Here is a 68150-nt window from a genome sequence, read left to right on the forward strand (position 1 = left end):
AATCCGAACATGTGTAGTTGGTGTCTTACAACATTCAGTGGGCAACTAACCGATTCACACATAGCTCTATTAAGGTCGATGATGTAGGGGATAATGCAGACAGTGCAGATTACAAGGAATTGGATAACGTAGATAATGTAATGCATGTCAAGTTGTCAGTGGAATGATTGATGTGTAATTTAATTATTATCAGAGTAAGGGTATGGGCAGCAAGGGCAACATAGATGGATTGGTTATATTCTATTGAATATGCTTAATACTAGTATTTTTTTATTTTTCCTTAATGGGTAAGAGTTGGAGAAACCCTGATTCCTGAATAATTAATCCCTTAGAATCTCTTAAGTATCACCTTATTATCAGTTTATTTTCATTCTTTTATTTTAAAAATTCTTTTAGAGAGAGCTCTTCTGCTCTAGTCTTTTTGATAATAAGTTTTAATATTATATAAGACATAAATTTACTTTTTTACTTTCAAGTGTTTGAAAATGTATTTTTATTTATTTACATTTGGTTCATAATTCATTAACAACTAATAATAATTAAAAAATAATAAATCGAAGAAACAGTAGGAATATATGATTTAAAAAAAAAACAGACCCAACTATCCAACTGAGTCTCTAAACTACAAACCAACTTTAAGTACAAATTACATAACTTTCTCACTTTACACAAACTTTTTCTTTTTACTCGCAGGACAAGGCCTACTAAAGGACGCTGGCCTTTTATTATTATGGTAGTTTCGGAAGTCCATTGCTTCCACTACAACTTTGGTGTTAATTTTAAAAAGAAGTGAAAACTTTTTCACCGAGACCGGAGCGTATTTGTCTCCAATTGCGATGTGTGTATAGATTCTTGATAGATCAATTGGATCGGGTTTCTGTCCGTAAAATGAGAATCCTTGGGGTTCACTAGTTTTCGAAACAACAACATCACCAGGTCCTGCCGGATGGTCGATGTTATTATTTGAATTTGTAGTGATTGTACTGAAAAGGGGTGCAGTTGGTTGTTGGAAATCTCCACATATCGATGATTTTCTCTTCTTGATCTTCTGCGGTTCGGATGGTACCAAAAAGTTACTAAACATTCCTCTCTCTTCACATCCACCCATAGCAACGGTACTTCTTCTTTTGGCGATTCGCTTTGCAGTGACTGTCACTGGCGGGGGAGGCAGTAGAGTTGAAGCTTCCATTGATTTCTTGGCCAGCAATCGGCCCATGCAAAGGGGTGGAATTGGTGGTTCGAGGGCCTTTTTGCAGATTTCGTCGTACATCGCCCGGACTCGCTCCGTATTCCCATATTGCGTATTGAGAAGATTGGCTTTGGCCGCAATTAGACCATTTGGAAATATCAGCAACATCTGACCCAAAAACGTAGCAATTTTTTCAAAGCTATATATCTCCTTAAAGCTGGTCAGAGATTTAATATGGAAGGTATAGCAATGTTGCATGTACGAATTGAAGCTGCTTTGGACAGACTTGCAGAAATGGCAAACATTAAAACCTGCAAAGTGATCAATCATGTGTCTCAGAGTTGCCAGTTCATTAGTCGACGAGTATTGGCACATTCCGCATCGGTAGATTACTTCATCCTTGATTTGCTTGTATCGCAAGTTAGAATTCTTATGACGTTCTCTTTCATGTTCAATGATGGAGGTCTTATCGGCACAGATCTCGGCACAGAAATAGCACTGCATGTAGACCTGACACTCGCCCAACGCCAATAAGTTTCTTAGCAAACCCGATGAGAGGTTTTTAGCATCCGTTGGCTTATGTTCGCGCAGGTAATGATTAGTCAGCACGTCAAGTCTTTTCGTTGGGTACACAAAGGGGCAATGGCCGCATGTATTAGGTACATTTGGATCTGCGGCGCAGAAATTACGCTGCCCGTGAACATTGATCAAATGAATCTTCAGGGTGATTTGATCGCCTACATGTGGACAAAGGGGACATTTTAGGACAGTATGAATACGGAAGAAAAATGGTAATCTGGGTACCATTTCACTGTTCTTTTCATGCCAATGAACTGACTTCCAATGCTGATTCAGGGAACTAATTTCCAAACTTGTATAGTTACAATGGAAGCAGGCTAATCCACCAGGGATCACGGAGGCATCCGAATCAGATACTGGAGCAATTACTTCTTCATCTTCATCATCTAAATCTACTCCTGCCCGACTTAGGCTCTTCTTGGTTCGCTCGGCATCTTCTTCGTTCTCCATGAGAATTCCTCGTATACTTCGTACTCGTTTAGGATCGTTTCGCGACCATAATGGCCGAGTATCAGCTGCTTTATCTTGGGGAGTCTCATTGATCTTATAAAATACGTACTTTGCTTCGCGAATTTTCGAAGGGTGCTTGTTGTCGATATGGTCCATAATATGAGCCAAATGCGCCGAACCAAATGAACAATGGACGCAGTGGTATTGATGTTTCGCACTGTGCATTGAATTTGCATGCGAAATCATCTGGTTCCAAGTGGCTGTCTGATGTTTGCACAGTGCGCATTCCCATTTCATTTTAGTGTTCGGAGGTGTGCTCGTTGTTGCTGGAGATTCAGCAGGAGTATCACATTCGATGGATGTAGAATGACTTGAGGAGACATTCTTCCCCGCAATTGGCTGAGTAGACTTCTTGGTTTCATTCTCACTACGGTCAAAGGTTATCAGATTGACAAGAGATACACTAGAATGTTTCTCATTGACGTGCCGTTCGACCACATGCTTAGTGTAGTGAAAATAATCGCACTCGCTGCACTGGTATATTTTGTTGCCGTGAAACTTGAGATGCTGTACGACTCGTTCAGCGCACATGTTCTTCTTGCAGATTTCCTCTTGACAATGTGGACACAGGTAACCCTTTTCTTGGCCATGGAGGGCGTTGAGATGTGAGCGAAACATTTGATCGGTGATTGTAAGGTATTTACAACCGGGGTGGCCACAAACATATCTTCTCATATCGGGCACAAATGCTGGAATTTTAACACTTTCTTTAGGCTTCACAGCACTGCCGAGAGTGTTCGAACTACAAGCCAGATTGAGCATTTTGTCGAAGTGCTTTTCGTTCTTCTCAAGGCAAGGAACCGGATTGACTGGATCTACACTTCCCACATCAACGTCCTGATTGTGCAACTGCAAGTGTCGGAACATATTGGTCCTCACCTTGGTCTTGTAGTTGCAAACCGAGCAGTAAACTTGATTGTTGAAAATCGGCTGAATTGGCAAAAGATTTTGCTCGTTCGGCTTGAAGTGTGTTTTGTTCAAGGCTTTTCTGCGTTCCCAATCGCCCATAAGCTTTTCCCCAAACTGAATCAATTCGTTAGAAGAGAGCTCCGTTTCGCTGGCTAGTAATAATACAGGATTATTTGATTTTTCGTCTGGAATCAAACTTCGTGTCCGTGGAACACCGGATAGCGAATGGGTTTCGGTAAAATGCTTTTGAACTTGTTGGAAACTACTGAATGTCATACAGCTGCATGCATTGCAAAAATATTGATGGCGGGCATGGGTTTTCATGTGGGCTTTCAGCACAGCTGCGCGATAGTAATTAACTGGACAATGTGGACAATGCAAGGAGCTACCGGGAGACACACATGGAAAGGATGTCGGCACAATACTCGTATGGGTTGACAGATGTGTTTGGAAATCTTTCTCTGTGGTCGTACATTTGCAATCGGGATAGAAAATGCATCTCCAGATCAGTTCTTCTGGTAAACCAGTAGGGGCTACAATTTCCTCTGCGGTTTTTCTAAGTCTCTTTGAGAATGGCAAACTATTATCGCTGGTTGTGGTTTTTTCTTCCAACCGTACCGGAACTTTTAATGGTACGGGTGCCCTCACAGGCACTGTAGCCTTTGCCGGATCCTTTTCCATTTCCCTTACAGACACTGACGCCGCTGCCGGTGGCAATGACTCATTTGGTTGGTTCGTTTTTGAAGTGGTCCGAAGAATGTCTTGAATTTTTTGTGTCAACTCAACTGTCGACGCACATGATGTAGCAACTACATCGCGTCTTAAATGCACCTGTGTCATGTGATTGAAATAGTGGTTTGTGTCTTGTCCGATGAAACTGCAGAGATTACACCTGAGGGCATCTCGATTGTTGTCGTATCGAAGGTGAGACAAAATATGTTCATTCATCGCCGTTCGCATATTGGCGGTAAAGTTGCATTTATTTACACAACACACAAAGGATGCTTGTTTTACAACTGGATTTTTCAACAATGGAGAGTTCCGATGTATCATCGTGGTTGAGTTCATTGGAATGGAATTCGGAGACGCTCTCGGTGACTGCTTTTCTGTTTCTCTTATTTCTTTGAACGCAGGAGAGTTTCGTCGTTCATTGCGGTCGGATATTTGCGGCAAGGTTAAAGGCGACACAGATTTTCCGCCAGCATTAAGACTTATCACCTGTAAGATAAACCGTTTAAGCACTCCGAAAATAATTAAATAAAATGTATGTTTACCTGACTTATTTGAATTCCTCCTGGAGCTGAGTCTGCTTGCTTAAACACCAAATTCAATAGATCGCTATCAGTCACTCCTTCGGCTACGTTAGTGATAGTGAATTCCTTGCTTACATTTTTGAACAATGGTATATCCATATCGAGCTGTGGTGGGGCTTTTGGAGGTATCATCGCTCTTGGCTCACTCTGCAACATCGATGATAAACTCAATTCGGGAGTTTGAGCTGGTAATATATTGTGGGATGTTGCATTTTGGGTCACACCTTGTTGAGATGAAATCATGCTTGGTGATGCATCAAACTGAGGTGACTCGTCGTGGAAGGGTGAGACATTGGACGACACATTTTTAAATGGTGAAAACGGAGCTTCATTCTGTTTGTCAGTGGAAAGAATATCCCCTGTAAGTCTGCGAAATTTAATTCTTGGCTTATCTCCAGAATCTTCAGTTCTTATTCTTGAATGTACATCCAACATGTGCTGCATTTCACGGCAATGATCACCGAAACCAACTTGCATTTTGCACGTATCACAGTAGCCGTTCCATTTGAGTGTGGTATGTTCGAGCAGAAAGTGATTCTGGAGTCCGTCGGGATGATCGGAGAAAAGAAATGCACACGACTTTACCATGCAATAATACTTCAACGAATTCCCATTGAGAGAAAAGCCAAAGTTTCCAATTCTATGTATACTCGTTGTTGTTGGAGGTAAAAATGAAATTTGTTGTTGTTGAGTCTTTGAGCTCAATGAAATCGGATTGCCCAGAACGTCATATTTGTTATGTTCCATGTCAGTGGCCATTTCAATGGCATCTTGAATATTTTCTTGCTCTTCGGGTAGGGGAAATATCGACGAGTCCAAATCATTCAAATCTAGTTGAGGAAAGCTGCTGCCGTCTCCTTCCAGGCAGTTAAAATTCGCCGACAAAAGCATATCCAATGAATCACCAGGTGAATCTGGAAGAAATTCCGACAAGTTTGGGAATCGTGCTTGTGGTTCTGATTGTATTGGCGGCTGTGTTGGCTTTGATGATGCAGGCAGAAGAAGGGAATCTCCGACACTTTCATTGGCCAAGGCTTTAATTGAATTTGTTTTTGGAATTGCTGTTTTTTCTGTATTTTTTTCCGATCTCTCCAAGGCTTCATTTGCCACCTTCTTTTTCTCTTTTTCTTTCTCTTTCATCTTTTTTGAAGTTCTTTTAGGTGCTATCGATGCATAGAGCCGACTTAGAGTTTGGAAAATGGATTTGTTTTTATTTTTTTCCTTCTGCGATGCACTCTTTGTAGTTTCTGTTATTTCAATGTCTTCCCAATTTTCGTTATCGTCTTCTTCAATCTCATTGCAATCATCGCTTTCTGAACAATAATCATCTCCTCTATTTGAAGATTGTTTTGCCACTTGTTCATCCATGATCAAATTACCAGATTCATATAAAGGCTGCGATGGCGCTGGTGAATTAGATGCCTCCAATGGAGTTGCTTCTTTTTCACTCGTCGAAGGAGTTACTCGCATTTCTTCTTCAGGATGAGTCGATGCAATAGAACAGGAAACTTCATTACTTTCTTTCTCTATTGTTTGATTAATATTCTTGTCTGTTATTACATCCCCTTTCCCTTCTGCACTATTCTGTTTTTCAATATTTTTGAACCTTTGGCTTAATTTTTCGGCAATCGTCATTTTCTTGGCTGCTGGCTTAGTTTTACTAACAACTGAATCAGATGCGATTTCATCGTCTTTTTCCATTTCCATTGATTTCCATCGCTCACTTAAAGTCATAGAAGTTGGAGATGCTAACCTTTCACGAGGAATAAATACTTCGATATTTACTTCGATATTCCTTTGTTTGGCTTTATTCTTATTTTCTGATGCAGTTGGCTTAAATGTGAGAGTGGAAACACTTTTGATACCCGATTCCGACTCGTCTGTTATAACTTGCGATTGCTCGGTTAGGTCTACAATAACTGGGGGATCCAGATCCGAGGGAACAAATACTTCCATATTTGAATCGGTGGACATGCTTGATTCTTTTTCTTTTCTGGATTTATCTTCCTCATCGTCGTCTGTTTTCTTCTTGTCAACGGACTCCTCTGAATTTGTATTTGTACTCGAACCTGACAACACTATGACATCATCTTCTTCGACGGGTTCCTTATTTGAAACAGTCACAGTCATGTTAGAATCACTTGGCTTATTTTCCACCACAGTAGAGCTATCTAAAGTGGTTGTATCAGTTAAAGAAGTAGAAGAAACGTCAGTTAGTTCTTTTTTCGCACAAGAAGCCGTGTCGATTAATTTGACTTCTATAATCTTCTTTATTGATTCGGCATCATCTAGATCATGGTGAACTTTCAAATGCTGGACTACACCTCCTCGCAACATCTGAGTGAAGTTACACAAGTGACAGACATAACCAAATATCCCATTGCCCCGCAAATTTATTGGATCTCTATTAATCTTCTTTGCATCTGGACAAAACTTTTTAATGTGCTCCATCATGTGGGTGCTGCCGTTCATTGCCTTAAAGCATTTCGAACACTTGTGTCCATACTCTCCAGTGTGAATGGTAAAGTGCTCCATCCATCCTCGCAGTGTATGTGTTGATTGAAAGTCACAAAACGGGCAAGTATAGTTAAAAACTGCCTGGGGTTTTTTGGGCAATGAAAAAAGTGCACTGTTATTTATATTAAGCTTGACGTCTTCCAATACATCTGGTGGTAGTCGTGATGTGTACACTTCAGAGTCATTGTGGGCGATGCGATAATGCGGGGCTATGTAACGATTTTTCTCTTTGCAAATGACACAACAATTCGAATATTCAGATTTTGTATGAAACTCTGGGTTAGTGTTTTTGGGCAAAGTTTCTTCTTCTTTTGGCTTATCTTCACTTGCTACAACAATAACAGCAGCTACAGTGCTCTCATTTGAAACTTCGGTTTCCAGGTTATTTTTAATATCAGTTTTAGGTTCTTTTTTAGTGCTATCAATTTGTATTTCTTCCTTTTCTGGTGTTTTCGCTACAGTTTTCTCAGTCTTAAGCTCCTTATTTTTCTCTTCTTCATTTTTACTGCCATCCATACGTTTAATCTTGTCCTTCAGAAAGACCAACTCAATATCATCGTCTGAAGAATCCGAGTTGTCAGATGGGACGCGTTTGGACTTCGGACCAGGTTTAGTCTTTAAATTTTTGTTTAATACTTTAGCGACAACTGTTTTATTTTTAGTCGTTTTCTTTTTTGGAGAAGTTTCTTCAATTTCTTTATCGCTTTCTTGGCTTTTGTCGTCCTTAATGGGAGTATTCGGTTCGAGTACGGGCATTTTTGGCGAACGATTTTGTTTCAGGTTTCGACTTCTTAACGCTCTGATATTCAATGGACTTATTATTACTTTAGCCTTACGCATGGGGCGCTTAGTTGCTTGAGATGCTGGCTGGGGGCTTGTGATTTGTGACTTATTTGATTTTGAAGGGACGACTTTTTTCTTTTTAGGCTGAACAGATGTCTTCTTTGTTGTAGCTTTGGCAATAGTACACATCCGTCTACCTGTGGCAGTAACAACGCCCTGACATATAAACATATCTCGTATGTCTTCATTGAGGCGATCCAGTTCATTCTTTTTCGTTCTTGTTGCTCGAGGTTTGCTCTGCTCTTGGTGTTCCTCTTCTTCTTCTTCGTCTTTCTCACCAGATGTATTCTTCTCTTCGCTCTTTACAGGGCTGTATAATATATCCTACAAACAGAGTATAACAGAATTATTGTTAAACATAATACAATTTTTTTGTTTCTTAATACGAGAATCATTCAAAAAACAAGGGAGAAACTGCGCAACCACCAAGTAAGCTATTACTCAGAGACGTTGGGGAGTCTATCGAATCCTTGAAACTTTCATAGTGAAAAGAGAACAGGGCGCTGCCTGCAATAATTACCTTGCTATCGAACGACTCTCGTATAAAAACAAAAAATCTTACCTTGACTTGCTGCAGTTTTGTTTCATCGAGCACAGACTTTAACATGTCTAAGATGCGATCTTTGTTTGCAGTGGGATCAGCCATACTCATGAGGAATCCCTCTAAAAAGTCGTGTTTTTTTTTGTTGTCAGCATCGACAATTGCTGGTGGTGTTGTAGTTTGATCAGTAGTATTTGAGCTGCTAGGTTCTTCTGGGGATGTAATGGTGTCACTTATAATTGCAGGCTCTGTGTGAGGCCCTTCGGTCGTGCTGCTTACTGCGCATATCTGTCCATCTTCTGAATTTTTCTTCTCCTCGTCATCTTTTCGTTGCTCGACTGAAATCGAATTTCTCTTTCTTGCTGCAGCTGATTGCTTTGCTTCTGTTGCTTTAGTAGCCCGTGTTTTTGGAGTTGTTTGGGTTGTTGGAGAAGCACTAGGAATTGATGTTGTTGCTTTGGGTGTTGACGTTTTTTTAATACCTTTTTCGTTGAAATTTATCGAAGCCCTCGTCCTTCTTTTGCCACTGATAATATTTTGAGTTGAAACCACGGAGTTGTCTGTTGTGGGTGAAAAAATGTCCGAAGCTGACCTAGGACGTTCCTCGGTTTCAGAGGGGGTTTCCTCCTTTTTGGTTTCGATTTTTTCAGCAAGTTCCTTCATAATTATTGTTGAACGCCGCGTGCTTATTCGACGTGGTTTTATTTCCTTTTTTTCGATCTCCTTTAGTTCTTCTTCGACATCATTAGCTTCTTTTTTTGGATTTTCTTGAGGTTTAGGCTCGGGTGAGGGTGTACCTTCTTTAACGACATTTTTGTTTCTCCGAGTACGCATTATTCTCGGCTCAGAAAAGCTTTCCGTATCATCAACTAGCGAATTTTTCTCATCCTTTGCATTTGTTTTAATTGGCGATTCACCTTCATCAATTACCAATCGACTCTCAGTTATTGAATCATCCAATGAGCTAGTTTTAAATTCATCTGGCTCAACTTCTGACGCTTTAGTATCGGTTTTTGCCGAATTTTGAGAATGGATATCTGAAGTTTGTTTTTTCTTTTCTATATCATCAGGTTGTGTTTTAGGTTCTTCCTCTGGTGGATTTTCTGAAACTCGAGACTTAGTTTTAACCTTCTTCTTCTTAGTATCTGGTATTATTTTTGTTTTTGGCTCTACATCCTGAATTTTGTTAGCATTTTTATCATTTTGTTTTGAAGGTTTTCCAATCGATTTTTCTTTAGGTTTTGGGGGCTCTTCTAGTTTTGTTAAAGCTCCCAACTGATCCTCATCAGATTTTTTGCCAAGCTCCTCTTGGGATTTAGCATCTTTTTGTGGTTCGTCTTCAAACTTGGCTTCGACTGGATCATCTTTTTTCGGATCGGAAATCTTAGGTGCTTCTGGTTTAGTTTTCTTAGGAATTTTAAACCCTTGTATGCTTCCAGCTATGTCTTTTCCATAATCCGCACTTCTGTACATTTTATCAAGGGTCGATGGCACCATCGATTGAATTGAAGGTGCAACTGGTGATGATAACGACTCAGTTGTAAGAAGAGTTTTACCATCGCCTTCCTGCTGCTGTTGTCGACACTTTGACTGCCTATACTCTCCATAGGTCTTCGGCTCGGGAGGTTTGTTTCTCTTCGATTCTAAGTACTTCATTCTTTCTGTTTTATCATTACGTTCAGGATTAAATTTATCGGCGTAGGTTTTTGATGGTATTTGGATTCTGGGGTCTACCCTGGTTGGTTTTGGCTTTGATTTTGGACTTAAGACATTATAATTTGGTAATGAAGACGGAGGAACGATAGGAATATTTATATGAAGGTCCAACAAACTTGGAATGGGGTAATTTATTGGTTTGGGTATTGTAAACGGTGTGGTGTGATCCTTATTCAAAGGGAGCGTGTTCCTCAATCGAGGATCAAAGTGATTTATTGTGGGTAGAACATTAGGAACAGGCGAGGCAGGTAACGACATAAGGGATGGGATTTGTCCTAAATTCTTTTTAGATATCCGTGGGTCCACAGTATGCACAGGAGATACCATGCTCTCTTTGAGTGAAGATTGATTAGGTCTAATACCTAATGCATCCATAGAATCCATCAGTTGTTGTGGGGGAGTGTTTGTTTTTTCAGTCTGTAATTGAAAATTTCTTTCCAACGACACAGATTCTCGTCTTTTGTGTGGGTGGTATTTTAAAGCCAATCGTTCAACAACCGCGTCCATTTCGTTTGGTGGTGACTTTGGAGAAGGCAAGGGCGGGTTTTTGATTGCTGGTGGTAGTGGAGGGTTGATAAGTTCTTTCTTTTGTTGAGTAGCTCCATGTTTTTTTGTTGGGGTTTGACCCCGCCTGTAAAATGGTTCATCACCTTTATTTTCTACCCTTGTTGGCGATTCTAAACGTACAGGCGAAGTCGGTCTTGAGATCAAGGCCAGTTTTTTTCTCACCGCATCTAACGAATGTGTTTTTTGCTCATTGTTGCATTCATATGATTTTGCTTTGTTTTGCTTTACTGTAGCTGCCTCAAGTGATTCATTTAGCAAATCATCAATATCGTCTGCACTTAAAGGAGGACTTTTAAGAACATCGCCTATAGGTTTAGAAGACACCAAAAATGGTGGTGGCGGTGGAGGTGGTGTTCTTTGTTTGGATGGGGACTTTGATTTGATTTTGTCATTTTTTACTTGAATTCGGAAATTCTCGAAGCCATCACCCATTTTATCGCCTAGACGATTGAATATGTTGTTCAATGAATGTTTTTGGGTGCGCGGTTCTGGTGCCGGAGGATTCATGAAACTGTTATACTCATCCGATTTCTTATAATTATAGATGGTATCGTGATATATTTTGTTTTGAAAATATTCTTTGCTGTTATTTACGTCTGGCAAAAGTGGAAAAACAGGTGCAGGAGGTGCATGCTCGACCTGGGACTTGTAACTTTTATTATCATGATGGCGATGATGGTGAGCGTTTTTGGAGTCTTTATACGAGCTGTATAATGATGATGTTAACGTCGAGGAAGACGTTGGTTTTGGATCTGGCTTGGGTTTTGGTATGGTCTCCCCGTCTCCCGGTTCATCCCAATTCTCCTCCTCTGAACTATACTTTGATTCATTTTTCTTTGGGGCTTGCGATCGGTGATTTTTATTTGCCGACGAGAAACCAGTTGATGTTGAAGACCAGGCAGGTCTGTGAAAAGGAGACGACGAAGATGACGACGAAGGTGATTTATCTCTTATTCGATCCCTCGGATCCGACCAGCGGCTGCTTTTTGGTGCATCACTGAATTTTTGATGGCTGTTTGTGGTACTCTGGTTATAGGAATCTGAGGAACGATTCGGAAATCTTGCACTACTGCTAATCATTCCCGTTCGCTTTGGTTGTGCATCAATTGTGTCTTCCAAACTTTTTTGTTGGTTCCAAAGATTATTGGAAACTACCTTCACTGGAGACGATCGGCGTTCGGTAGGAATTTCTACTGGTGGACGAAAATCCACTTCACCAAAATGTGTAGGACTAGCAGGGCAGGTGTATATTTCAATTAAATTGTGATTTGGCACAAATTTGTTTTTCGTACTTGGAGAAGGAGAGGATGCAGATGAAGTTGTGTGTACTTTTTTTGCTGCATTGGAAGATATGCTATTGGTCGTCGAATTGCTAGGCGCCTTTGACGGGATGACATCATCAGACTAAATATTAGAAAAAACAAATGTTTTGTTACTACTTTTTGTTTTGATTCTTTATATTTAGCTTACCTTATCAATTTTAGCGTGTAGTTTCTTTAAAACCGTTTCACACTTTAGTAAAGTTTCAATTCTTAGCCTAAAATAAAACAATATTTATTTAATTTTGTTAAAAACAAATACCTATGCATTATGTGTATTCAATTAGCTTCGATTTGCGGAAGTGAGAAATAAAATAAAAGACTATGATCTTAATTGCAAGTGTCAACTATTATTTAGACATTAAAAGGCTTCATTTATTAAAAAATTATTGGAATCTTTTTATTAACAAATATGAATGCCATTAGGAATTATTAATTGATAGTTGACAATCGCAATAAAGCTGTGTAGTATATGCCATTTGAAAAGAGAGTTTATTACGCTGACGAATGACTTTCAAGTCCGACCGCCGCGCGAGCCGATAATATTTAGTTAGGACTTATTTTACTTACTTTTTTTCTTTATTATTGAGTAGACTATGCAATGTTTGCATTTTTTCTAATTGAGCCTTACGTGGCCTATCTTGGTCACTATTTTTTAGTTTTTCAATGACCCGATCCAAAAATGGAATGTATTTTTGCATCTCTCTAAACTTACTATCGTAATCTAAGTCTTCCATAATAATAGTGTTGTATGTTTCTGGCTATGATGAAAAAATCTAATTGAAATAAAAATAAAAAAAAAACACTTGTTATAAAAAGGTTCTTTAAAAAAATCGTTCAAAATTGAATTCAAAGAGAATGAAACTCGAAAGCATTGATAATCTTTTATCAAGTAAAGAGCCGTTTCAAATAAAAGTAAAGGGGATATCAGCGAAGAAATTAAGCATTCTGTCCCTTAGAAGGAGAGCGCTGGTCCTTAAGATTGAAAAACAAAACTAAATTAAACCAGGTACTATCCCAACGCATTGTTTAGGTTTACATATTTTATTTGAGCTTTAAGTTAACATAATAAAAAATAAAAAGGCTACATAATAAATGTGTTGCTTATTTTGGAAAGATCGGTCGTTCTGGAATCATCACAAAAACATTTACTATTCAAACTTAATGAAAGCTTTTTTAAGTAAGGAATTTTTCTAATGAACTTAAAACCTGTTTGGATGCAATCAGAACATCAAGAAACCTAATACCAAGGGCATCCTTTACCCTTTGACTTTTTAGGTCTCCAGGCGTTAGAATATGTACTAAATTAATTTTTGTTTTGAAATACTATGCTCCAAGTCTATAATATCAATCACCATTATTTACTCATTTTGATCTAAGCCCGGGTTTAAAGTGAGTAAAAAGCAATAATTTTGTTAATTTCAATAGTTTAGGTTTTATTCAGACAAAAATGGAGAGCTAAATAAACGCGAACCATATAAAAAGTTAGGACAAATTTAGTTTTTCTGTTAATCGTCAAATTTTGAATATATTTAAAATATATACGCGTTAATTATTTGATAAGCGGGTTTAAAATTAATTAATTAAAAAGGTTATATTCAAGTGAAAAATAATTGTATTTTGGACGATCAACAAACTTAATACCTGTCTATCAAAAATAGCTTTCTATGTAGTTGGTAATATAATATAAATTAAAATTCTATCAATACTTAGTAAACAGTATTTTGGATACAAATAAGAACCATCAGAAAAGTAACAAGCACATGTCTCTACAAGATTTAGGTGCAGAGAAAAAGAAATGAAGGCGTTTAATTTTATAATATAATGATTTAAAGCTTAATTCTTTCATAAGTTTCAAAGAATTTTATTTTTAGTTTTGACGTGTTTTTTTTTAGCACGGAAAAATCAAATTGCTAGATTCCTTTTTTCTTCCGATCGACTTATTTTTGCCTTCTCCCTTATCTTACTGGACTTCTAACATTTCTGGTATTTCATTTCTTCGTTTGAAAGTCAATATCGAAAAACATCTTTTCTTTGCCATAACATCCTTTTGGTAAGGATACTGAGCTTTATTAATTTCGTGGCGAGCTTTATTGATTTTTACTTATGGTTGGTAATTGTGATTTACATTTTTTTAAAAATCAATCCAGAGTAACTTTATGTATTGCTCCCAATTCATTACATTTTTAAAACAATAATAAGTCCAGAATCCAATAATAAGTTTCAGAATTATCCGATACATTTCAATAATTTTGTTCTTGGTCTCTCTTTAATTAAGAGGAAATTGTTCCAATGCAATCCTGAAGGTTAATGTAGCACTTTGGTGAGGTTATATAAAGTTTTTTCCATCTTATTACATGATCCAATCACTGCTTCATAAGTCGATCTTCTTTCGAGGATTCTTTAAGATCATCACAATATTTATGCACATGTAAAAACATATTTCGGTAGAGGTACATATGACAAGTAAACTAAACTAGGTATAATTTCATTGATTTTTCAATCCGTTCATTTTTATCCACATCATCACAAAGGAAAAAAGCAATATTGGTATATGCAGGTATCGGAATGTGTTTAGGTATAAACTGCATACCAGGAAGTTTGACAACATTAGGTATTGAATTATAATCAACTTTATTTTTTCTCATTATTCGATCAACATCTGCTATTCAATTTTTCTCTTCTTGATACGTTTCTTCACATTTTGTCCAACCAAGGGCTGCAGGCTCACAAAAAAGTTTGAAGTTTCGGTTTTAATATTTGTATTCACTGCTTTGAGGTAAAGATCATAACTTTTCAACTAGAATGTGCTCTTGAGTAAGGTTAAAAAATTTAGAATACCCATTGCAAAATAGACCTAAACCGAACAAACTTTAGGTGGAGGACCAGTCAGTCAGTAAGATTACGTGCATGAAAGCTTTAAAGCTTTTTTTTAGGCCACCGAAAATGCAACGTGGCAACGCATTATATCTAATCAACCACCTTCCTTGAGATATTCACTTCATATTAATTTATTTTCAAAACCGCAAAGAAAACTCAATTTTAAAATTTGCTTTTGATGTTTGGTCTCGTTCTCGAGAACGAGATATTCATTTTTCGTAAACGATATTTTCCAAAGTGGTAGTCGTTCTCGAGATACCAATTCGTACTTTTACGATATCTTCTCTGCGATGTCCATCAAAATATTGGCACAGCACACCTTTACTAAAAAGAAAACTGCATTTCTTTCATGTATCTAGGTACCTACATAATAAACTTCTCGCAAAACTCCTCCAAATTTGGATTTTTCTTTTTTTTTCTATTTAAAATGGTGGCAGAAACACAACATGCTCGAATGAAAACTGCAGTTTTTCCAGTGGTTCTCGAGATATTCGATTTGCACTAAAAAATTTCTTCAAAATGGCGACTGATACGCACCCATCGCGAAGGGAAAACTATAAACTACACTAAAGTTAAGGAAGAGAAGAGCAAAAGGTGAACGTTTTTCAAGAATTTCTGATCAAAAAATCGATGGGATTTTCGCGATTCAGGTATACACACACTTTTAAAATGGATTCTTCGATGTGATGATGATCCAAACCGAAACCGAAACCATTCCTTTAAAATTATGTAGACACCATTTTGTTTTGGTTTTGCGTCGCTGTACATTATTTTTGAGCTTAAAAAAAGAGCAAGAAAAAGTGTGACGTTTTCGACGTCATTCATCAAAGCTTAACTTTGGTCTTCGTATGGGTAAATCGTGTATTGATCGTTGAAGGGTACACAAAATCGGTAAGTCGGAACAGTGCACTTTATATACATTTTTAAGTGGATAAGATAGATGCCTAGGTTTGCCCTTAAATGCCATACCCATTCCCAGCTGAAATTTCGTTTGATTAACAACGTAATACATCCGGCAATCTTTTTATTCGCAGGGATATACAATTGATTTTAAGATAAGGGCAACAAAAATGCTTATTCAAACACGTTTTACAATTTCATGAAGAGGATAAGTCCGGTTAGCGAACATGTACACATTTTTCTGGATAAGTTATTGAAAACTTACACAATCATTAGGGGACTATCGGTTTCGAATTCGATTCACAACAAACGAACCGAATATGAGCAAAAACACAGACAATTATTTCGGTGTAGAAATCTTAATATCAGGGAGCCTGAAAAGCGAATCTTCTTCAACGACTTTCGTTTTGTCCTCATACATTTTTCAGCTTCACATTTACTACCGTGTCAATATTTAGTTTATTCCAAGCAAGACAACTATTTCAACACAAGTATTTTATTACAGCCAAGTATATTAAATCATTTTCTTTATGGTTCGCGTAGGATTTTCTAGCAGAAAATATTTTATTTCTCCGAATGAATATACGATTGTTGCAATCATTTTCGCGAGTTCACCGAATAAAAACGCAACGGTTATAATTATGTGTGTATTTAATTGGTGAAGCGAATTCTGTTTTCACCGAAAATCAATTAAAAGTAGTTTTTTTCAAATAGAATATATAATAAATAGTTATTATACATACATTAAACGAGAAATAGAACAATCAACTTTTATATTTCACTGATGGATTTGATGACAGACTTTAATGTAGCGGCGAAGAGAGTTCTCAAGACAAGTTTTGTGTGAGAAAACCGCGGATTTATTTTCGCTGTCACTTATGTCAGCTGGCTTCGAATTCGGAACATTTGCCGTCAGCGCCGGCGAAATTATTAATACCATGATCACACTAAGGTGAAACATCGCACAGATTTCCGTAGATGTTTGGTATCATGTTCGTTAAGTTTTTAAAATGAAAATAAAATTGAAAAAAGTACGCACAATAGTAATTCAGACAAAGGCAGTCTTCACATTCTTTAATCTTATTAGTTTTATAACTTCTTAAGTCTATTATAGACAATCTGTTTTGAAATATATGTCAAAGATATTGACATAAACATGTATTTTCGTAAGAATATATTAGGAGGAAACGAAAATGATCCGATAGAAAAAAGACCTTGGAGTAAAAATAAATAAGAAGACACCAACATAAGACAGAGAAAAATGGTAATAGCAGGTAGACCGATAAAACATTTTTAAAAGAGCATGACAATTGACAAATTATAAAGGACACCAGAGGTCTGTTCTTTTTTGAACCATTAGGAACTACAATTGTTAGAAATTGATGATTTATCAATCTAACAATATCAAATTGTAAACAATTATTTTTATAACTTCAAATCGCAAAAAAAATAACGAAAGGAAATTCAAGCTGCTTTTGACTTGCTTGAGAATCTTCATAAAAATGAATGGTATATCTAATAAAACATTTTTTGGATAAAGTGTGAAACGCAAAGGGAGGAATCAACGAAAAACATTGGTTTGTTGTATAATGAGAATTCGTGCTTCGATTTAGATCACGCATGGCTTTAAAATTCATGATGTGATATTGTTACAATCTCAATGTTTAGGAACGACAATATTTAAAGATTGTTAACAATAGGCTATCGGCTTATCACCAGATAATCCAATAGAGACCAACAATCCAACATCCAGTCCATGATCCGGAAATCGCAGTTTGGATTTTGCGAGCGGATCAAAATCATGTCATCAAATTTGACATTTGTGTTGTATGTAGTGGTGAGCGTCCATTTTAAACAGTCTTTTTGAAATTAATATTTCATTTCGTTTAAATTGTCGTCGAGTGCCTAAATTCATTGACTCAAAGTTATCTCTACTAGGCACAGAACAGATTAAATGCTGGCGACCGACATCCTACGAAAATTCTTATAGACGGCACAGTCCTCAAATAGTAACTCCTTGAAATCAAATAATGAAGTTCTCTTACTTCGAGAAATGGATTCAACCAAAACCAATAACTACCAAGATTAAAAGCAAATCAACAAAAAATGAAACAACAAGTTTACCGTTTCTAATTTTAAATGTGACATTTGAAGTTGCTCATGGCAAGACATAATATGCTTAGTCAAAAAAAACAATGGATTGCGGAAGAGAAGCTGGATTGGATTTTACTCTTGTGGACCCTCAGGGTTAGAAAAACAACAGACTTCAGACCAATTTTAACACAATTGTATTTCTGTTTTTGATTAGAATGATTATAGTAAAAGTTAAGTTAAGAGCGGTGAATAAAAAAGTAGCACTTTTACTTGTAGGAATGCGTGTAACATTAACAAAAAAGAAATGGAATTAAAAAACTGTTGTCAATTTTGTATTTTTCATGTTAAATTTTGAATTAGTTTTTGATCGTACGTATCGATTTGGAACGAATAACAATAAGTATGTTGAGTGTGAGCCCATTAGCCGATTATTATACTTTTATTATATTAAAGTTGTCAAAATTAGAAGTGTCAAAAATTAAGAATGGCTGCGCACATGATTTAAGTGAGAAGACAGGTGAACAAAAACAAAACGTAATGAAATGTATTATTCCTTATAATCAATGATCTAAAAAAAGAAAAGGAACCTTTTTAACTTACACTTCTATTTAACACAAGGAGTGGCGCTCTGTTGTAGGTTGTAGGCACAGGTACTGCAGGTAGTAAAATGCATCACATTATGTTTGTTTCAATCCAATTTAAGTGAGCTTTACTTTTAAGCGTTTCGCCTTTTTTGTGGCCAAAATGGCAACAATAGAGAGAAGTAATGTCCAATATACATTGTAAAGTCTGATAAAATCAACTATACAACAATATTAAAAAAAAAAACAATTTTTTTATAATTAAATAATATTTTTTCTTTTAACATTTATACAATTAACATTTTTAGGGATTATTAAATTATAACTAAAAAGCATATAACATTCGCTTGAAGGTAAACAAATATAAATAAATCTTTTCTCTGACAAAAATCAAGCCAAAAAAGAATCAACTAATTTCATTGAATCAAACCTGTTAATTTCTTTAAATAAATCACTAACAAGTATAATAAATCGTATATAGCTTTAAAATAATGTTCAAGAAAAAACCAACTCTTAATTTTTAAGTCTATAAAATACATTATAATCTTATTTAAATTCGAATTATGGCCTTCTGTATCATAGGATGATGAGTGGTGAATTTTGATGAAAAATGACAACGTTTAACTTTATTTACAGTCTACTACTCTCTTGGGCGCTCTTTGACAGTGCTGCTGGTTTATTATAATCATTACCATATGCGGTATGTGGCAAAATGGCAGGTCTATTTCTAGTTGTCATATCATCATGGGTAAAAACGTTGTTGTCATGACCCAAATCGAAATTGTTTCCATTAGTCCTTGTTGAATCCACTGAGGTGTCTTCAGGTTTGCCATCAAGCAAGAAACACAAGCAGAAGAACATGATTGAACTTACTCCATAAAATCCAGCGTAGAATATCATAATCGATCCACGGTATCCAATGCTTTTAGCCACAGGGTCGACAAGAATTGGCAAGTTTCCTCCAATGTTATTCATAACGAACAAGAAGATTCCAATTGTTGTTGATCGTAGTCTCAATGGAACAATTTCTACCACAATAGCAAAGACAATACCAAACCACATTTCAGCAAAGAAGTAACTCATTCCAAGTGTAATCATTGCCCAAACTGGCTCGAAATATACCGAACCAAAAGCTGGCAGTGTTGCAATCAACTGACTCAAGGCCAATACAAATGCTCTCGATCTAATTCCCATTTTAGCAACGATTTTATCAGAAACAATTCCACCAACTACTACTCCAATGCTTCCAATTCCGATTGTTACAGCGAATAACCACCATCCAAGATCGACATCAGGGAAGTAATTATTGTAATAGAGATCAGCATTGTAAGCAAATGTCATGCCTCCACAATGACGAATGGATGCGGCTAACATCAGCAAAATCATTCTTGGATGTAGCACTACATCCCAAATCGAAACTTTTTTGGTGTCCTTTTGGTTGTCTCCCTCAGCAATTGCCTTACGTTCTGGTTCTCTCAAAGTTGTTCCAGTGAGAACAGCAACTATCACAGCTAAGACTCCAGCTCCCAAATAGCAAACCCTCCAGCCTAAATTCCAGAAATTCAACTTTGTGATATACCTTCCTACTGGAAAAGCTATTCCGTATCCTCCGTATATACCCCAGTTAAAGATTGCCATAACAAGAGCACGCTTATCTTCCGGGAATATATCTGACATGATACCAGTCGCCAAGGGATTGCAGCCAGATTCACTAATAATATACAAAAAAAAAAAAACAAAAATAAATTTGAGAGGCCCAGGTTAACACGTACAATTACACTTACCCCGCTGCCATGACCATTCTCAAAAGGATAAGATGCCAATACTCTTTTACTGTGCCTTGTAGTATGATAGCCACAGCAAACACGAATGTACACACTGTCAGCATTTTAACTCGATTAAATTTATCTGCAGCAATGCCCATGAACACCCCAGCAATTGTGAAAACTGCTATAAAACTTGGCCCAGCTAAAAGTTGATAGTCCCATCCCAAACCATTATAGTTCCATTCACAATATGGAGTTCCATCGATTTGCAAAGCCATACATCTGGTGCAGAAAATATTCGGGTTAAAAATTAGAACACAAATTATACGCCAAAAATAACCAAATCAAACTTACTGTGAACTATTGAAAACTTTGTTGCATTGCTCGGGTAGCGATGTTCGCTCAAAATCTGTGTTATTTTGTTGACACGCTACATCACCGTAATCCAATTCAATTGCAGTTTGTTTTGATGTCACACCGATGAGATAGTGCCCCAATTCACCGAGGATATATCCAACTGTAAGAATACCTAGGACATATGTGTCGTAGAGGAAACCCAGTTTCTTAAAGACTGGAATCATGGTGCATGAATCTGAAAACAAAAAAGAATAAACGGTTAAGAGTTTTGAAATTAGCGTAAAACTTTGTGTCTGGTTGTGTGATATTTTTCTGGGTTTTGCGAAAGGAATTTGAAATTTCGAGACACTCTAACAAAAAAATGCAAATTGTGGTCACAAGTATATAGATATTCCTTTAAAACGGAAAGTTTTAATCGATAACATTTATAAAATAAAATTAAAAAAAATAAAAGGTCTATTTATTTTAACAGTCAGGAAAATTGAAGACATTAATAGTTAGTATGTTATACTTATTTTTCAGAATGAGACAAAAGGAAGTAAGTATATTTGTTAAGCCGTTTAGAATTTATTTTATTTTTCACATCACATTTCACTGTCATATTTTCATCAAGAAATTCCTCGTCGATCTACGTGACTATTAATATTGATATACCTATCAATCTAAATTGTATGTGCCTCTGCTTTTTGCAAGCTTAATTATATCAATTTAAAATCAATCAATAATCACTCAAACGTTTTTTTCATTTAAATTAAGCAGTAAAAGATTTATGTTCAAAGTACAATATTAATACAAAGGTTTCAAAACTGGAACATAATTAATTATATATGTACATCTTATGAAAAAAATATTTTTTTTTAATTTTCTTAAATCTTCTAATGGAAGAGAATATTTGCATGTATGCCTCAAGAAAAACCTATTGTCAAAAACTTTTCTGAAGTTTGATGTACATTACATTATGTATTTAATGAATAGTTTAACCCAATACAAGGGACTTCATTTGCATTCAACCGTATTCTTTGTATGTTAAATTAGATCAGGCACCAGAGTAGCTAGTCAAATGTCAGATGTCATGAATTATTAACTTGGAACTTTACTTCAGTATCTTTTACCTCCAATTGATCGTGCAAAAAGTATCAACATCTTTTATATCCATATCAAGGTATTAGTACATAATTAATTGTGTTTTGTATCGTTATGAAAAAGTCCTTATTCAAATATGATAAAGAACTCTTTTACCCTAGTTTTAAATAAAATTGTGCTGCAAATGATTAAATCACAGAGTTATAAGGTTCAGCTGTCAATTGAATAAAAAAATGATCAGCCGACATTTAAGAAAAAGTAAAAAATTTGTGATTTTTCTTGAAGGCTATTTTGTGACAGCTGGCCAATCAGAACGAGTAACTTGCCTTACCTTCAAGTCCCTTATGTTGTCTAAATCATGGCGAATGTTATTTTATTTCTAGGTTACTGTAAACTTTATGTTTTAAAGTCACAATTATTACGAGTTATTTATTTGTATGTTCAACTATCAGCTGTCAAAAGTCTAATCGATTGGAAATTCAAGTTGAATTGACATAAAAAACCACTACTGTCATGCATAATTGTGGCTAGGCTTTTTTATGTGCAAAACTTTATAGCACAACCTAATAAAACAAAAATCTGAATACATCTTTTTTTAATTTACAAAGATACTGTAAATAACATCTCATGCCAGATACATAAGTATCTATAAAGTTTTGATTGACTTAGGATTTAGTTATCCGCAAATCTTCGTTAATTTATTATTCAAGGTTTAATGGTCACAATTTCTGTAGGTTAGGAATCTAATGCCAGTCTGTGATGTACCATCCTACATATTATATATTTGCTTAACACTTCAACCTAATAAGAGTACATGTAGGATATATGTATCTACCTAAAATGGTTATACCGGTAGCTAGTGTTGTAAACAGATATAATTTGCATTCGTAATTATAAGATTCTGTCGTACTGATAGTGTGAACATCTTTGCAACTATTATTTACCAATTTAAATCGTCTATATGATGACTGCTTTTAGCCTGGCTAATAATAAATAACGTCAATATCATCATGGGGAAACAAATCTTTTTTCAAACAAATATTTATCGTACTTCTGCATTTAAGACAGTTTCCCATTTAGGTTCCTATGTATATTTTTGTATACGTTCTGCAATAGTAACCGGTTCTTTTCAGTTTTTGACCTGATTTTCCTTTATTTCCACATCCACGCTTTTAAAACAAGCCTTAAAGTCAATGCATTGTACTTGTGAATAACAAAAGCCCTTTCGCGCCACAACTTTTATCCACAGCGAACAAGTTATACGCTTGACGACAACAACAAAAAAAAAAAACACCTGCTGGACATGTTTGAGAATAACATATGCAGGTAATTGCATTGCAAGTTGCATAGAACTGACCAAACAAAAAATTTAAACAACGCTAATTCACGCTTGTCCATTAAAGATCATTCTTCTGTGTCTAATTGTCAAAGTTAAATACTATTATGTACTTTAATTCAAGGTTATTTATTGCACATTGATGCACTAAATTCTCTTATTGCAAAAAATATGTTTGGATTAGTACAATACACATAATACCTCCTACAGTCATACATGCAGCATGCTTAGCATACTTGACTTACGATATAATTGGAATGATTAATAGATGATTGCATTCATAGCATTCGTTGCATGTTTATATATAGTGTTTTTTTTACATTTTTTAAATACATTAACATTTTCACAGGGCTATATGTTCTTAAATTATATCGAAATATTTATTAACACGATTTAGTTACATAAATACGAAATTCCGCTACTTCTTTTCAATCTCTTCTGAAAAACAACTATCAAAAACGATCAATATGGCGTGTGTCACAACGACATTTTGAATAATTTTCGTTTATATTGATTTATGTAGAAACATTTGCTATACATATGTTTACCTATGCGTTAATATTCTTAACTTTTTTATAGTTTACGTCTCGATTTGATTGCAGAACTTAAGGCCCAATTATAATAGGCATAAGCAAACATAAGCTTATGTCAAAAACCCAACGAAAATTCACTAAGTTTGCGAAAGTGTGCTTAAGTTAACGAAACTGAGAAAAATTGAACGAAACGGAGCTAGACTCCATTATGTTCACTCGTATTGAGATTCTTTGTATTCGCACGTTTACTTATCCGCGCATATGCTAGCTTATGCCTATTATAGTTGGGCCTTTAAGCAAGAGCGATCGCAATCGCTCGCCGCATAAGTAAAATCTGACATGTAGATACTTGAGCAAAATTGCATTATGGCTATCCGCAGTAATTTCACAAACTTAAGTGAATTTTCGTTGGGTTTTTGACATAAGCTTATGTTTGCTTATGCCTATTACAGTTGGGCCTTAAGACTATTTAATATTTAATTTAAATACCGATAACTATTTTTATTATGGTTGATTAAATCAATGATTAAACACACAGTTAAATATAACTCTACGGTTTGCAATGTCATTTTGACAGCACACAAAAAACTTTATTTGTCAGGTCAAAAAATTGAGTTTTGTTGTGATAGTTGGTAGAATAAAAAAAAGTAAGTGGAGATGTATTTGTAATTTAGTTTTTTTTTAAATGTCCAGTATTTAGAGAGAAGTAGAGAATTAGTCAATTTTTTGTATACACTTCTTATTCGGCCACAACACCCAAGATGTTTACGTCATTAATGGTTCAACCCAATTTTAAAACTTTATTTTTCTCAAACAAATATGTATGTAAATTAGCTTTGTTTATTTTTATACATTTTACTAATGTCACTTCTATGCAATGCTATCTTTTTGACAGATATTGCAACATAAGACTAATTAGTAAATAATGTGTTCATTTGGTTGTGTACACAGAAATTAACTCACTTTGAAAATGTGCGTTTAGCGGTTATAATTTTTAAGTTCCATACAGTCATATTACATACATATTCCGTAATTAGATATTTGTGTGCACCATATTTAGAAAAGAAACTACTTCAAGTATTTGGCGCGGAGTTGTGCTAATCTTTGCTGTCAAAAGAACTGAACAATTTTATCAGTCAAATTGTTTTAACTTAACAAATCACATTCATCAAACTGATACACACAAATTATATTGAGAATGTTGGACAAAAAATTAAATCGAAAAATTGAATTTTAAATATAAAAAAATGTAATTTATTTTTTGCAATAAATAACGAAAATGGAAAGAAGAGGAAAACCGCTTTTTTGACAGAATCAAACGATAATCAAGTTGATTTTTTTTCTTTAACAGTTTTTCACAATGTGCCTTACGAACAAACTGATCTACCTACAATTGTTAAAATTAACATCAAGTAAAAGAAGCACTGGAAAAAAAGTCCTATTTATGATTTTATAAGCGTCAACCACACCCGCGAAGTGGTGCAAGAGCGGAAAAGAGTCTTTTTTAAAAAGTCATATTTATCCTTTTAAATTTTATGTTTAAGTACTTTTAGATAATCCGAGCGTATGATTTAAAAGTATTTTTTAACATATATATTGTATGTTCTGATTTACAAGCCCTCAAAGTTGAAAAATTAAAATAATTTTACTCAAATCGCGAAACGTATTTTCAACAATTTTTGAGATGTTTTTTCCGAAGTTCCTTTTAATAAATTCTCTAGCTTTTTAAATAATTTAATTGGTCTATTTTCGATTATCTCAAAAAAATAAAAATTTTGATTATTTATAAAAGATACCTTCTATAAGTAGTCTGAAGCTTTAATACTAGAAAAAAATGAGTGTTTTTTAAGCACAGTAAAAATCAGCTGCAGATACGTGCAGATGTGGAAGTTATGTTCAAAAATGTTTCACTGAATCGGATTTCAAAAAAACTCCATTTTGACGGTGGTGTTTACCCAAAAGTTTGATTTCTTCCGTATTCATTTTCGGAATGAACTGGTTAAGCCCATTATTTAAGAAAAAATGTCAAAATTTATTTTAAAAATAAAACAAAATTAATACATTGACCCAGGTCTGAGAATTTCAATTTTTGCGAAACCATTTATTTATACCTGGAAAAATATTTCAACTTTGAACTCAATTTTCTTGAAAACAACACAACACAAATATAGTTTCATGATATTTTAAATTATATGATAAAGTTTAATACAAAATAAAGAAAAGGATTAGGGATAGTCCTTTATTGTTTTTTTTAAATTTTTCGCTAAAAGTAGGCAGATAGAAAAAAAAGGTGTTATATTTAAAGTTGTATTGCTTTTTTTTTTGTTGTAAATTGCGTAATAAATTTTCTATTATCTGGCTTATTAGAATAAAATCTCTTACTTAAATCTATATACAGAGGTTGTCAAAAGTATTTACACAACAAGCTTTTTTGTGCACATTCAATTGAAAAAGGTTTTTCTTGTTGTTGTTGTTTTTGCAGTCCAACAAAGTTTTAAGCCTTGTATATGCCTTGGCGACCAAAATCTATTTGGTAAGGATAACTGTACATTGGACAGAAAACAAAGCAAATAAACTGATGATTAGCGGTAGTCAAAAGTATTTACATACATTTTTATTGCGTCAAAAGTATTTACACAAAACTTTAAATTAATTATTATTCTCCAGATTAATGATAATTCTTAAATTTTGAAGTTTAGCTTAACTAATTATTTTTAGATATGAAATTAATAATTGGTTACATTTCCTTTGGCATCAATAACTGCCTGCTATCTGGCTGGAATTGATCCAACCAAATTGCGCGCAAATTCAACTGTTAATTTGAACCAAATTTAGGTTATTTCAGCAATTGTGTCATTGCGTTTTCGGTTCTTATCAATTGTCCTCTGACGTTTGACGAAAGCCTAAACATTTTCAATAATGTTTAGGAGAACAACTTGATTTACTGCACTTTAAAGTCTTGTAGGCAATCATCCTTTATGTCATGGAGAATTGTCGTGTTGTAAAATCCAGTCGATAGTTGGAAAAAGCCTATTGCCGGATACAAAGGCATGGTCATTTAAGATTGTTGTATACCCAGACTGCTTAAGAGTGCCCTCAATTCGTACCAAATCTCCGAAACCGTAGTAAGATAAACATGCCCAAAACATCACTGTGCCACTTTCGAATCTGTTTAGCGGCTGAACTGCATCTTCCCTCTTTTCACGTTGTAAATGCATAAAGTGTATACTAAAGGAACCCTGGAATTGAAATGCAGCCTCATTTGTCCACAACACATCATACCAAAACTGTGGAGGCTTTTGGATGTACTCCAAGGCAATTGAGAGGCGTTTCGCTTTGTTGTTTTCAGAAATATCGATCACTTTGCGCAGAACGTACTTGTTTATGTTAATTTCTTTTAATCTCCTGATAAGCTGATTCGATGCTACTACAACCTTAACGGGACTTACTGTGTGATTTTGTATGATTTTGTATTTCTTTGAGTCATCACCGGTTTCCTCCCAGTTCTCTTTCAGTTGTCCAAGCAATTGTTTGTCTCCTTCTTTTTAACTAAATTATAAACAGTTTTTCTAGAAATTTTATACATTTTTACTTAACTTCAAAGCCGAAATCCCACATTTAAACTTGGGAACGATCTCCGATCGAGTTTCAATGGATAATTTCTTTGTTTTGAGCATTTTATTTATAAAATTTTAAACTTTAAATCACATTTAGTTTGTTATGAAGGCAATAGAACTTAAAGACTGGTCTGACTCAAACTAAATGGAAAAATAAATGCTAATTTAAATTGTGTAAATACTTTTGACTCAATAAAAATGTGTGTAAATACTTTTGACTACCGCTAATCATTACTTCATTTGCTTTGTTTTCTGCCCTATGTACCGTTATCCTTTCCAAATAGACTTTGGTCGCTAAGGCATACATAAGGCACTGCAACAACAACAACAGTAAGAAAAAGCTTTTCCAATTGAATGTGCACTAAAAAAGTTTGTTGTGTAAATACTTTTGACCACCTCTGTTTACTCTTTGATCAACCAAGAAGTGAAATATAATAACAAACATACATATATGATGAATTCAATACATTGAAATGGATTCAATCGAAATTCCTTATTCGGTGTTGTGTAGTGAACTTATCACTAATGGTCATGGTTTTCAAAATCTTCTACCATATTTTGTAAGGAATACCCCAACTTAATTTAAGAGCAAATAGAAACTGTGCTGTCAGAATTAAAGAAACGTTTTATGCCTCCTTTATTAAGTCTATGGAACGGAGTTCAAAGAAAAAAAAAGTCATTTTGAAAAAAATACACTCATTGGCTCGAAGGAGTTTTCGAAGTAGAACTTACTAAAAGTGTCTTGCCCGAAACGTCAAGTATATCCGGATAAGGCTCTACAAGCAGATTTTACAAAAAAAAATGTTTTTAAATATAATATCAAAGGCCTCTAATTTTATAAAAGTGTCAATAACTTTTTTTCTAATACATATTTTTTGACCAAGCTTGTATAAGACTAATCTTATAATGTGTCTAAAATTTCATTAAAATTAGCTTAATAGTTCAGATTTTACAGACTTTTGTTCCGCTGTCCCATACAAATATCAAAACCCTCAAATTTTAGAAAAATCTCGGACCCTCCCTCCAATATTTACCATTTTACTTCTGATATTTTACGTTCTAACTTCAGAAACAAAAATAAAAGAAAAGAAACTTTATAAAAACAGAAACCGAAATAAATATTTGTGTTTTGTTTTAGGTTGCCGGGCCCCTTATTTTGAGTTTAAAAACTTTCAAAATAAAATTAATTTGAAATGTTCGTTAAATTAAATAAGAAAAAACGTAACGATTTATTATAAATTTCTTCCAATAGTTCAGAGTTGCCTAATTTTTCATTAAATATTAACAAAAATGTACGGCAATAATAAACAGGGGCCCAGATCGGCAAGCTTGTGACTGATAGAAAATATGCAAACAGGGACCCGATTGCGAAAGCATGAATGGTTTTTAATTTTCGGGCCCCTAAAAATAAGTGGGAAGGGGTATGTTGATGATGAATACAAAGTATATTAAAAAAAAACACTACGCATTGCTTTCAATTTTATGGGCCCCTAGAAAATCCAGAACATGGAGGGTTTCCCCCTCTTCCCCCCTCTCGACGGGGCTGGCTATAATAGTTTCTCAAAATGGAAATATATGTTGCCGAGTTTTTAATTAATTTATGAGGCAATGAAATTTGAACAAAATACACATATCGCTAGGACCAATATTATAGATTCGTGCTAAATCGACTTCAAGAAATCTATTAATTAAAACTCAAAAGTAACCATAATGACAGCATTTGGCATTAGAATATGATGTAAGTTAAAGAATAACTTCGTGCTATACAGTCGTGCATTCTTAAAAGTAATTATATTCATTATTAAAATAAATAATTACGTTCAATTGATTCAAACAGTATAGATAAAAAAAACATTAAAGTTATCTTCGATAGGTACAATGTACATACTTATGTAGTTATATTGACAATCAAGCTTTGCATATTTTATCGCATGGCTTACCATCTACACTTAATCAAAATAAATGATAGTAATTACATCAAATAATGAAAATTGCAGAAAGTACAAGCACCACCTTTATCAATGCATCTTCAATTGATAACATTCATTAAAACCAAAAACACAAAATTTCAATACTGTATGATTTTTCGCATATTGTGATTATGTATGTGAATTGGCAAAACTGAAACCGGTTAAATAATGTCGTTTTAAATATCTATTATGTAGGCGGTTGTATGCCATTGAATTAAAATAAGTTTTGCATATTATCTTCGTTAAGAGGTATGTAGTAGCAAGGTATAGTAAAGTTGATGCATTTTGCATACCACGTGGGACCTTGGAGCGAAACAAAACAATCTTACACTTGAATAGAGATGCGAATGCGCTACTTTGTAAGTCTGAAACAAAGTGTGGAATAAAATTATTACATTACATGGTTTTTGACATTGAACTTTGGGAGAAAATATATACAACATTTTCATGACCTTTTTTAAAAAAAAAATGTATTCCTATGATATGGTAATGAGGGAGAGCAATACCATAGATAGGTTAAAAAGGTAGAAAAGTGCACCAAAATTTACTTTGCCTGTCACAGAAAAGACCAAACTAATAGTGACACACAAATAAAGTTTTTTTTTTGTTTGCGTGACGTTAAAGAATGTGTATAGTTTGTACAAATTTGGCAGGTTTTTTAAATTTCAAATTTTAGTATTTTTTTGTATTTTTCATAAAAGCTTTGACATTTATAAATGTCATTTTATTTTTTTAGGAACTGCTTAAGGAGTGAACCAGTTGAAATTTATTGAGGAAATTGCTTTAAAATGCAACTAATTAAAAAATGTTAAATAAAATCTAATGTATAGAAAATTATTATAACATATTCTTATATCTGAATAGAATCAGGTTATTAATCTTTTTACCAAATTTCAGTATAGCTTTTTAATTTATCTTTCATTTTTGACAATTCCGCTTTCAGTAATGTAAACCAACAAGTCAGAATTTAAGAAAAAAAATGTTTGTGGCCATCTTTTAAATTTTTATTTTAACGAATAGTAAATATTATTTATAATCCTAAAAGACATTTATCTGTCATCGAGATCTTGTTATTGCTTCTGTTTGATTCTGATTTATCTAGAAGCATTTTCTCTATCATCTATAACAAGAACTCCAATTTTGTGGTTTACAATGGCTGCGTTCAATCTCGTGTTGGATAGGGTATCTTGGATGGGTAGATTTTTAGATACCTTGTTGAACGAGTTGGATAGCTGTATTGAGATAGCTGTCAAAAAATTAAAAACAACTTTCAGCTGTTCACAAAAAACAGAGAAACATTTAAGATACGAAGTCAAAATTGTTGCAAGATAAAACATTTAATGGATAATAAGACCTAGCAAATGGGTCATCTACAAAACGAGAAAAAATAAGTCAATTTTGAAGTTTAAAAAAATAGATTCTAAAATTCAAAGGCAAACAGCTTCTTCATCGTCTATTATTTACAGAACATCCTCAAATACAATTTTAACTAACATTTTGTATCTTTTTGTTTAACAACAAATACAAAAAGCTGAAATCAATTTTCAAGTTTCTTGAAATTCAACCATGTGTTGAATCAGCTGTTCTGTCAGATACCTACATACCCCAGAAATTCTTTGATACCTTTGGATTCCTTTTTTGACATCTCAGCTGTTTTTGATCAGTTGTTAATTTATACGTTAAACACTAACAAAAAGGTATCCGGATACCCTGTCTGTCTGAGATTGAACGCAGCCAATGATATAACGCGGGATGAGAATTGGACTCTTCTCAGTCGAATAAATTTTGTGACGTTTCAACATTTTGACATTTTTCTCACAATTTATAATTTAAAAAAAATAGACAGACTTTAATTTTAATTAATTGGAATAAAATAAAGTGATCAAATTAAAGTGAATCACATAAAAGGAGTCGAAAATTTACACCGTTACATATGTAATTTCTTGACAACCTCGGCTTTAATATTGTAATCAATTTTGTAAAAAAAACCTCTTCTCATAAAAAGAATTGTCATTAAAAAAAAGCTACATACACATCCAAAAAACAACCTTTTATTACAAAAAGTGACATAAGTAGCTACATAAGTGCTAAGGTGAAGGTTAAAGCAATTAGTATTAAAGGCTCATGACTCATTTGACAATTAATATTTATTTTATAATGAATAAAGACCAAAGTGTCAAATTTGTTGGCATCTACCTGTATCAATTTGGCTTGTGGGAGTTGACTCATTTCCAGAAATTTGTAAAGTGGTCATAATCTCTCATATGTTATTTTAACAATTCGTAGAAACGAGTATATGACATCTATACTGTCTTATAATAGAATACAAAAATACAAAATAAATATATGTTACTTACAAGTCTGCATTGACCACATGGTTATGCTTATTACACGAGCATCAATAAATTAAATAGCTATAATTAAATTTACTTAACTAATTCGCCTCAAGACATGATGATGGCATACACAACAGCATAGGTTAGGTAGATTAAATATAAATTAAGTTGTTTATAGTAAAAGAAAAAAAAATCAAGAAATAAAAATCAGCACCTGGAAACAATATTAAAAAAAAACTTGTGCATATTTATTGCATTCCCGTTTTAATACAAGAATTAAAGTTTTACAACACCTGTTGCAACAACATAATCATTGTTCAATTGATTTTGTTGATGGTGTTTGTATAATAACTATCTAGTGGGGTAAATCTAAACAACACCTGTCAATACAAATATGAGCATATTTTGCGGGCGTGGATATAAATAATTCAATAGGTCTATCGTCTATTTGATTAAATGATTGCACTTAAGGTTTTAAAATAGGTAATCTAAAAAATTCTGGTTAACCTTGGGGAAGAGAAATAATAAAGTGATATATATAAAAAATTATTATTTATATACCTATACTTTTTTCAATTAAATTTGTTTAAAGTCACGAACATTCAATCTAGAATATATAGAATTGTTTTACCATGACAATGATTTATATAGAAGTGCGAGCGGTTGTTTAAAGGCAAAGCTGTTTTGTAATACTTCAACAGACAGGATATTAAAAAAAGCATTAACAATAAAAAGAATAAATATGCAATACAATTGCATTTTAAATGAGAAAGTTATAATTTTATTGGTCTTATCTTATTTCTGAGTTCTGATAAAAGAACGTTGTGGGACCACCAACCGCGGCTCACTCAGGTCACACCTGTGAAAGTTATTTTTTTGACCCTCAGCAACATACGTGGGTTAATCAGGAATTCGATTACTTCTCATGTTTAACCTTCTTTTTTTTGCTGAAATAGGTTTGTGTAACTAATTACGAATGCACCATAGCACACAAATATGCAATTATTACACCATCTGACCATCGGAAATCACAACTGATATATGCAAAATAAAACAAAAGGTATTTACCAGACAACGGTAAAGGCGGGACATCGTTTCTGTCAGTTTAACGTCACTTTTGTTACAAAAAATTAAACTGACATTCAAAATTGCACTTATAAGTGTTTGATGAAAAGCTTTATGTATTATTTGATTGATCGTTCATAATTATTGTCATCATGCCTTTCGCACTTTACTCACATTTTGTTAATTAATTTAATGCTCTACTTCAAATGTATGTTTAGAAATTATTCTACAGTGTTTTTGCTGACTTCATGGAAATAGAACAAAGACTGTTAGGAAAGATTCATTTAAAACACCTTATATGTTCAATTTACAATATATGAACATGCAGGTATAGCGTCAATTATTATTATAGAAGTCATCATGCTTCAAACAAAATATATGCTTTTAAATATTGTCTAACCTTATAGGAATAAAAATTGCACGACTGGATCACACGATCTTGGACTTGTGGTTCAGGGCTATACTGTAGTGAAAAACAACTGCGAAGCAAATGTCAATATCAAATTAATTTCAAAATGTAATTTCAAAGCAGGCTAAAGCTGTCCCAACCTTTCGGACACAAGAAATAGGTTTATTCACACAATTTATCAAATAAACGGTACATAAACATCAAATTGTATAAGAGCATTTTGAACACAAATGAAACTGTTCTTACTAAATGTAATAGATTCACTGAAAACTTGTGAGTATTTGCACAAATTTTTCATTCAAAAAAACTATAATTTTAAAATAATATTTATTTTATATTTTATTCTCATACAGAATAACGTAATTTTGTACTTTTTTCAAGAACAATTATCGAACTACAAAAAAAACAGGATGTCTTTTACCTTAAACATAAAATCTTCGTTTCTATTAACGACCAATAAAGTGTTTAAAAAATTTATATTCATTCAGTTTGGGTTTCTTTATATAAATTTATACGAGTAGGTGATTTTATGAACACTCACAGATTGACAGGAATGTTAATTGATAAATAAAATAAAAATAATTCTATTATCTGATGTACAAAACCTTTATACAAATTTCCTGGTCTATCTGTATATAATCTGTCTTAGAAACAGGTTATAAAAGCTAAGAAATAGATTAATAGCATTAAACTTTTGAAACAAAAAAAAACGGGTATTCATCATATAGTAGTTTATAGCCATGTACATTGCCTCCAGGTATTTAGTTATGTTTAAATTAGTTTCAGATGGTAAAGATATAATTATTATCGGCCGGGTCAATTGATTGTTGTGACTTTTGACCTTGGATATATTTTTTTTCTTATAAATCAATACGCAATAAATACCTATTTTAGTAAAATAACTTAACAAGAACTTGTTCTCAAAGTTAACGTCTTGTTCGAAATACGTATGTACATATTCAAGTAGTTTAAAGGGGCGGTTAATTTAATTGGTCATAATCTGAATTGTAATTTTAACAACACAAGTCAAGCTAAAGTCAAAAGTAGTGTGGGAATGTTAAGTTAAATAAAAGAAACTTAACTTCAAATAACATATATTTATGTAAATCAAGCTCCGGGACCAGATGGAAAATCCAATTGAAAGGAAGTGACGGTAAGTGCAATGACCATAGGTTTCGATACATATTTTTTGTTCAATTGAAAAAGTAATCAGAAACACGGAATTACTGGGGGTCATTGCGTAAAACGACAATCGTTAGACGATAGCGTTTCGACGATAGACTCCCTTCACTTAAGATGATAGTGATATCGTCAAAACGATAGCGTTTGCACGATAGCTAAGTAGGTATCGTCTGCTATTAATTTAAACTGATAACTAAGCAAATTGAAGTACGAACGTTTTGGTGCAGTTTAGTTTTGTTACAAAATCAAAATAAAAACTCAAACAAAAAAATTAATTCGGTTACGAAGAAAATAAAGAGATGATCTATATATTCTAACCCATAACTAGCATTTTTGGTATATACAAAACATTAGTAATCTCTCTTAATTGTTGTTTAATAAATAAAACAATCGTAGTTTTGGAATTGCAAAAGAGGACTTTATAATGAAATTATAAAATAATAAATTTGCCAGAAGATTGTTGTTCTACATACATAATGAATACCTCCAATATTAAATATTGGTATATTCGCAAGGCAACGATTTTAGTATCGTAGTTTTGGAAACAAAAAATATTTTTGAAGTTATGTTCCCTGTGAATAAAATAGAGTCTTCACTCGGACAAAATTGGGTTTATTACTGCAGCTGATTTACAAAAAAAATTGACATTGAACAAACATTTTGATATTATAGTTTTATCTTCGGCTGCAACAAATGAAAACACAAAAAGTGACAATTTGCGTTTTTCTTTTTTAGTTCAGAGCTGAGCACTGACAAGTTCTGAGCGAACAGAGTAGAGTAGAGTTCGGAGCAGTGTATGTTTAGAGATATCTGATATAATTATAAACCAATTTGAGCACTAAACTATCATGATTTCAAAATGTCGTCTGTTTGTAGGCGTTCAAAATTTTCTTTAATCAAATTAATTAAAAAGACAGTCATAGCTTTGGTGCATTTGACGCCTGAAATAAATTTGAATTATAAAAATGCTATATGCGATTAGTTTTTTCTAAATTATCTTTCCTTCTGCATTAGAGCGACCAGCCCCTTCCGCCATTTTTATTGTTTTGACGATGATTTTTTTTTAATTTCCCGGCTTTCAAATGTCAAAATGTTTGTGTTCAGCATTTTACTCCGTTTACTCTGTTATTTTATTCTGAGCTCACAGAGCGCGCTCTGAACATGTCCAGAACTAAAAAGAAACACGAATTTGGAGCTCTGAAGGATCAGAGCTAAAAAACACATTTTTTTTTGACAGTTCGAGCTCTGATCTGAATTAAAAAAGAAAAACGCCAAATAACAATAACAAAACATCACAAATTAGTTGACATTTTTAATAACAACACATTTTTTTGCAAATTTTCAAAATTTCCCATAGAGAAAAACCAAGTTTAATAACATTTTCAAGAGTATTGCACAAGCATTATCTTTCGTTGAGTTCATTTTGACATTTCAGTCATAGTATAAGAGTATTTGGAATATACTCAACGAACTTATACTGAAAACGATTGAACGAGACGATAGTGATAAAGTTACGTGAAGCAAATTATTGGCGACATCGTTAATGATAATCGTTTCGGAAATTACGTAAAAACTCCCCTGAATTTACAAATGAAAAACATTAGAAATTATTATATCAACAATTTTCACTTTAACGAACTCATCTTATTAAACTTAAATATTGTAAGGCTACATTTACATATACAAATGTGACAGGCAGGAATATGTCACAGTCGCTCAATCACAGCAAGTGCTGTCAACTGAACCTCTCAAAGAATTATTGCTAACTTATGTATAGGGTTTAATAATAAAAGGTTTAATTTTGATATTAAGATATGAATACTTTTTAAGAGCGATCAATGGATGTTTATTATAATTAAATGAAACCTCTTTTGAGAATTGTAGGAATTCTGTCAAATGCGTCTGTTATCTTATCCGTGTGATTTATTTAGTTTAAAGAATTTGAGATTATGGTAATTGTTTTATTTTAAAGATGTTTATGTATGACTCTGTCTGCTTAAAAGGTACTACCGTCGATAGTATAGCAACCTTATAAACTCCTATAGGCCAATATTGTTTATGTCTTATTAAAAAAAAAGAGTTACAACTGACTTTAATTAACAAATTCTTTCCATTTTTCAATTTAAGTTAGTTTCGTTGGTAATTGACTAAGAAAGATTTAAGTTCAAAGCATCTAAAGATTTAGTATTTATTTCTTGAGAATTTTATGACAAAACAGAGGAGTCATAAGACATGAACTTTAAAAGTTATATATAAGTTGACCAACCCCCAGCTTAAGGTAAATGTAAATTTTAATTTAAATAAGAGTTGGGTCATCTGAGTGAATAAAAACCGAAAAAAAACTTAACTTGGACTTTTAAAAGTCCAAGCGACATACCAGGTGTTTGATCAACCCCAACAACCACCTGATGGTTATTTAATGATAAGAACCTGAATGGAATGCGCTGTAATTAGAACGGTTTATTTTTGAACAGGAAATATTCCTGTCGGCCACAAAAAAAAAGAATGTGAACATTTCCAAAATAATCTTAATCGTGCAATATTCATGATTCACGAGCATTATTTATTATATGAAAAAATGCGACTTCAACCCAAACTCGGCTTGGATTAATAAAATGATTTTATTTATAATTTATTATGAAGAAATTAAATAACAATGCGTCTTAACTTGTGGTTAGAATCAAATTTATTATAATTTATTCATATCGAAAACCAAAATTATTATTTATTCAAAAAATAATATATTTAAAGTTTTCTGTTTACCTCAATTATAAAATTTAAAAAAAACCCAAAAACTTCCACATTCAGATCTTCTTCTTATTTGGTATTATTTTTTGTTTTGAATAAACCTGTTTTTTTTTTTAAGTCGATTATTTATTATTTAATGGCTTAAATTTAAATATTGGCTTATATTTGGTATCTAAGATTGTTTTTGTCTGTGGTGTTATAGTATAATGCGGTTTAGTTTAAATTTTTTGTTTATCAAATCAAGATTTTAAAGTCAAGGTGTTATCGGCAATTATTGCGAGACATCTTTTATCCTTAATGTGTTCTGCAGGTACGAACAAATATAAATACAAAAAAAATACCGGTAAAATGCAATTTAATGTAAAGATTAGTCTATTTTTTAGCTTAAAAAATATATGTTTTTTAAAAAACACATAGACAAAAATACTGGATATAAAAATAAATCTTTGTATAAAATAAATGTCTCTTTTTTCAGGATATAAACTGTAAGCAGCCTTTGAATAAAAAAAAGTCAAAAATACTTTTCCACAAAAAATGCATTGAACTGAGGATCTTCCAATTATTACCTTTAGACGAATCTGTAATAAACCAATAAATACAAAACTCTCAGGGGTACTACAACTAATTAAAAGATTAATGTCACTGAATGAAAAATGACAATGAGTGGACGATACTAATTTGAAGTCTTTTTTCCATTTCTGACATTTCTTGAGTGTAAGCATGTCGAATATTAAGCAATGTCAAAATTGCAACTGTTTTTTTTATATATTTGCTTGAAATTTATTCCGTTTACTGATCAAAATTTGTTAAAGCACACAAATAGTGTAGAAGTGCATATTTTAATGGTACACATTTGCAATACAAAATTGGAGAACTACAATAATGCACAAATATGTCATTAGAACATTAATTTTATGAATTATCCTGACAGTTCTCTAACAGGAGACTTTTCGAAGGAAACCTGTCAAATAGTTCTTGCTTATTTTCGAACTTGATGGCCCAGTTTATAATTCCCGCGCAACTTTTCGTTTATAAATTTATTTGTTTATTTTCAAAAATTCTTAATTCGGACCCACCCTGTATTTTTATATTCCTTAAACAGATGCACACTTTTAATAAGAAAATAAAATATTATACAAAATTTCACAACCCAAAACTCACAAAACATTTATAACAAAATTTTATTGCACCGGATTTAAGTTCTTGTTCTTACTATTTTTTTTATTTTGTTTTATGCCAACACTATAAAATATTTTAAAATAAGTCTTAATACGAACCTTTTTTGTATATTTCACTTAAAGGATATAATTATATGTTGTGTAAAAAGGCACTTTTAAGGAACCTTTAGTACTCAGCTTCTTGTAGTATACAAGATTGTTTTTTTTTTTATTATTTTCAATATTAATGCGAACTAAGCCGAGCTACCGATCCGTTCAACTACAACATTCAGAAAGAACTGATCTTAGATATTCCCAAGTCACTTCGAATATACCTTTAAGTTACCAATTAGTATCTTCGAGATATAGGTATTTCAGCTTTTCTTTTGCTTTGTTGACAACAATGCTTTGCCCAACGCGCGGCTCTCGGATCTCGGATCGGACAGGTAAAACAATCTTTCGTGGGGGTTTAAATCGGACCTATTTGATGTTGGTATACACTATAATATAGTGTTTCGTTAATACTGGCTTGTTCTTCTGCAGCAGGTTAATACAATCAAAATATTGGCTGCCAAATTGTCTTGGGGATTCCCAATTCAAATTCAAGCATCTTACTAAATTTAGTAACCCATGTTCAACGGCAAAGAATTCATATTTGAATGGCTGGAAAAATTTCTTCTTGGTAAAGATAAACAAGTTTGTTTATTTTGTTTTTAGTTTTATGATCTTTGGGTTTAGTCTTAGTCACCATAACAGATTTACTCTGGTTTTTGTTTAATTCAGGGTAGATGTATTTGAGTTTTGAGGGGAATAACCATGGGTTGATTTTCATGTTTTGACGTCATTACGGCGCGGCGGGAGGCAGCTCGGAGGCACGGTCGGTGGTGGTAAAGAGTGCAGCAAGATGTTGTACAGTCACGAATTGGATCGTTCAGCTGATCAATTCAATTTGACCTCCACAAAGCATATAGGCATATTCACTTATAAAAACAATCACCATATTTAGCTTAACACCTACCTACATAATATGTATATACAGTTTTTAACTTTCACTTGACTAGACTTTGTCTAGTTAGTAAAGATTTTTCTATAATGAATTTCGTATAGAGCGAAATTAATACAATTAACACTATTTAAGTGTCATTAAATAGCAAAAGTATAACCATGATTTGCTCTGTAGTGAATTTAATTAATTTGTTTCAAAGTATAATTTAAGTATCTATGCTTACATTAAATAGTCATTATTTCAAAGTGTTAATGTCACCACATGCCGCATGTATGAGGAATGTCATCAAGTAAATATTATCGAATTGATCAGATCCGGGGCATTATTAAGGTCGTAAATATAATTTAATTAGAAAATGGTTTTTACTTTCTGCCCGTGCTGGGTAATAATTTTTGTAAATTAATTTTTTCAAGTATAGTCGATTAAGAATAATTTTTTAACCATATACGAGTTTTTACTTTAGTGTAGCGGGTACTTAAAATATGTAAAATTAAATTGTTATAAACTGAGTTACAAAAAAAGTAGCGCATCTTGAAATTTCGCAAAAATTTCTAGTACATATGTAAACAAATCATTGTTTATTAACATTTAATATTTATAATGTATGTACGAATGAAACAAATGGGAAGAACTTTTTAATAAAACATGAAATAAATGAGTTTTTGTTCACTGAGTTGTTGGTATTGTCTCCCCTAAAATCTATCAAAGCTTTAATTCGCCTCGACAGACCTTGAATAAGGTTTTTTTACGATCGCGCCTCCGCACCGTCCCGATTATCCCACTCCTCAACTGACCAGATCATCGCCCATTTAGTGTCTCGGGAAGAGCAAAGCGCTTCCTTATCATTTTTTCACCAGCAGGACATATCAGGCCAAGTCATCAAATCGGTTTCTACTTCTTCCAAGTAGTCCTTAATGCACCTGGCAACGTGAGGTCTCTAATTGTCTGAATCAACAAGAAATTTAAAAAATAATGACGTAACCTCCCCATACACTTTCCTGCTGGAAAATGTCCAAATTGTATCTCCCTCCTAATCTTCTCCACACTCTTTTACGCGCATCTGGTAAAGCCTAGTACACAGCTGAAGTGAAACTAATTTTTTCGGCGGTATCCAAGTGCAGAGCAAAATGAAAGCGAAAACCGCAGAGGAAAAATATTTGTGGAGAGTTCTGTCAGCTGTCAAAAACAATTGACAAGTTCTGACAGTCAGCTGCTGGTAAACAAAAGTGGAAAAGAATTATATTTATTAACATTTTGTTGAGCAGTTAGTACATAGTTTTTTCATTTCTGCAGCTATATTACTCCAGAATTATTTTTGTGAAGCCTATGCTCCAACTTCCTAATAGCTTCGATCGGCTCCCGGAAATTACGGCAGAATTTTTTGGAAAAAAACGCCAGAAAATTCTTTATACAAAATTCTGGCTTTTTTTCCAAGAAAAAAATCCCAAATTTTTCTGGCAAAATTTCTGAATTTCAGGCATACATATTTCCTAAAAATTTTCTGGCGTTTTTTCCATTTATAGAAATTTAAAAAAGGCAAAAAAAGCCAGAAATTAAATTTCTGGCCTTTTTTTCCTTTTCATGTTTAGGAAAAAACGCCAGAAAACTGTATTTTGTATAAATTGTTGTAATGAAAAATCAGTTTTACTACACATTATTTGTATCTATCATCTATTGTAAGAATTATTGTTTAGTTGCGAAGCGGATTAATAATTTGCATTATATGTCAGGTCCATCCACCAAACGTTGTGTTGTTGCCGTGCAGACATAGGAAAACATGCTCGGAGTACAACTTAAAGTTGCAAGCACAAGCAGTTGCAGATTCAAACGAAAGTTACAAATGTAAATGCTGCCGGGAAATCGTAGCAGACACTTTGCAAGTTTACATTTAGTAAAAATATTATGTTCTTTTATATTTTGTTATATAAATTGTTACATATACAAAAAATTATTGAAAACTTTAGTAATTTTTTGCGTGGCAGCCACGCCCCGGGAAGCCGCACTGCGCTGTGTCCGCAACGCCATGGCCGCGCCGCGCCCGCGCCGCGCCCGCGACGCCCCCCCCGCCGGTGCATGTCAGGGGCTGTTTTTTCCTTTTGTGATAAAATGTCTACAATATTGACCAAGTAGCGACTTTTAAAATGCAAAACATTTTTTTTCAAATTGATATTAGGAAACTAGGCCAGAATATATCAATTGGTTTTCTGGCCTAATTTCCATTTTGGTTTCTGGTTTGTTTTCCATTTCATTTCATTTTTTGCCGTTTTTTCCAAAAAAAAAATTCTGGCGTAATTTCTTCTGGCGTAATTTCCAAGAGCCCTCCGAAGTGAAATCAATTTTTTTTCTTCCGTTTATTTGTTGAAGTTGAAGCTCACTGCTCGTCTTCATCACTTCTTGCACATCACCAATAACATCTTCAACTTCATGAGTTTCCGATTCAGAAATGTAATGTTGGAACACATTAGACAAATCCATTTTATTTTAAATTTTAAATTAAATATAAATCGAAGTCAAAACACCGAAAGCCACGAGTAAACAATTTCTTTTTCAAAACAAAAAGAGTGGAGAATTTCACTAATCAGTGAAGAGAACTATTCTTAAGTAGGCCTCGGTTCACTCGTGCTGTATCGTGAGTCTTGGTTTACGACCAGAACACTAAACGCAGCCCACCGTTAAAGCATTTAAAGTGATCATTTTCACTGATTAAAGTCTGTGGGACATCTCAAAGGCTGCAAAAATAAAACGGTATATTATCAAAATAACAACAACACACCACAAAGTATGACTGCGAGACTTTTTTGTAACTCAGTGTATTTTAAAGCTTTTATGTTTAGCTTCTTAACCGATATTCACAACTAAACTTCAATATAATACAAACACCAAATTCAATAACATAGGTAAAAAATAATAGTTGGATTTGACAAGTAAGTGTTTTGTTCTTTTGGCTTCATACAAATATAAAATCTATAATCATTGTAAAAAAAGAAATATAAAAACTTGGCCATAATTTTTTGTATACACTTTAGATTTAAATGTAATCGTATTTCAAGACTTTGGGTTTTGCAACGTTTTTGACATGACATGACATGAAAAATATCTAAGCCGATGGCTTAACAAAGTGTTTCTATCATATTAATAAAGAACAGTTAGGAGAGTAGTCGAATATCAATGTTCCGTGAAGTCTTCGGATGTTATTAAAAATTAAAATATAACTTGTTTTTACCGGGCTTGCAAAAGATGCCAATTTATTGAACAACTTTCTTTTAAATTTTTACGTTTGACGTTAAGTTACAAATTTCTAATCCACTAACATTTCAAAACCAAGTCCAAGATTAGTGAAAGCTTAAACCTGCCTAAAAATAGAACGGCAATTTTAGAAGACACTTTGTAAGTTAACATTTGGAGCTTGCTTTTAAAAACTATTTCAACATATTGTATCCTTTTTTTCAATTAAAGATTTCAATGTTATATAAAATCAATGTACGCTTATTTCTATGTAAAAAGGAAGGTATGCCATTAACAATATAAAATGATGGTAAATTGGCTTAATTACAGTTAAGAATAGTGAAATAAGCCAATTCCTGAAATTCGGCATAATTTCACTTGTCTCAATTCATGGCACCTAAAATGATAGCAACCACTGTGCCGTGAAGTACAGACAAATAAAATAAGACCAACTTTCAAGAATTTTCCTTAGTGAATTTACAAAGTAAACATCGACTCGAACCACTACCTCGTTGTAGCCAATATAGCACTTCGGGTTTCCAGACCCAAGGCAAAACAGGGAGATGCTGGGAGAAGGTAAAACGTCGAACTAAATCCTTTTCCGACCGAGTTACAAGTAACCTCTCTCGAAGTTCTCTGCCACCAACACAATGTATCGAAAACCAGTGGCAACATTGCCAAGATGCAATCAGAGAAACCGCCTATGATGCGCTGGGTTTCAAGAAACCACCAACAAGGAACCTCTGGTTTGATGAGGAATGTCGGCAGGCAAATGCAGCCAAACAACAGACACGCAAAGCAACGCAGCATAAGAGGACGAGAGATGCTCATGAGCACCATGAGCAGAAGAGGCGAGAGGAACATCGACTTCTCAGAAGCAAAAAGAGAGGGCTTGAGAAGCGTGCGGTCGACGATATTGAGAGGTTTAAAAGCAGGAATGAAGTTCGAAAGTTTTGTGAACAGGTGAAACGAAATTCACAAGTAAATAAACCTAGAACCGAAGGCTGCAAAGACGAAAGTTGAAACATCATAGAGGAACCGCTTTCAATGCTGAGGATATGGAAGGACCACTTCTGCAGACTGTATAACGGCGAATACGAAACGAATTCTGCTGTCAAGCAGGATGATCCATTCAACATAGGCGATAAAAGCCAACAATCCCGTCCTCCCGATTTAGATGAAGTAAATATTGCCATATCTAAGCTGAAGTCTAATAAGCCGCTGGAGCGGATGGCTTGAATGCCGAGCCTTTTAAAGCAGCTGAAGATATGGTCGGAAGAAAACATGCCCGATGAATGGAACGTTAGTTCCAGTCTACTTAACATCGCCTATAAAACCGTCTCTTCCGTAATTTGTGAACGTTTAAAGCCCATCGTCAACAACCTGATAGGTCATTATTAGTGTGGTTTTAGACCAGGAAAGTACAGAGTCGACCAAATATTCACATTACGGCGCTGAGATCAAACGCAGAATAACTCTTGCTAACCGCTGTTTCTTTGGACTATGAAAGCAATTGAGTGGTAAAGTCGTCTCTCGAGGGACCAAAGTGTTGCTATATAAGACCCTTATCATCCCCGTCCTGCTATACGGTGAAGAAGTATGGACTATGACAAAAGCGGGTGAAAACACCTTGGGCCGCATCGAGAGAAAAGTCCTTCGTGTGATCTACGGTCCCGTATGCATCGAAGGGGAGTGGAGGAGAAGATAGAGCGACGTAGACTTAGCCAGAAGGGTAAAAGTCCAACGACTAAGATAGCTGGGTCACTAGAGCGGACAAAGATCAAAGATCAATTCACAGAAATATAAAATGCGATTTAAATGCATTCAAAAAATAGAAAATCCAATTCACGATATTTACGATAATTCACGATTCGCATAGTGTATTCACAATAAAGGAAAATCCCCCCAGCTTATCTTGTTTGAATGTTATAAGACCAATTCCTGAATTTCGACCTTATTTCGCTTTCGTGAAAAAAGTAAACATTCTTTAAAGTTGGTTTTATTCCAAGGCACCAGTAGCCACGACTTTGGTTTTGATGAAATTTTTCATGACTAATTCACAGATTTGCGGCTGTATAAATTCAAGAATTCCATTTTTAGGGTCTGTAATTGGTTATGACGCTCTTCCATATCATCCAAATGGCATTGTTTATCTAACATTCGAAAAAGGTCTAATATAGTATTAAGGGGGTCATCGCATATGGATATATGGGTTCAAAAAATCATTATTTTTTTTCATAAATTGCTAGTTTAATATGTCTAGTAAAGGGGTTTTCAAAATTTGACGTCGTTTGAAGAATCGACTTCGGGCTGTTTAAAAAGATAAAACAAATAAAGGAATAATTGGAAAAGGACCATGTAAACTTACTGATAAAGTTATTCAGGAAATTTTTAATAAAGGTTTTGAAGGTAATTTGAAAGTAATGTCGGCCCTATAGGCCGCGAAACAAATACTTTTGTTGAGAAACGTGATGAAAAGCGAATCTCACGTTCTAAGCGGCGCGTAAGTGATGCCGTTAAAAAAGCCAGAATTGATTCAAGAGCTAAACAATCTGCTATGAAAGAGTTTCAAGAAGAAGAGGAAGGAATACTCTTTGGACCAGGCATTGCCGATTGAAAGGTAAATTGATATTTTCATATTCATAGTTAAGATTAAGAGGACTTGAAACTTTAAACGAGTTTTTCTTAAAACTTTGTTTTTCAAATTTTCCTCCATCGTATATCAAAAACCATCGACAAGCGAAAATTCAAAAAAAAAATATATATCGCAAAAAACAAAAAAAACACAAAATTCGCGACTTTTTTTTCAAATGTCTCCCAAAAATCGAATTTATATTCATTTGTTAAAAGTTCATTCCATGCATTTAGGCTCACAGATTTAAACGCCGTTTACTTTTTTTTTATTTTAGCCAATCAGCCGGAATCGTGGAGGAAGTGCTAGCCCATTTCTTCGAGGTGGAGTTGTTCACACCGGTGTAACTCGTGTTTTTTACAATATTTTAAATTAAAATTTTGTATTTATTCTGTCGAACTATGTTAATAAATGATTAATAAAGTTGTATCTATTTACTGGTCGTAAAAAAAATCCTAAAAATTCCTTAAAATACAGGCCTTTACCCCCTTAAATCACAGGATCTCGATAGTTAATTATTGCGATCAACTCTTTAGAGCTTTGGTCAATAGACTTTTCTTACAAAACTCACATGTGACTCCAATTGTCAACTTTAATTAATGGCATAGTTTTAACCTGTTAAATGACTACAGATTTGACAGTGACAGCTGCTAACACAGCGATCTATTCAAAACCAAAAATTGTTAAGTTAAGTCTAATTCTTTTAAATTTCTATAATGGTTTCATTCTCATTATTTTTGATTTAATTTTATTGTGAAATCCACCAATACCTACGCCTAAAATTGAAACAAACAATATCCAGGAAGGAAACATAAACACACACTTAAATGATCATTCGACAAATCAAATTGAAAGTTCTTCCGCATTTAATGTAAGTGTATGTAGGTAGGTTAAGTACATGCTCGTACAACATACATTCACACCTCCCAATCAAAAATGCTTTAGGAAGGGAGAATACTTTTACTTGCAATTATTATATACCAACTTTAAGGTGTTGACATTGTTCATAAATCTAAATATAGTATTCATAAATCTCCCTATACCAATATCTTTTCCATTGTTCCATTTTGAATTAAATGCTGCTATAAATAAATTTTAATAAAATTCAAAAAAATGTGTATATACATATATTCTTTTAGTGAATAATTATGCAATTAAATGAAACTAAAAGCAAATTCAAACGCTTTAAGGCACATACCATTTTTTGGGCATGTTTAATGTATGTATTTAAATTAGTATTTGTCTATTTAAAGTTTGATTGATAAAATTCAGGAAATAGCTATATCGAAATCAGAAATGTTAGACAATAATGACGGGAGATAAGAGAATGTAGTGTGTGCCGAAAAAACGGTAAAAGGTGTATGAAAAGTCCAAAGCAGAACCTAATGCTTCTAATGAATTCAGTTTTTGTTTTTGTTTTTATTTTTTGAAACAGGTTAGTTTTTCTGTGCCTGGGTAATAACTCAGACGCGCAAATTTATTTCCTTATGAAACAAGAACCTAAGAACCTATAAATTGAATAATGTATGGTAAATAAGATATTTATTCATAATACGTTTACTGTTTTAAATGTATAGATCAAGCTTATGTTTGAACTTTATGGTCTATTTTTAAACCCTTATTTTAATAGAAACTGCAATATAAATTTAAAAAAAAATGGTGCTGCAAAATAAAGCCAAGTGAATTAAGACTAACTTTCAGGAAGTGACCAATTATCAGTAGTTGATCTTATTTTACTTAAAGTTAGTGAATTAAAGCCAAATTGTTTTCATTTCACTCGTATTTAAGATTTAATATGCAGTTCCCGGGCAACCTTCTGCTTAAACATATTATAGGATTCAGGAAGGTGCGAAATGTATGCAAAGTTCTTTTGTACGAGTAGTTACAGAATCTGAATTGGTTAAGTTTAATCTCCCATCTATATACATATAGCTTTCCCAAGCCTGGGGGTTGCTGTTGAAAATAACCCTTATTCCCCTTTTAGAAGCCCAATCTTTAAACGTTGGTCTTATTTAACTTTTCTTCATTTCACTGCACCTAAAAAACAACCAATTCGTTCTGAATGCATTGAAAAATAAAATAAACGATGATTAACAAGTAAAACGTAATCAATATTTTTATTTTTTTCACACGTCGTATTAGAGAAAATCAATTATTATTAAAAGTTTAAAAAGATCAGATTTTCGCAACAATTTCCTCCTCCCAAAATTAACACTTTAAACATTTATTAATTCGTGTTTGTATTCGAATTCGTATTCGTATTCTTATTCTTATTCTTATTCTTATTCTTATTCTTATTCTTATTCTTATTCTTATTCTTATTCTTATTCTTATTCTTATTCTTATTCTTATTCTTATTCTTATTCTTATTCTTATTCTTATTCTTATTCTTATTCTTATTCTTATTCTTATTCTTATTCTTACTCTTATTCTTATTCTTATTCTTATTCTTATTCTTATTCTTATTCTTATTCTTATTCTTATTCTTATTCTTATTCTTATTCTTATTCTTATTCTTATTCTTATTCTTATTCTTATTCTTATTCTTATTCTTATTCTTATTCTTATTCTTATTCTTATTCTTATTCTTATTCTTATTCTTATTCTTATTCTTATTCTTATTCTTATTCTTATTCTTATTCTTATTCTTATTCTTATTCTTATTCTTATTCTTATTCTTATTCTTATTCTTATTCTTATTCTTATTCTTATTCTTATTCTTATTCTTATTCTTATTCTTATTCTTATTCTTATTCTTATTCTTATTCTTATTCTTATTCTTATTCTTATTCTTACTCTTATTCTTATTCTTATTCTTATTCTTATTCTTATTCTTATTCTTATTCTTATTCTTATTCTTATTCTTATTCTTATTCTTATTCTTATTCTTATTCTTATTCTTATTCTTATTCTTATTCTTATTCTTATTCTTATTCTTATTCTTATTCTTATTCTTATTCTTATTCTTATTCTTATTCTTATTCTTATTCTTATTCTTATTCTTATTCTTATAGTAAATAAATAAATAAATAGTTCATTTATGTTATTTTGAGGACCCAGCTGGTGTTAGATTTTCACATAATATATAAACAATTTTTTTTAATCTATTAAACAATTTATGAGTAAATTGATTTTGAAATTATATTCAACTTAACTTAACCTTGCTAATAAACGTATATATTTCGTAAAATCAAACCAACATATTTAGAACTTCTGATTATTTTAACAAAACATCTGATTAACGATAAAGTTTGAACAAATAAGAATTCCAATCAATATCACTATCTTCTACTGTTGGTTATACTTTACTGACATATTGACAATGTTGACCTTAACATACCTAAACCTACACTGATTTTTGCAAACAAGAATGAATCGCAATACAAAAATTGGCTCTATTTTAATGTGAAATTAACCAACATATATTATAAAAAAATTGAAACTATGCCAAATTATTGATTTTTATAATTTGTAATAGTTTTTATTTGCATTATATTTTATTGGGTATATCTACTTAATTACAAGTAAATATTAGTTCACTTTTCTTTGGCAAATTATACATACGAATAAATACCCGTATTTAGTCTAACCTACTTGGCAAATGGTACTACCTTATGGTCTGTAGCTACGGCATTGAATTGAATATAGTTTAGTTACAAAGGTATACCATTGTCAATTACACAATTTCGCCTACATTAAAATAATTTTGTTAATTTATTATTTAAATGTAGATATTTTAATTTTAAATTTTAGAAGTGTTTACCTGAATATAAGCATAACTCTTTTAATTGTGATTAGTGGCAGTATAGTTTTCCGTCGGTTTTTTTGATCACTGTAATTTTCGCAATGAAAAAATTAAGGTACATTTGCTTTCCCAACGTTTCGGCAGGGGTTGCTGCCTTCTTCAGAGGAACTTTATTAACACAAAAAATATACAAATGATCTTAGTTATTTCAATGGGAGATAAATACAATAAAGGTTACTCACTCAAGAAAAATAGGAAAACAATTTAATATTAGTTATATTAATTAATATAAATTTAAAATAAAACTATGAACATAACTAGCACTTCAAAAAATGAAGTTAAATAAAACTGAATAAAGCACACATTACATTTAAGAAGAAAGAAGAGAACAATATAGAGCAGAAATGTTTTGTGTGTCTTGTTTTCGGTTCATGTTGTTTTTTCTGTTGAGAATATGTAATGTTTCTAACGTGTATCGTTTTGAAACATCTTTCTGTCTGTAGAACGTCCACAATTTCAAAGCTTGGAGAATGATCGCTTTCAATGCTGTGACTGGCCAGGGCTGTCTTCTCAGAATTTTTTAGTTTTATGTCTGACTTATATAACACAGGTTGCACGGTTCATTTGATTTACCATTGCAGTAAATAGTTGTAGATAACAACTGTTTGTTTGTCCTTATCAGCTTTCGTCTTGAGTTTAGTAAAACAATGGTCAAGTGTTTTGTTTGATTTAAAAGCAAGGCGAACCTATGTCAATTTTTTGGAAATGGATTTTTTTAAGTTTTCGGATAGAGTTGGGACGTAAACCATGGTTTTGTGGTGCGTCCTAACGGGTTCATCAATAAAAAGTTAATGTAACTTAATTGTTTCATTGCGGAAATTGGTGACCAAAAAAGCCGACGGAAAACTATACTTCCACTAATCATAATTATTACACAAATTGGTCAATAAATAAACTAAATCATAACTCTTTTATGTTAAACTTAGTATCAGACTAAAAATGCGTTAATATTTTAATTTCTTAGATTATCCACAGCGAAGCTTGTACTTCGTTCATTTTCTATAATGCCAAGCTTGATGTATGACATCCACATAAACAAAAGAAAATTTACCTAGATCTAATGGATTCGTTATGACCACAAAGCTACAAAACTTGTTACATTCGTGTTACTTTAATGTTTTTTGGAACACTTAATTACTAAGATGTTAAATGTTTGTTTCCTCACCCTTTAAAACTTAAATAATGGAAGTTCGATTTATGGTCTTGGCCCCTTTGATTCTGTCTGAAAACTGCCGTTTCTTATATCAGCAATAATTCTTGCACTTATATGGGCTATACAATACAAAAAAAAGTTAGAAATATTGTTTTCCAAAGCTGTTAATTTACATTGACATATTTAAGAGCACTTTTTTCCTAGCCGAGGAAAACTTAAATTTTATGAGGCATCTCTAGAAATCCAACTTATAAAACATCGAAAATCAGAAATAAAAGTATTACGAGATTTATTAAGGTAATCATAAAGAAGTTAAAAACAGGGTTTGTGGTTTCAAAAGTAAACGTTAATAAAACACCTATAAAATATTTTTTTTTTTTCATAATCTGAAAAAAGTTTAATTTCATTATGTGTGAAATACTACATCATCTAAATGACCACCGCGCGAATTATTGCAAGCATCGATTCTTTTGAGGCAATTTTGTATCCTTTTTTGACATATATTAGGCGATATCTCAACAAAGTCAATAACGCTACGAATTGACGGTGACAGCCATTCTATCATTGTTTTCGAAGAATCAAGGTTGAGTACCGTATAATCACTCGCCAGTCGCCTAAAAAAATAAGCGAATGTAACTTTTCGCATTACTGTTGCGATTCGCCAAGTTGACGTTCGCCTTAAACTTACAAAATTTGGCGAATTGAAATGGCGTTCTATTATATTTGGCAAATTCTTGCCTTTATCTCTCATAATTGCTCGAACTGTAATTCTTGATGACGTTGAAAAAGTCACATCAAGGTTCAATTTTGAAGTACTTTACCACCATCGCATTTAAGCTGTATAAACCGTTTCTATTTAAATATTGGTGTTGTAACTGAGCAGGAGCTATGATACCAATGTGAGTTACGCCTACACATCCACCTATCCCTTTTAAGCCTGCTAAGTGGACATATCTGCATTGATCCAAACTGGGCAAATTCTTAGGTTAGGTTAGGTTATAGTGGCTGTCCAAGATGGAAACGGACACACTTAGGCCAGTTTAAAGGCCCATTGTGATACCACATGAATCTTGAGGCCTCATCCTAAGCTCAATGGAACCAGCTTGAGTCCTTAACGAAGAAGAATTCTCCTAGGTAATTCTTGCGTTTTCGAGCTAGAGCAGGGCATGTGCAGAGAAGATGAAGAACCGTTTCTTCCTCTTCCTCGTCCATACAGCTTCTGCAAAAGTCATTTGAGAATACGCATAGTCTCGTGGCGTGCTTTCCTATTAGACAGTTTCCGGTTATGACACCTATTACCGAGCTGATATGCGATCTGCTTAGAGAGAGCAAGCACCTTGAACGTTTTAAATCCAGTGTTGGCCAGATGTTTTTTGTGGCTTGACACGTAGTGATGTTGTTCCACCTGGTGCCTGCCCTCCTCACAGCGTCTTTCATTAGCAGCAGTTTACAAGTAGCGATTGGTATGCCAGTACTTGCCAAACGTGGTAGGATGGGCTGTACTGTGCTGGACCTGTCTCTATGGCCCGGCTCCCAGCAAAGGTAAATATTAAACTGTTGCGCCATCTCCATTAGAGATGATCGACAGTTATGGACTGTTATAGAGTTTGTAGAGACAGAGTCCAGAGATTTGATAGCGGCCTGGCTGTCAGATAAAATACGGATATCAGATGTTGATATCACGTTTTCTTTGAGCCAAGACAAGACTTCCTTAATCGCCAAAAGTTCCGCCTGGAACACGCTACAATGATTGGGAAGGCGGAATGAGAGACTTAATTTCAGTCGTTCAGAGTACACACCTCCACCAACCCCTTCTTTGGTTTTTGAGCCATCTGTGTAAAAATGTATTGACTCATCCTTCAAGAATGTCCTATCCTCCCAAAAAGATCTGGTAGGTATAGAAATCTGGAAGTTTCTGTCGAATGGTAGTTGGGGGATGGTGTAGTCTGTGTGCTTTGGAATTTATTCTAAGTACCTTAGAATTACGGAGTGGCCAATGCTGTTGTTAGTCCACTGCGACGAAGCATTGAGGCGAATAGCAGAGCTTGCAGCTATTTGTTTGCTAAATATGTGAAGAGGTGTAAGGTAGAGCAAGGTGTTCAGTGCTGCAGACGGGGTCCGCTTATACATAGGCAGGCTGAACGTTGGACTTTATTTAACTTATCCTTGTTTATACCTTTCTCTAAAGCAGTCCACCATACTGCCACACCGTACGTTAAAATCGGTCTGATTACCGATGTGTATAGCCAATGCGTGATTCTGGGTTGTAAACCCCATTTATTACCAATAGCTTTTTTGCAAAAAAAGAGCTTTTTTGACTCTTTCCTGTACATTGCGTTTCCAATTTAGTTTTTTGTCTAAGACAAGACCTACATAGCTATTTAGCCTCGTCTGAGAATTTTAATTGGATTCCTTTAATATAAGGAGGGTTGACAAATGGAATTTTGTATCTCCTCGAAAATAAGACCAGATCGGTTTTGTGTGGGTTAACACCCAGTCCACACCGATCAGCCCAAAGTATTAGTCTGTCCAAGGCATTTTGTAAGAGTTCTTTAAGGATATTAAGATACTTTCTTGAAACTGCTATAGCAACGTCGTCCGCATAGGCTTTCACTCTGAAACCCTCCGCATCCAGACTAGTTAGGATTTCATTCACCACTAGGTTCCAGAGGAGAGGGGATAGAACACCACCTTGCTGTGTCCCTCTACTAACGAATCGTCTGCTAGAAGAGTTTCCCAGTTTTGAGTTAATTATTCTGCTAGTAAGCATTAAATGAATTAACTCCCGAAGCGAACTCTCTACATTTAGAGATGTCAGTGCAGATGTGGTTGCAGATGTGTCCACGTTGTTAAAGGCACCTTCGATGTCGAGGAAAGCAACCATAGTGAACTCCTTATGATGGAGGGAATATTCGATGGTGCGTACTAAAGTGTGTAACGCTGTTTCCACCGATTTACCCTTACAGTAGGCATGTTGAGACGAAGACAGAAGTCTTGTATCGATACGTGCCCTTAAATGGATATCAATCAATCTTTCCAGGGTCTTAAGAAGGAATGATGATAGACTTATAGGTCGTAGATCTTTAGGGTTGATTTGGGAGCATTTACCTGCTATGCTATAAAAACAACTTTAACTTCTCTCCATGCCGAGGGAACATGGATCAGGTAAAGACAGCTGGTAAAAATTGCCTCAAGGATTGGTGCAATTATATCAGAAGCCTTTTGTAATTCGGCTGGTATTATTCCATCTGGTCCTGCAGCTTTAAATGGTTTTTAAGCTGTTGAGAGCCCATTGTAGCTTATCCTTTGTGATCAGACCTTTGGGATATGTTGTATTTGAACTTGAACGTATAAAACTGTTGAAAGTTTCGCTAAGAGAACTACCAGGAAAGTGAGTGTCCAATAGTAAGTTCAGCGATTCATTACTTGGATTTGTCCAGGAGCCGTCTGTATTTTTCAAGCAGCTTGGCATAGCTGGATTAGTTGAAAGAATTTTCAGTAACTTAGAGGCTTCAGAAGTTTCTTCTATCATGCCACAGAAGGATCGCCAAGAAGATCGCTTGGATTTCCTAAGTGCCTTCTTGTAGATTCTTAGGGATTGAAAAGTTTCCTTCTTGCATCAAGCAAGTGCGCACGCAAGTTTTAAAATTGGTGGAATTGTAGAACTTTGAGTCGTTTGAAATTCTGAACTTATCTGACTTAAAACATATTTAAATGCGTGTTTGCTAAGCCGAAATCATAACACAAATCTAATGAAAAAAATCTAGTTCAATTGTATCAAAGTAACTGTTAATTTTATTACAAATTATCTGGTACTTCCAGTGGGTTGGAAGCAACTCTTTAACTTCTCCTCAATCCGCAGATCATGAATTTTTCTTCTATATTTGTTACTTTACTTACTTAAGGTGGCGCTACAGTCCGGGGCGGACCTGGGCCTCAACCAACAAGCGTCTCCAGCCAGCTCGGTCCCTAGCTAGCTGTCTCCAGTTTCGCACGCCAAGTTGGTTGAGGTCCTCTCCCACCTGGGTGCGCCACCTGAGTCGCGGTCTTCCTCTACTGCGCCGTCCCTCGGGATTGGATTCGAAGACCTTCCGGGCTGGAGCGTTGATGTCCATCCGCTCTACATGACCTAGCCATCTAAGCCGTTGGACTTTGATTCTGCTAACTAGGTCAGTGTCGCTGTACAGCCCGTACAGCTCGTCGTTATATCTTCTCCTCCATTCTCCATCTATGCGTACGGGACCAAAAATCGCCCGAAGAATTTTTCTCTCAAAGCATCCTAAGACGCTCTCATCTTTCTTTGACAGGGTCCAGGCCTCAGCGCCATAAATGAGAACCGGGATGATGAGTGTCTTATAGATGGTGATTTTACATGCTCGAGAGAGGACTTTACTTCTCAATTGCCTTCTAAGTCCAAAGAAGCAGCGATTTGCAAGAGTTATTCTTCGTTTGATTTCAGCGCTGGTGTCGTTGTCTGCATTAATAGCGGTGCCTAGGTAGACAAAGTCCTTAACTACCTCAAAGTTATAGCTGTCCATGGTGACGTTTTGTCCAAGACGTCGTTGTTCAGTGTCCTTTTTTGATGACAGCATATACTTGGTCTTGCCCTCATTGACCACTAAACCCATCTTCTTCGCTTCCGTCGCAATGCTCAAAAACGCTCCACTGACATCACGCTTTGATCTTCCAATTATGTCAATATCATCTGCGTATCCGAGTAATTGGATGGATCTTTGGAAGATTGTGCCTCTAGTGTTGACGGTTGAGTTTTGCACAATTCTTTCCAGAACGATGTTGAAGAAGTCGCATGACAATGCATCGCCTTGCCTAAAACCTTTTTTGACATCAAATGCATCGGTAAGATCTTTTCCGACCTTGATAGAGCAGCGTGCATTCTCCATCGTCATTCTGCACAAACGGATAAGTTTGACAGGGATGCCAAAACTAGACATTGCTCGGTAGAGCTCTTCCCTATAGATGCTGTCATACGCGGCTTTAAAATCGATAAAGAGATGGTGGGTATCGATTTGAAGCTCCTGGGTTTTTTCCAAGATCTGCCGTAGTGTGAATATTTGGTCGATAGTGGACTTTCCTGGTCTGAAGCCACACTGATAAGGACCAATCAGGTTGTTGACGAATGGCTTCAGACGTTCACATAATACGGCAGAGAGGATCTTATACGCAATGTTAAGAAGACTGATGCCTCTGTAGTTGGCGCAGTTTAGAGGGTCTCCTTTCTTATGTATCGGGCACACTATGCTGAGATTCCACTCATCGGGCATGCTTTCTTCCGACCAAATTTTGCAGATGAGTTGGTGCATGCTCCGTACCAAGTCATCGCCTGCTGCTTTGAATAGTTCGGCAGCGATGCCGTCAGCTCCAGCAGCTTTGTTTGACTTAAGTTTAGATATAGCTATCTTCACTTCGTCAAGGTCGGGTAGGCGGAATTGTTGATCTGCGTCGCCGAGGTTGAGTGGTTCTATCTCCCTTACAGCGGAATTCGGTTCGTCATCGCCGTTATATAATTTGGAGAAGTGATCTTTCCATATTCTCAGCATCGACTGTGGTTCTACTACGATGTTCCCTTGATCGTCTTTACAGGCTTCGGTTCGTGGCTGGTACCCTTGGGAGGTTTTTTTTACCTTTTGGTAAAATTTACGAACCTCATTCCTGTTGTGACATCCCTCTATCTCCTCGATCGCGCGCTTCTCATGCTCCCTTTTTTTCCGTCTAAGAAGCCGGTGTTCCTCTCTCCTCTTCTGCTCGTAGAGCTCGCGAGCAGCTCTCGTCCTTTTGTGCAGCGCCGTTTTGTATGCCTCTTGTTTCGCTGCGTGAGCTTGCTGGCATTCGTCGTCAAACCAGGGGTTTCGCTGTGGTGGCCGTGTGAAACCTAGCACTTCAGAGGCGGCATCTCTGATGGCTGCAAGGCAATGTTGCCACTGGTTTTCAATGCTTAATGCAGGAAGCATAGGACTCCTTCGGAGGTTATTAGAGACACGATCGGAAAAGGACATGGCAGTCTCTTGCGATTGTAGCCGTCTAACGTCGAATCTTCTCACAGTACTTCCTTGTTTTGGCTTGGATCGGGATATCCGTAGCCGTACCTTGGCTACAACGAGGTAGTGGTCCGAGTCAATGTTGGCCTCTCGGAATGTTCGGATATCCTGGATACTGGAGAAGTGTCGTGCGTCGATCGCAATGTGGTCAATCTGGTTGACGGTTGATTGATCAGGAGATTTCCATGTCCCCTTGTGGATATTAAGATGCGTGAACTGCGTACTAGCTACCAGAACGTCTCGCCCCGCAGCGAAATCGACCAGCCTGAATCCGTTGTCGGAGGTAGTGTCGTGCAGGCTGTATCTCCCGATTATGCCACCAAAGATGTCTTCTCTTCCTAGCTTGGCATTAAAATCTCCTAAGACAATTTTAATGTCATAGCCAGGGCACTGCTCATATGTCTTGTCCAAGAGCTCGAAGAACATATCTTTGGTGTCTTCATCTTTCTCCTCTGTTGGGGCATGCGCGCATATTAGGCTTATGTTGGCGAATTTAGCCTTGATGCGGATTGTCGTGATGCGCTCGCTCACACTGTTGAAACTCAAGACTTTTTGCCTGAGCCTAGTTCCAACAACAAATCCACACCCAAATAGACGGTGTCTTTGTTCTCGGTAGCAGTCGCCGTAGTAGATATCGCAGTCTTTTAGTTTGCGTTTACCCGGTCCATCCCATCGCACTTCTTGGATGGCTGTAATATCTGCCTTGCAGCAGTTTAGGGCTTCCGCTAATTGTTCGGCTGCACGTGGTCTGTTAAGGGACCTAACATTCCACGTACATATCCGAAGTTCGTTGTCCTTATTTCGTTTGCGTGGGTTGTCAACAGTGAATCCGTCCGTATCCGAGGCTTGTTGTTGCTTCGAGACTATGATGTTTTTACGTGGCCAGGAAGTCACCCCGACGGCACAACCCCCAACCTGGAGGGCGAGATCCTTAGTATAACTCCAAGGAAGGGGAGCCGGATGAACCGCTCCTTATAGGCCTGGGCTCCGAATATGTCGAAGAAGCCCTATAAGGTGTTCACTAAGTAGTTCGACCTTACTGGAACTGTAGACGCCACCGTTGATTCTGTCTCGAGAATTCGTCCGCTGCCGCCTGGATAAGGAGAGGTGCCTTAGTGGAAACACCTCTCCCCCCCTCTCTCGTTTGCTGCCCCCAACAACTTTCCACTGGGGTTGGAACCCAATCTCCAGTTGAGGTACTAGGCACCCGATGTTCACCGCGGGGAGGTGAGAGTAGGAGTTGATAGACAGAGGTGGGTTTTGAGAAAAACCTGTGGACGCTTGTGTCCTCTTGAATGCACATGTCTACCATTTGAACATCTCTATATTTGTTACTGTTATTTGTTACTTCTTCATTTTCATTCTCGAAAAACAATTCAACGCTGCTAATCATCACTATTTTTATTTACTTTTTTTCACAAAAAATAATATTCTTCAATCTGACTTTATAATTATTTATGATATTTCACTTTCAGTTTTTAATGTTGGCAGTTTTGTTTTCAAAGACGAACTACGGAGTTCGCCATTGGTAACACCACCAAACTGTTAGTTCGCCAAATTCCACTTTAGGCGAATTTTCGACTCCAGAGTGATAATACGCCCTTGAATCACTCCCGACCAAAGAGCACACCAAACAGTGACTTTTTGTGGATGTAATGGTCTGTTTCCAATTACTTGAGGATTCTCAGAACCCCAAATACGACAATTTTATTTATTAACATACCTACCGAGTGAGAAATGTGCTTCGTCGCTAAAGAAAATTTCTTTCGAAAAATTGCCGTCCACCACCTGTTGTTCAAGTATCTATTCGACGTATCAACGAAGTTGTGAATGACTGGCTTTAGTAATTGTGTAAGCTGAACTTTATATGGATGTAGGTGTAGATCCAATTGAAAAATACGCCATAATGTGCCTTAAGACAGCCCTTATTCCCGAGAACATCAATGAACCGACACATTCGGGTTTTCAGCAACATTTTCACTTACAACAGCGATATTTTCAGTGGTACGAGCGAAACGCTGCTGATGCAAAGGCCTTACATTATCTGTAACCAATTCAGTCTCATTAAATTTCTTCACAATTTCGCCATTTACTTCGGTAGTTGAAGGATTATGAAAACAATAATCTCGTCTTTTTTAATCCATATTTGTAGAAGATTCTAACAATTTGTATGCATTGTACGATAGTTAAGCAATCCAATTTCGTAAATGTCAGACTTTCAACTGACAAACAAAATTGGATTAACAACTTAGTTTGACAAATGTCGAATTCCAGCCTCATACTTGTGAAACCGCAAAATGGATAACCCGTTATAACAAAAATACAAAGCTAAATGGTAAGTTACTGAGATGTTTCGAAATAGTTAATTTATGTAACATGAGGTTTTTGACCCCTTTGATTATGATTGAAAAGTAACTTCTCTCGATTTAAGTTTCGGAGTAGTTATGATGTAGTTTCACATAAATGAGTAACAACAGTAACCTATAATAAATATTACAATACAATTTATAAACTAAAACTCTTACTCGTATGTAAGTCATTTAATATTAATGATGTCTGTTAAGAAACAAATTTTGACATATATTGTCTAGTGTAGTTCAGTGTAGAAAACTAGAATTTAGTTACAAACAAGGCAAATATCGCCTTTTTTCGTCAGTTTTTTGTAAATTTGATGTGACTGTGAATCTACAACCAAGAAGTCAGCTTTACCTAACAGTGACAAACCGTTTCACTTGGAAAATAGCTCGAAATTTTTGTTGACATCTTAAATCAATGCCAATGTAATACATTTTCGATTAATCTTCTTAAGGCCTTCTAAACTCTTAAAAAATAGAAATATTTTTCTATATCGAAGAGAAAATGCTTCTGGATTTAAACACCAAATCGCTTAGAAGAACTAACAAAATCAAACCAATTTTCATTGACAAAAAATGTATGCAAACACAAGATTCGTTAAGATTTTTTCAAACTACCATTCAAAAACACTGTTTGAAATTCAGATATTTTGCTGTATTTTTTCCCAATTACCTGAGTCTTGCTATTATGACAATGGACAGGTTAACACAACACAAGGGTCTTGAAAGTAAGGCATGTTTCTAATATCTGATTGATAGATAGACAAGTTTTTTATTCTTATTAATGAATTCATATATAACATTGCGCTCGAATACATGGACAAGACATAGTTAACAATAATATTGTATAATAAGAATAGTTAGTGACAACAATCATTTAAAAAAAAACAGTGGTGCTTTGACTTTGATTTTATTTTGTGTGGGATTACAAAAAATATAATGGACAAAAATAATTGATATAATTTATACATTGAAAATTATTTTAGCAAAAAGAAATTTAAAAACTAAAAATATTTTTGAAAGTTAAATTTCAGCAAACAAATCGTATTTGGTTACATACATAAGTTTAATTTTAGAGAGTGTAACGTGGCAAAGTTTCTATTTCTTGGTGGTCTTCGGCAAGAAGCCATAAATTTAATACTTTTTAAAACGGGCCAATATAATCTATAAAATAGTAGTTTATGTAGCTTGTCGTACGAAAATATGGGATGTTTACAATAAAGGTGAAATTACATCTACGACTTCGTATGCTTTGTATGTTCGTTTGTTGACATATGCGCACCACCCCAACAAAGTATTCCATATTGCAACTTGGAATGAAAAGTGCCAAAATAAACCATCTTAAACAAATTTGAAGAGCAATGCTTTTTCAAGTGGTAGAAAGAACGGGTGAATGAGAGAAGATAGTCTTAAAATCTTCAACTTTTTCAATTTTAAAACAGCTACCACGGCATTGAACATTGGGATTGTGTGATTCACATTCACCATAAAGTAAGTTATGATTGAGGCAATCGTGAGAATGACAAGTTATTAACTCTGTTTAGCTGCTCACAGTTAACTCATGTTTAGCAAACCAAAATCTTAGCAAGTGAACATCATAGTTAATAAACGGTGATTTTTTAAGAGCTTGAGAACTTTTAAAAAAAAAAAAACGCATACAATTTGCAAACTCTCATCAATTCTTTATTTGAAACGTTAGATTGGTCCATGACATTTACTTTTTGAAGATAATTTCATTTAAATGTTGACCGCGGCTGCGTCTTAGGTGGTCCATTCGGAAAGTCCAATTTTGGGTAACTTTTTCGAGCATTTCGGCCGGAATAGCCCGAATTTCTTCGGAAATGTTGTCTTCCAAAGCTGGAATAGTTGCTGGCTTATTTGTGTAGACTTTAGACTTGACGTAGCCCCACAAAAAATAGTCTAAAGGCGTCAAATCGCATGATCTTGGTGGCCAACTTACCGGTCCATTCCTTGAGATGAATTGTTCTCCGAAGTTTTCCCTCAAAATGGCCATAGAATCGCGAGCTGTGTGGCATGTAGCGCCATCTTGTTGAAACCACATGTCAACCAAGTTCAGTTCTTCCATTTTTGGCAACAAAAAGTTTGTTAGCATTGAACGATAGCGATCGCCATTCACCGTAACGTTGCGTCCAACAGCATCTTTGAAAAAATACGGTCCAATGATTCCACCAGCGTACAAACCACACCAAACAGTGCATTTTTCGGGATGCATGGGCGTTTCACAATCGCATTAATTGTTTGCTCACTTGGTCGATTATGTAGACCATAAATCGGACGTAAAGCGCGAAACACATTTCGAACCGAACACTGATTTTGGTAATAAAATTCAATGATTTGCAAGCGTTGCTCGTTAGTAAGTCTATTCATGATGAAATGTCAAAGCATACTGAGCATCTTTCTCTTTGACACCATGTCTGAAATCCCGCGTGATCTGTCAAATACTAATGCATGAAAATCCTAACCTCAAAAAATCACCCTTTATCTGTCATTAGACTGAAAGGACTATTGCTACAGTATGCAATTCCAAGGTCATCGGCACATTTTCTGACTTTACCTCGGAAAGGAAGTGAAAATGGGAATTGATTTAAATCAAAAATAAAATCGGGCCCAGCACGGATCCCTTATGCTGCACCCAACTTTTACATTGTGTGATCTAATTTTTAGATAAGACTTCATCCATTTCCACATAAATCCACGAAAACCAATTTTATACAGTTTATCCAAGAGTATGTTATAGTCCACCATATCAAAGGCTTTTCTTATGTCTGCGAAAAGTCCAGCACACTTTTTTTTAGCATCTAAATCTTCTTGTAGAATGCAGCAAAATTCTAGAAGAGCCTCCTCAGTAGAAAGCCCAGCCCTGAATCCAAATTGAAATGGACTCAAAAAGTTTATTTTATTAAGGTAAGACAGAATTCTTGTTTTTAAACAACTTCGATATTGAAGACAACAAATTTATTGGTCTAGAGTTTCCTTATTTATCTGTTTTACTTCCTTTTTTGAATAATGGAACTATCATAGCATTTTTTAAATCATCAAGAAACTTCCCAGAGTATATGCTTAAGTTAAAAATGTTTGTCAATAAATCTACCAAATTTGGCCCAACCTTTTAAGCATTATATTAGATATATCATCTTTGCCATGAGAAGTTGAATAATTTAACGAGCTTATTGTTTTAAGTATTTCAAGTCCTGTAATTGGCTCAAAAAGAAACTGTTTGAACTGGTTTCTTGAGGATTAATCTCATAGCAATAGTCAAATGAAGTCTGTACCCAACAGATGCAAAAAAAGGAACTAAATTCATCCGATACATCTTTTGGTTTCGATAAAACAACAATACCATTTATTAGTACAATTGGATTGTTGCTATTCGACATGTTCCTACCTAAAATACTATTAATGACTTCCCATTCCTTTTTTATGTTGCCCTTACTTGTCCAGATACCCAAAAATTGCTTTCCAATCTGCTATCAAGTCCAGTCTACTTAATGTCAAAATGACAGTTGATCATTGAACTGAAAGCTGAACTTTATTAATCTATGATTATTTTCTGCACAATTCCATTAAATGTTTTGTATATAAGGCTTATTTCTCAAATTGGAAAAGATATAAGTAATATTTTCTTACAATACAAAATACAAGTCTTGATGGACTTATAGCTTGCCTAAAGAGAATCTTGTAGAAAATAATGTTTTTGGTAGTTTTTGCACTATCAACTGCAGATAGAGGTTAGTGAAGTAAAGTTCGAAATTTAAAAAGTATGACACTTAAAAAAGTAACTTATTGCCTTGGTTAAAACTTACATTCAAATAATGCAGTTGACTGCAAATGAAGTCCCTTATGTTGTCTGAACCTACCCAATTTGTGCATTGAATCGAGGTGATATTAATAAACGTTCATTCTAAAGTAATTTTACTATTTCTGGAACTTATATACTTTTTTCATCAAATGATCTCAAATGACTTATAATGAATTTTGACAGATTACACAATGGTACCCTATTAATATTGACATTTGTTATCAATGTTATATGGGTCATGGGACATAAAATGAAAAACGATAAGCTATACACATGACAGATGATTATAAGTTGTGGGACATAAAAATAAAACTGCGCAAACTCTTAAATTTTTCGCAATCTTGACATTTCTTTGTTGTCTTCCATCAACCACTCTTTTTATACAAACATTTTGCTTCGCTATCAATGGTGTTTGTTTTTGTGTCTGACAAAATTGTTGATGTCCTCCAGCTGACAACATTGTACAGAATTTGTTTGTAAAATTTAATTTTACTTAAGGGATTTTCGTTAACAACTTTAACCGGAAGAAGAGTTAGGAGTATCAGAAATAAAATGTTTAACTATTGTGAAGTTATTTAAGTTGTGTATATATACAATTTTTCGAATTGTTGTTGTTGTGATTGATTCGAAAAAAAAAAACAAAATGGGTGTGTATATCTACAATCTACATACCAGATAACTATTATCTGGGCTAAGTTGCCAATAAAATACAATTAAATGGCTTTGTGCGTGTTCGAATGATAATCACGGGTTCAACTTATTCATCAAAATAGTTTAAGAAAACGAAAAAAAATATCTAATTCATCAAAACTAAAAAGGCATTCAAGGATGCTCTTTAAAAAGCGCTCTTAAAGTATACGCATAACTTGTTACGGAATTTTGTTAAAGGACTCTGCGGGCAAGTAAGTATCATGCAGTTTTTAAGATAAATGCTCGAAGTCGAAGCAGTATGTGCGTAAAGACATATTGACATCTCTTGTAGTAAACTCTGTTTAAACGACCAACAGAAATCGTGTTTTGTGACAGGTGGACTAATTCTTTTATGTTAAAACCCTCGTTTATCTCATAAAGATGAAGGGGTATCAATGGAAAAGACTATTGATTAAATTTAATTATCCCGCTGGATATGATTTGTGTGTTTCTCAATTTATTGGTTGATACTTTTAATTGACAGTATCCATTATTGGGCGTGGTTGTTTCTTTTAAATGAGAATATAATTTGTTTCTAGGTTGATGCTGTTTATACCTGTATGTAGGTAGCTCCGTATATACATAGGTATTTTGCAGTGACTTTGACCTAGTTTTCACACGGGCTGAACTCTATAAGTGATGTTTCATCACCCTAATGGGTAAAAATCATCAGTGTGTACATGTACCTACTTAAATTTAACCTACTATCATAGAAAAACCTAAGTGCATTTTATAAACAAAAAAATAAGCAAAGAAATTAGACATCATAGAAACGGGGATCAAATGTCATCTCGTCATTATGATGAGTTTGTTGTATGTAAAGCATGAAACTATATAAACCTATATAATGAGCTGATTATATCGATTAACAACTTAAAGTTCTGTCATAAAAGATGTTAGATGACATGTGGGTAGTTGAGTAGATTCATACACAATTTACACATTTTGTGTCATGCATTATTTTGCCTTAACAATAATGTTTCATTAGCTGTTTTTCAAGCTCTCTTATAAGTTGCTTTAACCTTCCGACTACAACGTTTGCGTTTTTTTAAAAAGTTCTGTTTTGGTTAAAGTCTGTGAATTGCTATTTTTGGATACAAATTCTATGTTATCCTAATTATTTGTAATTAATATATAAGTATGTATAAGTAAGTAATATATCGAAAGGTTAAGCCTTCAAGAAATTATTTGTATTGTTTATTTTTTTTTCTCAAATTGTTGATGCAAAATTAACCTTGCTTTCGATCACTCTTAAAGCATTTTAAAATGAGTTACCATCCTCCCAGAAATGTATCTCGTAAGATTTATAAGAACCATGCATTTTTAAGCATGCTGGGTTCCCACGTTATTATTATTATCTAAGCTTTTAATGGGTTGTCTTTGAAATAGAACACAGTTTTAACTTAGCGAGTACTTAATTTAATTAAACATACAAATTATTAGTTCATAAGTAATATTTAAATTTTACAATTGTGTTTTTTTAGATAAGATAGTATCTTAAATGAAGAATTTAAGGATCGAAATTAAATACGATTTTTTTTAGTGGCTAGTAAAAGCCTGTCTCAAAGCGGATTTTTTGCATCATTTTACTAACTTTCGTTTATTTGGTAAAGATTGTCCAATTATCTCTTGTTCGGCCGTCCTGTTGGTATTTTGCTTTCCGGTCTCCATTTTGTAGTTGAAGTCTTCCCAACTCCATTTAAGTCTTTTCGAGTCAAAGCGATATCTTCATGTTTCTAAACTCCAGCTCTAAAAAGTGGTTTGATGCTTCAGAATTGTCTCCAGCTATTTGTGATGCGTCTGTTGATTTCTTTGTTTTCTTGGCCGTCAAAAGTATACAGTCTTCCACATATTCAATTTTTGCTGCTGTGGTTTGTTTTTGCATAAGCGTATGATTTCTGTTGTCATCCCCTGTACGTGTACTTACTTACTTAAGGTGGCGCTACAGTCCTGTGTGAACAGTTTCGCGCTCCAAGTTGGGTTGGGGCCATCTTAGTCGTTGGACTTTTACCCTTCTGGCTAAGTCTACGTTGCTGTACAGCCCGTACAGCTCTTATATAGCGGCACTTTGCTTTCTTATCCCAAAGAAACAGCGGTTAGCAAGAGTTATTCTTCGTTTGATCTCAGCGCTGGTGTTGTTTTCTTCGTTTACAGCGGAGCCCAGCAAGACGAAGTCCTTGACTACCTCAAAGGTACGTCTGTCGATGGTGACGTTTTGACCAAGACGTCGGTGTTGAAGGTACTTTCTTGACGACAGCGTGTACTTTGTTTTTGCCCTAAATACTCACAAAAGCACTATTGACATCACGCTGAGTTCTTCAGATTATGTCAATGTCATCAGCATATGGTAGTACTTGGACAGATTTTTGAAAGATAGTGCACGTCTAGTGTTGACGTGTGACTTTGCACTTATCTTTCAGGTACAATGTTAAAAAAATCACATGACAGCGCATCACCTTGTCTAAAACCTTTTTTGACATCGAAGTTGTTTACAACTCTTATTTAGCAGCTTAAATTCTCCATGGTCATCCTGCACAAACGGACGAGTTTGGCATTGATGCCAAAATTAGACATGGCTCTTTACAGCTCGTCCCTGTAGATGCTGTCATATGCGGCCTTGAAATCGATGAAAAGGTGGTGGGTGTCGATTTGGTGTTCTTGGGGATTTTCCACGATCTGGACTGTGGACCTTCCACACTTTATAGGACCTATCAGATTGTTGACGATGGGCTTAAGACGTTCACATATTACGGCAAAGAAGAATTTACAGGCGATGTTAAGTAGACTGATTCCTCTTGGTGCAGTTTAGAGGGTCTCCTTTTTTCAGGATCAGGCAAACAATACTGAGGTTCCATTCATCGGGCATGCTTTCTTCCAACCATATCTTACAGATAAGTTGGTGCATGCTCCTAACCAACTTATCTCCAGCTGTTTTAAAGAGCTCGGCATTCAAGCCATGCGCTCCAGCGGCTTTATTAGACTTCAGCTTAGATATGGCAATCTTTACTTCCTCTAAATCGGGAGGACGGGATTGTTGGCTTTCGTCGTCTATGTTGAATGGATCATCCTGTCTGACAGCGGAATTCAGTTCCTCGTCGTTGTTATACAGTCTGCAGAAGTGGTCCTTCAATATCCTAAGCATTGACTGCGGTTCCACTATGATGTTTCCACTTTCGTCTTTGCAGCCTTCGGTTCTAGGTTTATGCAACTGTGCATTTCGATTCACCTGTTCATAAAACGTTCGAACTTCATTCCTGCTTTTAAACCTCTCAACATCTTCGACCGCACGCTTCTCACGCCCTCTCTTTTTCCTTCTGAGAAATCGGTGTCTCAGACAACAATACTTTATAAAAAAAACTAAAATGCTAGTAGAAAAACTGTGTGAATCAATATTAAATGCAACAACGAACCCAGAAATGCATACTTTTTTAATAGTATTTGGGAACCTAATCCAGTTCTCCTTTCACTTATACCTTTTTTACAGAAGGTTTGATTATGATCGTTGAAACTGAACTTTGATTGATTTAGAAATCTTTCCATTCCATTTTGAAAAGACGGCTCACTTTCATAAGTTTTTGTTCCTAAGGCCACAACTTAAGTTGAGGAATATATTGATGATTTTTTAATTTCGTGTTGACTCAGCGGGAGCAACAAAATATATGTAAATATTTAGCAATCCCGATTTCTGAGAACAAAAATGGAAGCCTCAAAATTTTATAAGCTTTACCTCATTCGAATGACATAAAGCTTGTTGCTGCAAACGGAATTCTCTCATATGGACCGATCTCATTTTTGAAAGATTTGTCTAAAAACTAATTTGCTCACAACTGCTAGCAGAAGCTAACTAGAATTCTTTTATTTGGTACTTTATTCGAAGTTACAAGATATAATAGGATAATATTTGTCTACATAATTACAGAATAAAACCATTTAAACTTCTTTTTTCTAGGAAACACAGTTCTTAACATTCTTGAATGTGACTTTATTTTTAAAACATCAACGGATTCAAAAAATTCTTTTTCTCAATGAGAATGGGAAGTTTACCAAATATCCACGAGTTGGAACGAATTGAACGGAAGCTCGGAAGGGAAAGAGAAATAGCACTTATAGAACAACGAGCCAGAGAACAAATTGACTTCAATCGAGATAGAGAACGAGAGAGTGTACCACTTCAACAGGTAAACATGTTTAAAATTAAATTTGGTTCCAGCTTATGATGAATTGAATTTTGTAGTTTTACAAGTTGTATACTTGAACGATTTTACTAATGCTTTTTATTCAACTAATAAACATTTCTGTAATGAGTATAATTTTTTCCTTTCCAGAACTCCTCGTTTAATCCTTATTTCCTCACTACAAAAAACCATCATCGTCATTCCTTAACAGCCCGAAATGTACTTCGAACTCGAAGTTCAGGTGGATCACATAATATCTGGGATGATCCTATGCTTGAGGTAAATTGCTAGAGACCAAAATACTTTTGAATTATTTATGATTGTTTTTTTTTTTTCTTTTTGCTCAGCGCCTTGCAGCCTACTCACCAATGTCTAATCGATCACACAGAATTAACCCCATAACTCCGTATCAAGTACAAGCAGCATTGGCAGCCAGTCGCCGTCGGGAATCAATCAACAGCTCGATTGGAGCGACTTCTATTCGGAGATTGCTGACTTTGAACAGTCGTTGTTGTCGTCACAAGATTCCAGCACATATTCAGTCTAAGGTCTGGAAGGACTTTACCTTTTTAACCGTTGGACATGGTCTCATGTGTGCTATTTTGCTGCCTCTCATCGGTCTTCAAAGCTCCAACTCAGTATGGCATCATAGCGAGCCATGGGTGCATGTAGGTCCCAACATAGGATCGATTTTGCTGAGCATTTCGTTTTTGATTTCCACAGGGATGTGTTTTTTCACAGCAAGACTTATCAAAAAGCACGGATTTTTGGTTTTAATTGCCGCAAGCTACATAGGGATGTGCATATTTTTGCTGGGCCATCTGTGTTCCTCCATCTACACTCTTTTTCCGGCCTATGTGATTCTGGGTATCACCTTGGGTCCAGCATGGGTAGGCAAAATAGCTTTGGTGGTACATTTTGCTAGCAGACTGAGCTGTTCTCAGCACGATTGTGCCTTAACTGCTGCTGTTGATAACATCGACGATCACAAGATTTTTTGCAATCGAGAACAGAAAGTCCGACGATTTGCTAGGTGGTTTCAAGCTTCCCAAGATATCGGAATAATAATCGGAGCTATTTTAGCATCGTTGGTGTTGGTTTGCAGCTCAACAAATTGGGACTGTTTCAATTTTAGCTTCATTCCAAGTGCTGACTTAATACCGGTAACACAGAAATCGGTGATACAGATGAATAACACATCGTCGTCATCAGTAGCG

The 68150-nt window shown here is 34.6% G+C and overlaps 4 protein-coding genes across 9 annotated transcripts in view; 1 reads left to right on the plus strand and 3 right to left on the minus strand.

The window, feature by feature from the left end:
- Positions 1-456: 456 nt before the first annotated feature.
- Positions 457-16636, minus strand: LOC129943172 (uncharacterized). 6 transcript variants are annotated; one of them, XM_056052435.1, is made up of 6 exons: positions 16527-16636; positions 12574-12779; positions 12155-12221; positions 8423-12088; positions 4462-8184; positions 457-4405 (listed from the first exon to the last, which is right to left on the minus strand). In XM_056052435.1, exons 2-6 carry the CDS (start codon positions 12738-12740, stop codon positions 665-667), a joined length of 11364 nt encoding a protein of 3787 aa, XP_055908410.1. In that variant the 5' UTR covers positions 12741-12779; positions 16527-16636; the 3' UTR covers positions 457-664. The 6 variants fall into 6 exon arrangements, with proteins under 6 accessions (XP_055908410.1, XP_055908412.1, XP_055908413.1 ...); XM_056052437.1 differs by lacking the exon at positions 16527-16636 and adding an exon at positions 16049-16478; XM_056052438.1 differs by lacking the exon at positions 16527-16636 and adding an exon at positions 15546-15624.
- A 2060-nt stretch (positions 16637-18696) lies between these two features.
- LOC129941465 (putative metabolite transport protein HI_1104) lies at positions 18697-38328 on the minus strand. The gene is made up of 4 exons (XM_056050102.1): positions 38138-38328; positions 20579-20816; positions 20243-20506; positions 18697-20169 (listed from the first exon to the last, which is right to left on the minus strand). The coding sequence occupies exons 2-4, from the start codon at positions 20803-20805 to the stop codon at positions 19089-19091; spliced, it is 1572 nt and encodes a 523-aa protein (XP_055906077.1). The 5' UTR covers positions 20806-20816; positions 38138-38328; the 3' UTR covers positions 18697-19088.
- LOC129948511 (uncharacterized) lies at positions 26515-27210 on the minus strand. The gene is made up of 2 exons (XM_056059544.1): positions 27126-27210; positions 26515-27074 (listed from the first exon to the last, which is right to left on the minus strand). The coding sequence occupies exons 1-2, from the start codon at positions 27208-27210 to the stop codon at positions 26515-26517; spliced, it is 645 nt and encodes a 214-aa protein (XP_055915519.1).
- A 24116-nt stretch (positions 38329-62444) lies between the features above and the next one.
- The window catches only part of LOC129941464 (protein unc-93 homolog A), a 7641-nt gene continuing 1935 nt past the window's right edge, over positions 62445-68150 (plus strand). The window contains exons 1-4 of the mRNA XM_056050101.1: positions 62445-62970; positions 66708-66936; positions 67084-67212; positions 67281-68150. The exon at positions 67281-68150 is cut by the window's right edge and continues 381 nt beyond it. Coding sequence (XP_055906076.1) covers positions 66784-66936; positions 67084-67212; positions 67281-68150 — 1152 coding nt within the window. The 5' untranslated portion in view covers positions 62445-62970; positions 66708-66783. The remainder of the gene's footprint in view (positions 62971-66707; positions 66937-67083; positions 67213-67280) is intronic.

This window comes from Eupeodes corollae, chromosome 1 (genome assembly GCF_945859685.1).
Source record: "Eupeodes corollae chromosome 1, idEupCoro1.1, whole genome shotgun sequence".
NCBI lineage: Eukaryota > Metazoa > Arthropoda > Insecta > Diptera > Syrphidae > Eupeodes > Eupeodes corollae.

What these genes read in the sequence shown, in the direction of transcription:
- LOC129948511 (XM_056059544.1), bottom strand. Translation starts at nt 27,210, where the DNA reads ATGCTCAAAACAAAGAAATTATCCATTGAAACTCGATCGGAGATCGTT. An exon ending in GATTTCGGCTTTGAAGTTAA is followed by an intron (nt 27,075 to 27,125) that starts GTAAAAATGTAT and finishes TTAGTTAAAAAG; the next exon opens with AAGGAGACAAACAATTGCTT.
- LOC129941465 (XM_056050102.1), bottom strand. Translation starts at nt 20,805, where the DNA reads ATGATTCCAGTCTTTAAGAAACTGGGTTTCCTCTACGACACATATGTC. An exon ending in AAAGTTTTCAATAGTTCACA is followed by an intron (nt 20,507 to 20,578) that starts GTAAGTTTGATT and finishes TTTCTGCACCAG; the next exon opens with ATGTATGGCTTTGCAAATCG. An exon ending in AGAATGGTCATGGCAGCGGG is followed by an intron (nt 20,170 to 20,242) that starts GTAAGTGTAATT and finishes GTATATTATTAG; the next exon opens with TGAATCTGGCTGCAATCCCT.
- LOC129943172 (XM_056052435.1), bottom strand. Translation starts at nt 12,740, where the DNA reads ATGGAAGACTTAGATTACGATAGTAAGTTTAGAGAGATGCAAAAATAC. An exon ending in CTCAATAATAAAGAAAAAAA is followed by an intron (nt 12,222 to 12,573) that starts GTAAGTAAAATA and finishes GTTTTATTTTAG; the next exon opens with GCTAAGAATTGAAACTTTAC. An exon ending in CAAAACTGCAGCAAGTCAAG is followed by an intron (nt 8,185 to 8,422) that starts GTAAGATTTTTT and finishes CTCTGTTTGTAG; the next exon opens with GATATATTATACAGCCCTGT.